Below are 72,089 nucleotides of genomic sequence, written 5' to 3' on the forward strand. Positions count from 1 at the left end.
TCCTTTTTAATTTAATGTCTCGTAACTAAGTTATTATTATGCTTATTTGAGCCGAAGTAATCGTGATGTTAGGATAAAATATTAAGATGGGGTTATTGAACTTTGGACCATAATTAAGGTTTGGCCAAAAGACCGACACTTGTGAAAATTGGACTATTGACTATTAATAGATGGGGGGTATTGTCTAATTGAGTGACAACTCATTGGAGTCTGTCGAACCTTTCTTCAAATTAATTAACCTAATAATTAATAATGATTATGGTTGTCCTATTTAGTGACGTTCATATGGAATCTGTTATAATCATTTAATTAATCAATTGGGTTGGGTAATTGATTATTCATTCTGATCAAGTGGATGAATTAATATTCATAAACTAATTAAAACAGGGGTGGATTACATACAGTGATAACTGGTGTAATTGTTGACAGAAGTGATAACTGCGTCACAGTTTAAATCCTTAATCAGTTGGAATATTTGACTTCGGGTATAAGGGTAATTTGACGAGGATACTCGCACTTTATATTTATGACCGATGGACTATTATGGACAAAAACCAGATAGACGTATCAAATAAACCAGGACAAAGGACAATTAACCCATGGTAATAAATTAAAATCAACACGTCAAACATCATGATTACGGAAGTTTAAATAAGCATAATTTTTTTTATTGTATTTCTCATCGTATCTTTATTTACTGTCATTTTATTTCTCGAAATTTTATTTACTGTCATTTTATTTATTGTCATTATTTTACGCACTTTAATTATCGTCATTTATCTTTGCGCTTAAAATATAGAATCGACAAACCGGTCATTAAACGGTAAAACCCCCATTTTATAATAATATTACTACTTATATAATTATATATATTTTGTATAAATATAGTTGTTAAAAATATAGTAAGTATCACCAGCTCCCCGTGGAACGAACCGGACTTACTAAAAACTACACTACTCTACGATTAGGTACACTGCCTATAGTGTTGTAGCAAGGTTTAGGTATATCCCACTCTATAAATAAATAAATAACTTGTGTAATTTGTAACGTATTTTGTATTAAAAATAATAGTATATTTCGTACCCTCACGCTACATCATCAAGTTTTTGGCGCCGTTGCCGGGGAGCGCTAAAACGCTATATTTTTAATTTATATCTGTAAAAATATAGTTATAAAAAAAAGTAATTTCGGGGACACTTTTTGTGTTTTCACGGGGTATTTAAGTTTTTTTTTTAATTTTTGATTGTTTAAAGATATATTAATTTAAATATAATAATTTAATAAATATAATAATATAATAATATTGAAATAAAATATAATAATATAATAATATTTTAGAATCAAATTTGATACGTAAAAGTTTTAAAAGTTTTAAAAAGTCGTATTTATTAAATATTTCAGGGGTATATTATGTAACTTATAATTAATAATTTCTATAATGTCGCTTTCATGTGAATAGTAAATTAATTAATTTCTTTCCTTTACTATTTTGAATCGTAAAAGTTTTAAAAGTTTTAAAAAGTCGTATTTATTAAATATTTCAGGGGTATATTATGTAACTTGCAATTAATAATTTCTATCATGTCACTTTCATGTGAATAGTAAATTAATTAATTTCTTTTCATTTACTATTCATGAATAGTAAATGAGTTAAAAAAAAAGTTTTGAAAAAAAATAATAATAATAAAAAAATTATTAATTTCTTTAAAAAAAAAAAATTTGTGTAAAAAAATCGTTTTTTTTAAAGAAAAAAATTCGTTTTAAAAAAAATTGTAAAAAAAAATCGTTTTTTTAAAGAAATTTTTTTTTATTTTAAAAAAAAAGTTTTAAAAAAAATATATATAAAAAAAAAAAATATTTTTAAAAAATTTTAAAATCCTTAAAAAACGAAATATAAAAAAAAAATAAAAAAAAAAGTTTTTTTTTATTACCTTTTGATTTTTAGACTCTAGTTACAATTTTTAGTATTAAGTTTAGTTTTGCCATAGTTATTTTTATTTTTAGAATTTTTAGGTTTGCCGTAAAATCCCTTAAGTGCTTATTCCTTAGACTAAGATTTATGTGCTTTAGAATTTTGCGACGCCGTTTTTAGCGCTACTTTCTTATTTTTATTTTTCGACGCCTATTTTTCGACCTTTTATTTTTCGACCTTTTTCGACGCGTTTTTTTTTCTTTCTTATTTCTCGCTATTCTAGTTTTAGGATAAGATGTTTATTCTACTTCTTATCTAAATTTCTTAAAATTACGAAAATTTATTTTAAGTGGTTAAATTGATAGACATCAAAATTTTCTGGTTCGTAGTAATAGTTGGATTTGTACGTGGACCGGGTTATTGGAGCCAAACAGTACTCAATTATATTGAGACCAAACGAATCCTGCCCCTCTGCTGCATCTTTTGGCTATTCGAAACGTGGGCAAAATCAGAAAAGTCTATTAATTGGATAACTTATATAATTTTTCTTTCCTTTTAAAAACTAATAGGATATTCAGTGAATGCACCGAGTAAAACGTTCACCACCTTTCATACGTTCACCACCTATAACTCGATCAAGACATCTAGCCAATATTGTCGCCGTTAATTTTTCTTTAGAATCATCATCTAGTCGACCAAGAACTCCAACTAAAATTTCCGATAATCCATCTTTTGAACCCGACCTCACAATTGAGAATCCGAAGAATATTCAGGGACAATTCCAAGATCCAGAACCACTAATCATTCCTCCTGAACCACAAACCATTAAATCAGAATCTTCTAGTGATTCGTATTCAACAAATTCAATTATGGAAAATCTGGAACCTCTAAGTATGGAAGACCGAATGAGAGCCACACGCACGGGCCAAGGTCACGCCATTATTAAGCCAGACATTAATGCGCCAGATTATGAAATCAAAGGACAAATCCTACACATGGTAACTAATCAGTGCCAATATAGTGGTGCGCCGAAGGAAGATCCAAACGAACATCTTCGTACGTTTAATAGGATCTGTACACTATTCAAAATCCGAGAAGTTGAGGATGAACAGATCTATCTCATGTTGTTTCCCTGGACTTTAAAGGGAGAAGCCAAAGATTGGTTAGAATCGTTACCTGAAGGGGCGATTGACACATGGGATGTTTTAGTTGAGAAATTTCTTAAAAGATTCTTTCCGGCATCTAAAGCCGTGAGACTTCAAGGAGAAATTGTTACGTTCACACAAAAGTCAAATGAAACTCTATATGAGGCGTGGACAAGATTTGGAAAGTTGTTGAGAGGATGTCCTCAACACGGTTTAGACACTTATCAAATAGTACAAATATTCTACCAAGGTGTCAACGTTGCTACACGAAAAGATATCGACATAACAGCTGGTGGTTCCATTATGAAGAAAACCGCAACTGAAGCTTACAAAATTATTGATAACACAGCATCCCACTCTCATGAGTGGCACCAAGAGAAAGATATATATCGTTCATCTAAAGCGGCTAGAGCCGATTCTAGCCATAACTTTGATTCCATTTCCGCAAAAATAGATGCTTTCGAGAGACGAATGGAAAAGATGAATAAAGATATTCACGCAATACGAATCAGTTGTGAGCAATGCGGTGGACCACACTTAATGAAAGACTGTCACATTGAACAAATGATGGAACAACGTGAGAATGTTGTCTACATGAACCAAAGGCTGGAAAATAGTTATCAGAATAATTATCAACCGCCAAGGCCAAACTTCAATCGAAATAAAAACATTCTTTACAATCCAAAAGGACCCGACAATAACTCGTATAACCAACAAGGTCCGAATAACCAACCAACTCAAAACAACACTTTCAATCAATAAAGAACTGGCTTGTATAAACCACCACAACAAACCGACTAGAAAAAGTCAAATCTGGAAGAAGTGGTATTTAAGCTAGTTGAATCTCAAACACAATTTATTGAAACTCAAACTCAAACGAATGAGAGGTTTGATCAGTCATTTAGAACTCAACAAGCTTCCATTTTGAATATAGAAAAACAAGTAGGTACTCTTGTTAGATTGATGAGTGAAAGGGAACAAGGAAAGCTACCGAGTAATAATGAAGTAAATCCTCGGAATGAAAATGTTAACATGATATCAACAAATTCTGAAAAACCAATACCAGAAGATGGGAAAGTTTTAGATGTAAGTAACAATGAAGAAGTTACAACACCACCACCACCCGAGTATGTAAAGCCAATGGTGGCACCATACAAAACACCCATCCCGTTTTCAAGAAAAGGAGTTGAGTATGAGCAAGTGATAGGTAATAAAGTTTGTGATACCTCTGGAAAGAAGAAGAAGAAGAAGAAGAATAAGAAAGTGCAAGAAATAAAAACCGTAGAAGTAAACCCGATGAAGACAGTTCCACCAAAACCTCTACCTAGGATAGGTGATCCAGGTGAATTTATTATTCCTTGTCTACTTAGTGATTGTGTCATGTATGATGCACTAGCAGATTTAGGTGCGAGTGTAAGTATTATGCCTCTTTCATTATATAAGAGATTAGGTGTAGGTGAGTTAAGTCCAACGGATATGAGTGTTCGACTCCTTGATCAAACCATTAAGCACCCAGTTGGAATTGCTGACAACCTACCCGTTCAATTAGGTAATTTAACCTTTCTAGTCGAATTCATTGTCATTGACATAGAAGAGGACTCAAACGTTCCTCTAATTTTAGGTCGACCATTCTTAGCGTCCACCGGGGCGTTATTTGATGTAAGAAAGGGTAGAATGACACTTAGTAATGATGAGAAATCGATCACCTTTATGATTCGAAAGTCTAAATCTCCACCAACTAAAACCGTTGAACCAGCGGAAATGATTGGTAAGAACCATGTTGTTTTACCAACTCCAACGGTAGTGCTTAACAACAATAAAATGCCTAAGTGTGGAGAAAATGAAGTAACACCTAATGATGACCTGATAACAAAGAACCCCGTTGTTGATACGAAATTAAATGATCCCGTTATTAATAGTTCAATGAAGAAACTTATTAAACGGATTCGCGATGCTAGAACCAAGGGGAACTCTAAGTTATGTAACCGGTTAGTATCCAATCTATCGCCTAAAGAAAAGGCGAAACTAGTTGAAATTGTGGATATTACACAGGAATCCGACCAATGGCTTAAAAAAAAAAGTCATAGATATGCAAGTTGATTATGGTCCAAGAGAAATTGACGATGAAGTTATTCACAATTTCGACACCACAGCTACCTAAGTGTGGGGAGATTCAAGTGTTCTAAAAAGAAAATGCTCTCTAGAGTTAGTTGTTCTGTTCTCGTGTAGTTCCGAGAATGGAATTCGATTGGTCTTTTCCGCTAGCAGACACTAAAGAACTAGTTTTCTCCCCCCATTCTGATTTTTTTTTATTTTATTTTGTAGGTTTTATATGAAATTAATATGCTTTTTAAATTTAAGTTTTGTGTGAATTTAAAAACAAAATTTACTTTATTTCATTAAGTAAAAAAATGATTTCTAAAATTCGTCGTGAGTTGAAGATTAGGTAGTTGAACCGAAATTACTTTAACCGAGGGCGGGATGAGAAATTTTGTTATCATTATTTTTAATTTAATTGATTTAAAGTATGCCAAAAAAAATATTAGATTTTATAAATTTTTGAACGTGGGGTAATATACCCAACTTCAAAATTATGTATGTTTGTATTTTATGTTATATACAAAACAGGGTAAAACAACGCACTTTCAAAGACTGTCATTAAGTTCAGAAAAAGGTACTAATTTTGACGACAAGAAACAAAATATCAAATGTGAAATAACAACAATATGTTTGCAAACTCGGTATTTTTAATCATTTTTCTACACTAATCACCCTCATGAATTTAAATTTTTACTGATTTCTTGCAAATGAGGGCATTGCAAGATCTCAAGTGTGGGGAAGGGTTATAAATTCTTTCGGGTTTACACTTGTTTTAATTGCCAAATTTTGTGAAAATTTGAAAAAATTTTAACTAAATGAATTCAAAATCATGTTTATACATATTTATGAACGATAAAACTAGGTGTTAATGCCGAAATTATTGTTACCTCGAGGACATAAATTGAGAAACAACCCAAAACGCTTGAATTCATTTAAAATGGGATAGAAGAGAATAAAAAGGCAAAGAAAAGAATAAATAAAAGCTAAGTGTGGGGAGAATGTACCAAGTTATTCAATTAAAAACTATCTATCACATTTTTGTATAAGAATTATTGCAGGTACTTTTGCTTTAGACGATACTAATCAGTTTTACCCGGTTTACTGTAATATATTTTAAAGAAAGATGGATCTACACGATGAATCAATTCCATCATTAAAAGGAAGTAAAGTCTTCCGAAAAAGACACGCACTTCTTGATTTAGGTCAAGAAGTTGTCGTCCAGACCAGCTGTAGGTTGACGAAAAATCTAGAAAAGTCATCTCTAAAATCAGCAGGAAATCCACGGACCTCAGCATAAAACAGGGTCGCCAAGTGGTCAGATTTATCTTAACCATGAGAAGGATTTATCTCGTACAATGGGGGGGCACCGTGCAAATTAGCTTGATAAGACTAATGAATCAGATCCCCAGAAAGGATAATCTCCTTAAAGATTAAAAATTAGCTTTTAAGACTGATATTACTCAATCCTTGAGATTGACCTTAAAGATTGAGAATTCAAACTCATGGAATTCGATGATATCTAAACTCGAGCTTGAACGAGAAAATATTTTGATCAAAATACAAACCGATTTGTTTTCTGAAAACCTATTTTCAATGCGTTCATTACCATTGAACGTAAAATCCTAGGAATTCACCTGGAATTCATTAGGTCACCTGAACCAAATCGGGTGTCAACCGTAAGAACGGTGGTTGCATAGCATGGTCGGAGACAGGACCTTGTGCCAAACCGACAAATTATAAGGGTGAGCTTTACTATTGCTCCTACAAAGGATAGTAAAAGCATCCGACACATTTTTGGACCATAATTAAAAGCATTTCACGGGACATTGCCTTAACAGTTTCTTGTTCATCGCTTTCCTTTACAACCGGACGGTAGTTTGCCGAAAGGTAATATACGGGACAAGTAAACTGGACGTGTTGCTTTCCAAATACAAGGTTAGCAAGTGGGTAACACAAAACCACAAGTGTTGAGCTAAAATTTTCAAATCTGAAACCCACACAACCCACAAAAATATTTTGCAAACACCGGTGAAGGGTTATTCCGGAAAACTTGTCTAGGGTAAAAGCTAGATTGAATTTTCAAAAGATCAAATGTTTTCATAAAGATCCAATTTCCTAACGGATCTAAATTTTCATAGTCATGTGGAACTGTAAACCGCCTTTCAAATGTGCACTTTGCTTTGGAAACCGAAAGTAAATCGGCTATTTGATTGCAAGTGTCGTTGACCTAAACCCGAGGCAACTGTGGATGACACACCCACCTTTAACCATGGTTCTATCGTTACTATCATTGTTTATACCACCATATCAAAATCACTGATGTACAAAGTGTGATGAATAAAAAAGTGATTCATGTATGTTTTTATTTCAAGTTCTGTATTGCTTGAGGACAAGCAACGCTCAAGTGTGGGGATATTTGATAAGGCTAGAAAGGAACATATATTTCATAGCAATATCCCTCCTAAATAATAGGTTTTCATATGTAATTGTATTATATTTTCATTGTAATTGTTTAAATAAATAAGTGCGAAGACAAAAGGCGAAAATGAAGATTTGAAGACGCAAACGTCCAAAAAGCTCAAATGTACAAGATACAATCCAAGTGGTTCAAATTAATGATGAGAAACGTCTAAAAATGACAAGAGTACAAGTTACAAAACGCAAAGTACAAGATATTAAATTGTACGCAAGGACGTTCAAAAATTCGGAACCGAGACATGAACCAACTTTCAACGCTCGACGCAACGGAGCTAAAATTACAAGTTAACTATGCTCAAGAATATAATATAATATTTAAATAATTCATAATAAGAATAATAATAAATAATAAAAAGTTGTTAATTGAGCATAGTTAAGGGGTCATAAGTGAAAATTTCAAATCACCAATTGTCTATAAAATGAAATTCACGGTGTAATGAAAAGAACACCTTTCTTCATATTTCTTTCTCTCTTCTGTAATATGTAATATATATTTATATTATAATTTTAATATAAGTTAATTTTAATAATAAAGTTATGGTTTAGTTGGGTTATTGTAAGAAATATTTTACGGGTTTTAAGTCAAAATTCTGTCCGTGCAACGCTACGCGATTAATCACCACTGTAAGCTATGTTCTTCCTTTTTAATTTAATGTCTCGTAACTAAGTTATTATTATGCTTATTTGAGCCGATGTAATCGTGATGTTAGGCTAAAATATTAAGATGGGGTTATTGAACTTTGGACCATAATTAAGGTTTGGGCAAAAGACCGACACTTGTGAAAATTGGACTATTGACTATTAATAGATGGGGGGTATTGTCTAATTGAGTGACAACTCATTGGAGTCTGTCGAACCTATCTTCAAATTAATTAACCTAATAATTAATAATGATTATGGTTGTCCTATTTAGTGACGTTCATATGGAATCTGTTATAATCATTTAATTAATCAATTGGGTTGGGTAATTGATTATTCATTCTGATCAAGTGGATGAATTAATATTCATAAACTAACTAAAACAGGGGTGGATTACATACAGTGATAACTGGTGTAATTGTTGACAAAAGTGATAACTGCGTCACAGTTTAAATCCTTAATCAGTTGGAATATTTGACTTCAGGTATAAGGGTAATTTGACGAGGATACTCGCACTTTATATTTATGACCGATGGACTATTATGGACAAAAACCAGATAGACGTATCAAATAAACCAGGACAAAGGACAATTAACCCATGGTAATAAATTAAAATCAACACGTCAAACATCATGATTACGGAAGTTTAAATAAGCATAATTCTTTTATTGTATTTCTCATCGTATCTTTATTTACTGTCATTTTATTACTCGCAATTTTATTTACTGTCACTTTATTTATTGTCATTATTTTACGCACTTTAATTATCGTCATTTATCTTTGCGCTTAAAATATAGAATCGACAAACCGGTCATTAAACGGTAAAACCCCCCTTTTATAATAATATTACTACTTATATAATTATATATATTTTGTATAAATATAGTTGTTAAAAATATAGTAAGTATCACCAGCTCCCTGTGGAACGAACCGGACTTACTAAAAACTACACTACTCTACGATTAGGTACACTGCCTATAGTGTTGTAGCAAGGTTTAGGTATATCCCACTCTATAAATAAATAAATAACTTGTGTAATTTGTGACGTATTTTGTATTAAAAATAATAGTATATTTCGTACCCTCACGCTACATCATCAGCTACATACGTAGGAGAATGTTTGACTAGTTCTAAAGTCAAAGCTGAACATCAGAAACCATCAGGTTTACTTCAATAACCTGAAATCCTGGAATGGAAATGGGAAAACATTACAATAGATTTCATTACTAAATTGCCAAGGACTGCAAGTGGTTATGATACAATTTGGGTAATAGTCGATCGTCTTACCAAATCAGCACACTTCCTACCAATGAGAGAAGATGAAAAAAATGGAGAAGTTAGCATGACTATACTTGAAGGAATTCGTCTCCAGACATGGAATACCAGTCTCTATTATCTCTGATAGGAATGGCAGATTTGTTTCAAGATTTTTGCAGACGTTACAACAAGCATTGGGGACACGTCTAGACATAAGTACTGCCTATCATCCACAAACTGATGTGCAGAGTGAAAGGACGATACAGGCACTTGAATACATGCTACGAGCATGTGTTATTGACTTTAGAAACGGTTGGGATCGACATCTACCATTAGTAGAATTTTTCTACAACAACAGTTATTAATCGAGTATTGAGGCGGCATCGTTCGAGGCACTTCACGGTAGAAAGTGCAGGTCTTCGATTTGTTGGAGCGGGGTGGGGGATAGACAGATTATTAAAATTCAACAACGGTTAAAAAATGCTCAGAATCGGAAAAGAGCTACGCGAACATTAGAAGAAAAGATTTAGAGTTTGAAATTGGTGACATGGTCATGCTTAAGGTATCACCATAGAGAGGCGTTGTTCGTTTTGGAAAACGGGGGAAGTTAAACCCGAGATACATTGGGCCATTCAATATTATTGACCATGTTGGACTAGTAGCGTACCGACTCGAATTACCTCAACAACTCGCTAGCGTACATAATACTTTCCACGTCTCGAATTTGAAGAAATACTTAGCTAAAGAAGATCTCACAATTCCGTTAGACGAAATTAAGATCAACGAAAAACTACAATTCATTGAAGAACCCATCGAAATAATGGATCGTGAGGTTAAAGGACTTAAGCAAAACAAAATACCAATCGTTAAGGTTCGATGGAATGCTCGTAGAGGACCCGAGTTCACCTGGGAGCATGAAGATCAGATGAAGCAGAAATACCCACACTTATTTCCAGAAGATGAGACAACACCTCCAACTGCTTAAAATTTTGGGATGAAATTTATTTAACGGGTAGGTACATGAATATATATCATGTGTGATTAATATTTACATGAATAAATGTTTGAAACATGTTAAGCAATCAAACTTGTCAAGAATTGATTAATTGAAACAGTTTTTATGTAAACGTTTGACCACCCAGTTTGTCCGATGATTCACGAACGTTATAACTTGTATATGACACGATATATATATATATATATATATATATATATATATATATATATATATATATATATATATATATATATATGGACATATAGATATGTTTAACATGTTGAAATGATATTTAATGTAAGACCCTAATAATAATTGTACAGCAGTGTAATTATGGTACATGAAGTGTGGGTGACTTTGTGCAGTTAAACAGAAGACAGAGAGTGATCTGGGCTGGGTGCGCTCAGCGCACACATAGGGGTGCGCGTGGCGCACTCCTCACTGTAGCTGAGTTTTGCTTATTTTAATCAGATATTTTGATGGGCTTTTTGTTAATTTCACTAGTGGACGAGTTTGAGGACTGTAGGTCAGATCTTGGGGTGTCATTCACTCCATTTTCAACAACCTTATCTTCTTCACTTTAATTTTAGAGAGAGAGAGTGTGATTTCTTGAGTGAGAAAGCTTAAATCCAAGAGGAAGAAGTTGTTCTCGGGCCAAAGTGCGGGTATTAAATTCGTTCATATACTCACTAGCTACGTTGTGGTTGTAGTGGTAAGCTCTAATCTTGATTTCCTTGTTTTAAATTTGTGTAAGGGTTAGGGTTTGGGATAGTGATGAACATAAAACCCATATTTGATGATTTTGGGTGTTCTTGGGTAAGATTGAGTCATGAAGACTCAATGGTAACTAACCTAGGGTTTTAAAGTGGTAATTGATGTTTATGAGTCCTAATTGGTTAGTTAATTACTAGCAGACCAAGCTAATTGGTAAATGGGTGTTAGTAGGGTTAGTGGATGACCCGAAATGGGTGTGTTGACTTTAAATGAGTCAAAGGGGTTAATGATTAACCTAGTTGGGGATTATGGGTATGAATTACCCTAATTATGTTATAGTTAGTGTTGTTGGACCTTAATCACTAGCTTTTAAGTGATTAATGGTGGTCTTGACCCTTAAGGGCGGTTTTGGTAAAAATGGGGCATTTAATGCATTAAGTCATTAAATGTACATAAGTGAGTTGTTGGTATTTAGTCCAACTAGATTATGTATTGATTGAAGTACTTATTATATTAGGTACTTTGCTTTGAAGCTTGCGGAGGTATAAAACCATCACCGAATCATTAAGGTGAGTGGAATAATTATATGCGTAGATATATAACGTATTTATTTTTGGTAGCGTGAGATGTGAAGTGTCGAAGTGTTAAGGCACCACGTTTCATGTGACGAGTGAAGCATCGAGGTGTTAAGGTTCCACTCTAAGTAATTGGCGGGTGAAGTATCGAGGTGTTAAGATGCCACCTATGAAGGTATTCCGTATGCCCGAGAGACATATTAAATTAATGTGGCTAATGTGTTATGATCCAAGTCGGGTCATACCCAATAACAAGCTTATCGACACCTCATTCGTATTTGATCTTAACGATTGGATCATTGATCGAATACGCGACACTTGAACTTTAAGAAAAATGGTTTTCTGAAATATTACTTGATGTGTACATATATATGTATAAATTATGGAATGATTTATATAATATGGATTTAATTATTTATAGGTTAAATAATTAATAAATAATGTTACATTCTTTTATAAAATAGGTTTTATAAATAATGTACACATAATAAATAAAATGATAGTTTTATAAAATGTATTTTATAAAATCTCATTTTATAAAAGAAAACCATTTTATTTAAAACTTGCAAGTGGCATTGGTAGTAGGAGTAAGCATGTCATTTGACTTGTCTTTTACTTGGTTTCTTCCATTCAAAAATTGCATTTAACCAAGGCATTATGGGAGACCACCTACACATGCATTTTACACATCAAAGCAAGCAAAAATTCTGCACAAAAGACTCTAAAAAAAAACTGCTGTAAAACCGTGGGGTTTGAGCATTCAAAGGGGGTTCATTTTAATTTTTTGCAAGCCACATTCAAGTGTAATTAAATCCTAACCATAGCTAGGGTGTTGGTGCACAAGTTTGGGGTATAACTACTTGAGGTTTCATCCATTTGAAGCTCTATTCTTCATCATCATCTTCATCACTCTCTACCAAGCTTGGAATAGGTATAAACTTCTTTCTTGCTTGTAGTTTGTAAGTATGTTTCACAACTTGATCCTAATTGGGATTTAACTTTAGATGGTTAAAGTTTAACAAGTCCAAAATTGGTAATTACATGCTTCCGCTTTAATTTGTTTCTTAAAATGGTTTAAGTATTATATGTACTTGTTAAATCCCAACAATGGTATCTAGAGCCGAGGTTGTTGAAATATGCTTCGAGATGGTTATTAAACTCCCTATATATTTTGCATTTTATGTACATGCATGATTGTAAAATGCAAAAATTATATGTTTTGGATGGGGGTATTATTTTGGCCGAATTAAAGGGCTTCCAAAATGGGTTTGGAGCTTTAAGTTTGGCCAAGATTTGTTGTTGTTTTGGTTCACAATCATGCCTTGACCTTGTGGTTGGATTTGTGTGTGATTTGGTTGATTATTCATTCTTATGGTTTGTAATAAGTATTCATTCATTTTGGTTTGTAATAAGTTGTAATTAATTTTGTAATTTCTTGATGTAATTTATTCTATTTGGTTTGTAAAATAGAATAGGTTGTTATTTCCTTTTCTTAGAGAAAATGTATTAGGTTATATATTTTTTTGTAAAAGAAAAGTGAAGATTCATGAAGAAGATTACAAGATGGAACTTTGAAGATTACAAGATTTAGTGGGAGATTTTGTTTAAAATCTCTTACTTGTTTAACCCTTTAGGTAACACTTGTTTTGGCTAAACAAGTGCTTACCACTTTGGCATGATTGTGGACTTTTATTTTGCATGCTTGTATGTTTTTTTGTATGTGTTTGGTTGATACAAAATCTCTTGAAACAACTTGCAAAAATGACATTATAATTGGTTATAATTATAACAACATGACACTAATAAATGTTATTAGGTACTAGATGAAAATGTAAATAAAATGGTAATGAATTGGTAATTGGTTTACTAAAAGGATATGAAATAGGTTTTTTATAAAATACTACACACCAAATGCATGTTGGTGTATAGCATTTTGTTTTCTAAAACTAGAATGTAGAAAACATAAAATCCCTTTAACTAATACAAGGTAAACAAGTTAAACGCCATCCTTTTGTGGAAACACTTAGACATATTAGGAATCTCTTGATGGGATAAAGGTCACCTAACCGTCGTGAGTGAACTAATATGAATAAGGTACACTTCGCATACATGTGGGATAAAGGTCACCTAACCACTTGTATGTTAAGTCTACATGTTTACACAAGTAGGACGACTTGATTTGGGAATCATGAACTTAGGGTCACCAAAGCATGAGGAACAAATAGGCGTTGATGGGATTAATATGCCATGCAAAAGGATTGCATGATCCCATAAAATTAGAAGTTGCAAAAGGATTGCAATTGTCATTATGACTACCTAGCTAAATCAAATGACGGGATAAAGGTCACCTAACCGAAATTTGATTTACCGATGGATTCTAATATTTAATAAAACAAATTATAAGGGTATTGTTTATTAAATCTAAAATCGATACTTAAAATGAACTTTGTTGAATTTTGTAGATGGCCGCTAATAACAACAACAACATGCAAAACGCACCACTTAACATGAACAACCTATCGTTACGGTCTCTCCTCGAGAAAGACAAACTTAACCATACCAACTTTATGGATTGGTTCCGCAATCTTCGGATTGTCCTCAAACAAGAGGATAAAGCGTATGTACTTGAGGACCCCATTCCCGATCAACCGGATGAGAATGATGTGGAAGCAATGGCCTCTTATGATAAGTATTGCCACGACTCCCTTCAAGTCTCATGCTTAATGCTTGGGACTATGATACCCGAACTCCAGAAGGATTTCGAGCATCATAGTGCATACGACATGATAACGCAATTGAAGGAGATGTTCCTCCAACAAGCGCGTGTCGAGCGTTTCGAAACGGTTCGGGCGCTACATGCTTGTCGTATGGACGATACCCAATCGGTTTCATCTTATGTACTTAAGATGAAAAGCCTTATCGATCGTGCTAACCGTCTTAACCTAAACATATCAAATGAGTTAGCCACCGATCTTATCCTTAACTCCCTATCAAAAGGGTTTGATCAATTTGTAATTAATTACAATATGAATGGGATGGATAAGAGCATAGGTGAGCTTCACGGTATGCTTAGAACGGCGGAAACTAGCATGGGTAAAAGGGCTTTACCCGTGTTAGCAATCGATCAAGGTGGGTCAAAAGGTAACACCTCTAAGCCAAAGGTGGACAAGAGAAAAGGACCTGCCCATCAAGGCAAAGGGAAAGGGAAGATGGTTACCCCAACCATCGACAAGGCTAAGAAGCAAAAGGTAGCCGAGAAGGCAAACCCCAAAGAAGACCCATGTTTCGGTTGCGGTGAGATGGGTCATTGGAAACGAAACTGTCCGGTCTATCTTAAGGAGTTGAAGGACAAGAGGGATGCAGGGCAAACCTCAGGTAATATGTATATGGTATATATAGAGCTTAGTATTACTTCTTCTAATACATGGGTATTAGACACGGGATGTGGAACTCATATTTGAAATTCTTTGCAGGGGTTCAAAAGAAGTGATCATAAGGCGGGAACATCAAGTCTCTATATGGGCAATGGTGCAAAGGTGCATGTTAAAGCTCAAGGAGATTTTATTTTGAAGCTTCCAAGCGGATTGGAACTTATTTTAGAAAATGTTTTGTATGCTCCGGATTTGTGTAGAAACATTATTTCTATTTCTCGCTTAAAACAATGTGGTTACGTTGTTAATTTTATTGATGATGATATTCATGTTTCTAAAGATAATGTATTCTATTTCAAGGCTTCGCCTTCAAATGGAATTTATGAATTGGTTCATGATGACACATCATCGAGCTCTATATACCATACTAGCACCAAGAAACTCAAAAGGGATTTGAGTGATTCCTACTTATGGCATTGTCGCCTTGGTCACATAAACAAGAACCGAATGCATAAACTTCAAAAGAATGGACTCTTGAAATCAAATGAGATGGACTCGTTTGATGTGTGTGAATCTTGTTTACAAGGCAAAATGACTAAAGCACCTTTCAAAGGGACCTATGAAAGGGCTAAGGACTTATTGGGATTAATACATTCGGATGTATGTGGACCCTTTAAGCCCATAGCTAGGAATGGTGAAAGATACTTCGTTACTTTCATTGATGACTTCAGTCGTTTTGGATATGTCTACTTGTTAAGACATAAGGACGAAACTTTTGAAGCATTCAAAGAATATCAAAGCGAAGTACAAAATCAACTCAATAAGACAATCAAGGTACTTCGTACCGATAGAGGAGGTGAATACCTAAGCGATGCTTTCCAAGATCATCTTAGGAGTTGTGGGATTATCTCACAACTTACTCCACCTGGAACACCTCAACTTAATGGAGTTTCTGAAAGGAGGAACCGAACCCTAATGGATATGGTTCGATCTATGATGGCTAGAAGCACGTTACCTCTATCATTTTGGGGTTATTGTCTATGCTCCGCGGCTCGTATTTTAAATATGGCCCCAACCAAGAAAGTGGAACGAACTCTTCATGAGATGTGGTTTGGAAAACCTCCATCTCTATCATACTTAAAGGTATGGGGATGTGAAGCTTATCCTAAGCGTTACGTCCCTAATAAGTTGAATGCTCGATCCACGAAGTGTATCTTCATAGGATATCCCAAGGATGATATGGGATATTATTTCTATGATCCATCCGAGCAAAATGTATTTGTTGCTCGAAAGGCTGAATTCCTTGAAACTAAGTTCCTAATGGAAGGAAATAGTGAAAGGAAGATAGATCTTGAAGAGGTTCAAGATCAAGTAGATGATACACAATTGGTTGACACTAGCACTCAACATGGAAATGTTGAGAGTGATCAAATGGATGATCAAAATACACAAGACGTTCGCAGATCTGGTAGGATTAGTAATCCTCCTGAGAGATATGGGTTTCTCATGGATGGTTGCTATGTGGTTGATTTGGATGAACCAATAAACTACCAAGATGCTTTATCAAGGATTGATAAGGATAAATGGCAGGAAGCCATGAACGCTGAGATGCAATCCATGTATGACAACCAAGTTTGGGAACTTGTTGAACAACTTACTGGCTCAAGGCTAGTTGATTGTAAATGGCTTTTCAAGATGAAAACCGACATACATGGAAACTTGGATACATATAAAGCTAGACTTGTAGCAAAAGGTTTCACTCAAACTCAAGGGGTTGACTATGATGAAACTTTTTCGCCTGTGGCAATGCTAAAGTCTATTAGGATATTACTTACCATTGCTGCTCATTATGATTATGAAATATGGCAAATGGATGTCAAGACCGCTTTCCTAAACGGACATCTTGAGGAAGATGTCTACATGGTTCAGCCTGAAGGTTTTGTTGATCCGAAATATCCTAAGAAGGTATGCAAGTTAAAGAAGTCAATCTACGGGTTGAAACAAGCATCTAGAATGTGGAATCATCGTTTTAATGAGGAGGCCAAGAAATTTAGCTTCATTAAAAATGGTGATGAAGCTTGTGTATACAAGAAAGCTAGTGGGAGCACTATCATGTTCCTTGTATTATATGTGGATGATATATTACTATTTGGAAATGATGTTCCGGCAATGCAAGGAGTTAAAACTTGGTTAAGTAAATACTTCTCCATTAAGGATCTTGGAGAAGCACAATACGTTTTGGGGATTGGGATCTATAGGGATAGATCCAAGAAGCTGATAGGTTTGAATCAAAGTGCATACATTGAAAAGATCTTGAAAAGGTTCAAGATGGAGAACTCTAAGAAAGGTTTGGTACCTATTCAAAAGGGAACACTTCTCAGTTCATCTCAGTGCCCCACCACGAAAGATGAACAGGAGAGAATGAAGAAAGTCCCATATGCGTCTGCTATTGGGTCAATCATGTATGCAATGATATGCACTAGACCGGATGTGTCATGCGCTCTTAGCCTGACAAGTAGATACCAGAATAACCCAGGAAACAGTCATTGGATTGCTGTCAAAAGTATATTGAAATACCTTAGGAGGACTAAGGATATGTTTCTTATATACGGGTCTGGTGAGGAGGAACTCGCTGTAAAAGGTTACGTAGATGCAAGTTTCCAAACTGATCGAGATGATTCTCGATCACAATCCGGTTATGTCTTCACGTTAAATGGAGGTACGGTCTCTTGGAATAGTTCAAAATAGGATGTTGTTGCTTTATCCACTACAGAGTCGGAGTACATCGCCGCATCATTGGCAGCTCAGGAAGCTGCATGGATGAAGAAATTCACCGAAGACTTAGGAGTAGTCCCTTCCATTCAGGACCCTCTTGAGATCTTTTGTGATAACGAGGGTGCGATTGCTCAAATCAAAGAACCTCGTGCTCACCAAAAGACCCGTCACATTGAGCGGAGATTCAACTACATAAGGGATGAAGTTGAAAAGGGAAAGATATGTATTCGCAAAGTTCACACAGATCTTAACATAGCGGATCCACTCACGAAGCTCTTACATGGATCAAAACATGCAGGACATGTTTGTGCTTTAGGGCTTCGATATTCTAGTGATTGGTCATGATCTGTTTTAAGTATTGTAACGGAACTAAATTGTTCAAACTCATCAATATAATTATGGTATTAATTTATTTTGAGTCAAGTTCCTATTTTGCATATTTTATCCATGAATAAGTAATTATTCTAAATTTCGTAGTCGATCACATTTGTGGGAACAAGTGTGAGGTTTAGACTATTATGAACTTGGATTGGTATACACTCACATGATGAATGTAGGGCAAGGTTGCAACCAAGGTTCATAGATATTTGTGGGATACAAATATTGAAAGACCCGCCCTCAAGATTTACTAAAATGGAGCCTTTGTGGTTGATCACATGTAATCTTGAGTAAAGGCGAATATCATTGTATCCTCTGACCTGAGATACATATTGGGTTCGGATATTTACCAAGTATTGTACCTTGATTCTTTCCTTCGCTATTCTGAAATATGGTAGTTCACAAGGAAGAGCTCAGTCATAATGCAAGGTACATATTTAGGACGAATGTAGTCAAGATGGAATTTGTCCCTCTTATTCGTTGAGAGTCAGATGTCTAAGGCCTGATAAAGTTAAATCTAAAAGAGAGTGATCGCTCTGTGTCTCTTGGATTTAACATGACATCTAGGACGAAAGGATAAAATATGAAAGATTCACCTATTCATATTCGAGATGGGAACTCGAAAGGGATGATGTTATTGAATGGCACAAAGTCATAACATATTGGGGGTGATGGACGGTCGTTAGGTGGTATCCATCACTTGCATTAATTTCTTATGTTTCTCGTGCAAGTGGGAGATTGAAGGTATTCCGTATGCCCGAGAGATATATTAAATTAATGTGGCTAATGTGTTATGATCCAAGTCGGGTCATACCCAATAACAAGCTTATCGACACCTCATTCGTATTTGATCTTAACGATTGGATCATTGATCGAATACGCGACACTTGAACTTTAAGAAAAATGGTTTTCTGAAATATTACTTGATGTGTACATATATATGTATAAATTATGGAATGATTTATATAATATGGATTTAATTATTTATAGGTTAAATAATTAATAAATAATGTTACATTCTTTTATAAAATAGGTTTTATAAATAATGTATACATAATAAATAAAATGGTAGTTTTATAAAATGTATTTTATAAAATCTCATTTTATAAAAGAAAACCATTTTATTTAAAACTTGCAAGTGGCATTGGTAGTAGGAGTAAGCATGTCATTTGACTTGTCTTTTACTTGGTTTCTTCCATTCAAAAATTGCATTTAACCAAGGCATTATTGGAGACCACCTACACATGCATTTTACACATCAAAGCAAGCAAAAATTCTGCACAAAAGACTCTCAAAAAAAACTGCTGTAAAACCGTGGGGTTTGAGCATTCAAAGGGGGTTCATTTTAATTTTTTGCAAGCCACATTCAAGTGTAATTAAATCCTAACCATAGCTAGGGTGTTGGTGCACAAGTTTGGGGTATAACTACTTGAGGTTTCATCCATTTGAAGCTCTATTCTTCATCATCATCTTCATCACTCTCTACCAAGCTTGGAATAGGTATAAACTTCTTTCTTGCTTGTAGTTTGTAAGTATGTTTCACAACTTGATCCTAATTGGGATTTAACTTTAGATGGTTAAAGTTTAACAAGTCCAAAATTGGTAATTACATGCTTCCGCTTTAATTTGTTTCTTAAAATGGTTTAAGTATTATATGTACTTGTTAAATCCCAACAACCTAGAGGTGAAGCATCGAGGTGTTAAGATGCCACCTAGGAGTGAAGTGTCGAGGTGTTAAGATACCACTCTAAGTAAAATAAAGGGTGAAGTATCGAGGTGTTAAGATGCCACCCGAGGGTTTAGTGATACGAGGTGTTAAGTACACTAACGGATGTTATGAACACCGATGGCCTTTCGCGAGCGCCATTCCCTTGTACGATTGGTTAACCATGGTTATTGTGTTGTAAGCGAAAGCATATTATATTGTTCGAGTTATATATATTTATGCGATTGTTATGCTAGCTTGTGGTATTGGAGGTTAGTAGCCTCGTATTAATGATAAGCTAATTGTGTTTCTAGCATGTGTACGGTATGTGTATGAGTGTTTGCAAGTAGGTATATTATATATGTATGTGTATAATTATTGCATTCACTAAGCTTTATCTTACCCTCTCGTTGTTTATCTTTTTATAGGCTCCGGCGTTGACAAGGGTAAGGGCATTCCTTTGGATTAGAGATCCCGCTTGTTTGTTAGGGAATGCTTTTGGATGTTATAGCTTTTGGAGTTTGACAGATATTTGGGTAGTTTAACCCCAAACACCATGCTCATAGTGTCGTTTGGAATTTAAACTCTTATGGTCGAACTTGTATGTTTTGGACGAAACTCGTAAAACGGTCGATGTGGGCCCCGTTTTGTAAAACTCATTTTATGATTGAATCGTATGAGTTTTTCATATTAGAACATGTTGTGAAAAGCGTTTTATCTAAAAATGTCAGGAAGTGGGAGATCTTTATTTGAAAATTTGCAAAACCGGACAGAACTGATTGGGGGCCTGTGCGCGCCGCGCACCCTGAGGTGGTGCGCGTGGCGCACCCCACTGTTATAAATTTTTTTTTGTTCGCGTGTTCGGTTGGTTATTGGTTTGGGTTGTTACAAGTGGTATCAGAGCATGGTCTAAGGGATTTAGGCGACTTGAGATAGGTGCCTAGACTTAGACTTATTTGTGTATGCGCTTTATGCGGGACTTGTAGGACTTTGGGTCGGAACGGGAATTGCTAGTGCTAGTGTTTATGTGAATTAACCTTGCACTAACTGTTTTGTGTTGTTTTAGCAATCATCAAGCGAGATAGACGTTGTACTAGAGAATTAATGCGACGTGATCGCATAATAATGATTAGCTACCATTGTTACGGGTTCAAATCGTGTCAAACAAGCGATGTACGACGATTGTTGAGCAAGATGGGGTAGTGTGGTGTATATGTATATGCATAGGTGTTAAGTCCTTTCATTTCGTTGCTTAATTTACTTCGTTTTATAGAATGAAGATGAGAAATGTACACGACACCAATGACGGAAGTACGAGTGAGGACGTTGAACTCACGGCCAAGGTTGAGGCCATCTTTAAAACACTAAAAAAGGATTTTCTTGACGATGTTCGAAAGGTTTTCCAAGAGTCGGTTGATGGGCATGTAACCGAAATGATAAATGAGTGAATGAATGCCGCGATCGAGGAGGCATTAGAAGCTAGAAACATTCATCCTCGTGGTGAATGGGGTGATGGTAACGGTGGGAATGGAAGGCGGGACTTCCATTACAAAAATTTCAAGGATGCTCAACCCTCGATGTTTAATGGGGTACGAGATCTGTTGAAAAGCACATGTTGGATTTCCGATATAGAGGGAGCTTTCCGTACCGCGGAATGTCCTCCCGAGAAGAAGGCGAGGTATGGTTCTAGTATGTTGCGGGAAGAAGCTAAGTTGTGTTGGGATGATAAAATCAACTTATATGGTGAGGAGCAATGTATAAGTATGACGTGGGAAGAGTTTAAGAAGTAATTTTTCAAAGAATACCGAACTTCTTCCGATCTTGATAGAATCCGGGACGAGTTGCACAATTTGCAACAAGGTTCAATGGACTTGGTTACTCTCAAGTCTACCTTCTTGGCAAAGACTCGTTTTTGTCCGGAATATGTTGGTGACGATCACAAGTTAATGAAAGATTTCTATCGTACCATGAATGATGAGTTCAAGGGTAAGATTAATCGAGGAGTGGCTAAGTCTTTTGACGAGTTATTTGAGTTGGCTCGGGGTTTTGAGCCGGAGGTTCCAAGGAAAAGTGATTTCACTTTTTCTAAAAGAAAGTTTGAAGGTTCTAGTCATTCTAACTTTTCAAATAAGAAGAACAAGAACAAGAAGGGTTCCGAAAGTGTCAATAGCATAAAGAAGGGCGCTTCCGGTGGTTTTTCTTATACGTGCTACAATTGTGGGCAAGCGGGTCATATGGCTCGTGATTGTCCGAAACCATCTTTCGGAAATAAGCTCACTTGTTTTAATTGCGGTAAAGAAGGGCATAAGAAGCCGGAGTGTCCCGATTTGCGAAACGATAATGTTAAGCGTCTAGAGAAGGCGGCGGGTACGGATAGGGGTCGCAACTATTTGATGACGAATGATGAAGCCAAGCAATCCAACGAAGTTGTCTCAGGTACTTTTATGGTTAACTCTAATCCGGCAAGAATTCTATTTGATAGCGGTGCAAATTTGTCGTTTGTGTCTCCAAAATTTGTGCCTAAACTTAATAGACCGTTAGCTAAGTTAAGTCATCCAGTAGAATTCGAAATAGTGGACGGCAAAACAGTGCTAGTGGTTGATGTGTGTAAAAATTGTGATGTTGTGTTTGGTGCCGAAAACTTTAAAATCGTTCTCATTCCGATGACTTTGGGTGATTTTGATATCGTTGTTGGTATGGATTGGCTCGATCATAATAGATCCGAAATATTTCATGCCATGAAAAATTTATTCATGTGAAGACCCCGAGTGGGGGAGAGTTAATTATTCACGTTGATAAACGGAGAAGACTTGTGCCGATATGCACTTTTTCACGGGCACGTCGTTTCCTTGTTAGTGGTGGCATGGATTTTCTTGCCCATGTTGTTGATACTAGTGATGAGCCACCGCCCATTCGTGAAATTCCGGTGGTAAATGAGTTTGAAGACGTTTTTCCAAATGAGTTACCGGGTGTTCCGGCGGAAAGACAAGTTGAATTTCGCATTGAGTCGGTTCCGGGAGATACTCCCATTTGTAGCGACCCGACCAAATCATGTTTGACGGCGCCGTCTACGTAGGCCCCATTACATGGTCATAAGTCTTTAAGACAAAGTTTGACCGAAAATATGTCGCATTCATTTCATAAGTGTGAGTGTTTCAAAGTTTACAAAAGTAGTTTCCATATTTAGTACATAACGATGTTTAAAGTACAAATGAAACACGTGCGACACAGTTTAAAGTAGTCAAAAGACGCTCCACGATATGCAAGTATACTCGACATCCAAAGCAAGTATCAAAAAGAAAGTGCGGAAGCATGTATCACCTAATGTTCAAGGACCTGAGAAAAACATAGAAATCTGTCAACGAAAACGCTGGTGAAATCATAGGTTTAAGTAAGTAAGTGAGTAAAAGTAAGTCGAACCACAAGATTTACATCAATGATAAATAGTAATACATTCTAAAAGTTAATATTCACGAGCTCCCAATTATCAAGGCTTAAAATTTCGTCCGTTGAACCCCATTAATAGTGCTAGAACAACACTGTTTCTCGAAAATATATTTCATCCGTATACGGTAGCGAACCGTCCGAGATGAGGGTTTGTCAAACCCATATGGCCATACAACATAAGTTCATGCCTACACTTACACCCTGCAAGTATAACTAATGATAATCGAATTGAGGATTTCGTTCTAAACTCGTATGTAGAATGTTTGTTTTCCTGTACTTGTGCTCACTTAGTTAAGAAGAAACGTTTATGTTTTCTCATCCCAAATATAAGTTCAAAAGAGTAAAAGTGGGACTATGATCTCACCTTGAGTGCAAGAGTAAGTAAGTACTTCGACAAGTAACGTGTGCAAAGAACAATGCTAGTGTTGACCTGAACAAATAGGTTGTATCAATAACGATAGTCACGATTGGTCAAAGATGTTCAATTTGTCCTATGACTCGTTACGACTCGATTATGTAGCATGTGAATCAATTTGTCAAGTTTCATGCAAGATACAAGTATAGAAACAAGTTAGGAATGTTGCATAATCATTTGGTTAAGTTTGACAAAAAGTCAAACTTTGGTCGATCAAAGTCAACGAAAAAGTCAACACGTTCGGGTCGGGTCCCGAACTATTTTTCTGAGGTTTTTAATCATATATGAGCATGTTAGAACAAGTTACATGTGAATCGGAGGTGCATAGCATAGCAAACATTATTCGAAAATTAACAAAGTTGGACAGACCACTTTGGCGCGCCGCGCCATTACCTGTGCAGAGAAATCTGGCAGTTTTTAAGTTTTATGCACGAACCTAACTTCAAACAATCACCATTTATGACCCGCAAACAACCAAAACATGTATCTTATATCATCGGAAAGGTATTTTGACAAGGAAAACAACTAAACACATTTCAACAATCACATTTACTTTTACAACAACCAAAATCACATTCAAATCTCCTCATTAAATGCATTCAAGTTCATAAATGAAATTTGATGATTCGGCAACCAATTTACATGAATGATATGCCGTTTCGAAGGTGATCAAGCATACAATACAACCTAACACTTACAAATAACATTTCATGTCATTCAAAGCATTAAATGTTCACATTAAATTCTATCAAACCCTAACCAACAACATCAAAATCACTAATCATGTTTATGAAGTTTTCTAAAACAACCTACACATCAAATTGAAGCTAGTGATACTAGGAACACATTTAATACATGCATTTATAACATTTAACAACATTCAAACAACCAAATCACCAAATCAAACACACCAAAGTTCATATTCAAACTAGTTACTTCAAATAACGAAATCGAACATATAAATCATATATTCATGTTAGACTTGAGCCATAGACACTAATTAACAACTTTATAACTTAAAAACATCAAGAACACAAAATCTAGTGATTTTAGAAAGTTACCCAAATGTAATGAAATTGGTATGGAATCGAAGAGGAAGTTGCAAGGATTCCAAATATGTAATTTGTTTTGATTGATGCTTGCTCGATTTGATTTAGATGATGATTCTTCAAATTGGAGAATTGAAAGAAAATATGGAAGTAGAAGAAGAAAAGGGAAATGAAAAAGAAAAGATGGGGTGGGGGTTGACTAGTCAAAGGCTAGTCACCTCTTTGATCACTTGGCAAAACTAGTCCCTCAAGTTTGGTTTCGGGTGCGTAAAATTTCCTAAACAAGGTAATTTAAAACGCGTATTAACGGGAGATGTTATAAACATATAACGGATTTTAAAATAGTATAACGGAAAAAGGCGGGATGTTACATTACCTACTCCTTAAAAGAAATTACGTCCCGAAATTTAAGTAGGCGTAGTAGTCGTTGTTTCTTCCTCGGGATCTTGCGTTTCCAGAACCGAAAACAAGTTAGGGTATTTCCTTTGCATTTGGTCCTTCCTTTCCCAAGTAAACTCGGGTCCCCTTTTGGAGTTCCAACGGACTTTAACAATCAAAATTCGGCTTTGTTTCAATGTCTTGAAGGAGGTGTCCACAATTTCTACCAGTTCTTCCACAAAATGAAGCTTGTCGTCAATAGTAAGTTCCTCAAGAGGGATGACGATATTGGGTTCGGCAAGACACTTTTTTAAGTTAGATACGTGGAAGGTAGGATGAACAGAGTTCAATTGAGGCGGAAGATCTAAACGATAAGCAACGGTTCCAATACGCTCCAAGATTTCGAAAGGACCAATATACCGCAGATTTAGCTTCCCGCGTTTCCCAAAACGGATTACACCCTTCCAAGGTGCAACTTTTAACATTACTCGGTCACCGACTTGAAATTCAAGTTCGTTGCTTTTTTTATCGGTATAGCACTTTTGACGACTCCGGGCCGTCCGAAGTCTATCTCGGATTTGAACGATCTTCTCGGTGGTTTCGTAAATGAGTTCGGGTCCGGTGATTTGCACGTCACCTACCTCGGCCCAACAAAGAGGTGAACGAAATTTTCGGCCATATAGCGCTTCAAAAGGTGCGACTTTAATACTCGCGTGATAACTATTGTTGTAAGAGAACTCAGCGAGAGGTAAGTGCTTGTCCCAAGCTTTTCCAAAATCAACCACGCAAGCTCGTAACATGTCCTCTAAGGTTTGAATTGTACGTTCGCTTTCTTCATCGGTTTGAGGATGATATGCGGTGCTCATATCTAAACGCATTCCCAACGCTTCTTGCAAGGTACGCCAAAATCTAGAAACAAAACGACCATCTCAGTCGGAGATAATCGATAAAGGTACACCGTGTCGGGCTATGATCTCCTTGATGTAAAGTTGTACAATTTTTTCCATTTTGTCCGTTTCTTTCATGGCAAGGAAGTGTGCGGATTTGGTGAGACAGTCAACAATAACCCAAATAGTATCATAACCGCCCGACGTTTTTGGTAGTTTGGTGATAAAATCCATCGTTATCCTTTCCCACTTCCATTGCGGGATTTTGGGTTGTTGAAGTAATCCGGATGGTCTTTGGTGTTCGGCTTTGACTTTGGAACATGTCAAACACTTGGAAACATAAGTAGCTACGTCCCTTTTGATGTTCGGCCACCAATATTGTTGTTTAAGGTCATGGTACATCTTATTGGCACCGGGGTGGATCGAGTATCGTGACTTATGGGCTTCATCTAAAATAAGACTTCGTAGGTCCCCATATCTAGGCACCCAAATCCTTCCGGCGAAATATCAAAGTCCGGTCTCCCTAACTTCGAATCGAGAGACGAGAATATTCAAGAGCTCGAGTGAAACATTTTCATCCTTGAGAGCCTCATCTTGGGCTACCCGAATTTGGCTATTAAGGTTTGTGTGAATGGTAACGTTTAAAGCTCGTACACGAAGAGGCACCGCTCTTTCCTTTCGACTTAAGGCATCGGCTACTACATTTGCCTTTCCGGGATGGTAGCGAAGCTCGCAATCGTAATCGTTTAAGGTTTCAATCCACCTTCGTTGTCTCATGTTTAGTTGCTTTTGATCGAAGATGTGTTGGAGACTTTTGTGATCGGTAAAGATAGTACTCTTGGTTCTATAAAGATAGTGTCTCCACATTTTTAGTGCAAAGACAACGGCCCCGAGTTCGAGATCATGTGTCGTGTAGTTTCGTTCATGAATTTTGAGTTGTCGAGAAGCATAAGAAATGACTTTCATTCGTTGCATCAACACACACCCAAAACCATGTTTTGAGGCGTCGCAATATACAACAAAATCATCGTTGCCTTCAGGAAGTGACAAGATAGGAGCGGTGGTTAGCTTCGTTTTCACAATTTGAAATGCAGATTCTTGTTCGGTTGCCCAAACGAATTTTCTTCCCTTCTGAGTTAACGCGGTTAGAGGACGAGCGACCAAAGAGAAATCTTTGATGAATTTACGATAGTATCCGGCGAGACCCAAGAATTGACGAATGTGAGTAAGAGTAGTAGGAGTCTCCCATTTACTAATGGCTTCGATTTTTGATGGATCGACTTTAATAGCTTGATCACTTACAACATGACCAAGAAATTGAACTTCCTTCAACCAAAATTCACATTTGGAGAATTTGGCATAGAGTCGTTCTTGTCTTAAAAGTTCAAGCACAAGTCGGAGGTGTTCCTCATGTTCTTCTTCGCTTTTAGAATAAACCAAAATATCATCGATGAACATGATAACGAATTTGTCAAGATACGGTTTGCACACGCGGTTCATAAGATCCATGAACACCGCCGGTGCGTTAGTGAGACCAAATGGCATGACAAGGAATTCATAACTACCATAACGAGTTCGGAAAGTGGTTTTGGAGACATCTTCCCCCTTAATCCTTAATTGATGATAACCCGAGCGGAGATCGATTTTTGAATATACATAAGACCCTTGTAGTTGATCAAAGAGGTCATCGATACAAGGAAGAGGATATCGGTTCTTAACCGTCAATTTGTTTAGTTCACGATAATCAATGCACATTCGTAGGGATCCGTCTTTCTTTTAAACAAACAAAATCGGAGCGCCCCAAGGTGAATGGCTAGGTTGGATAAAATCACGATCAAGTAGTTCTTGGATTTGACTTTGCAATCCTTGCATTTCGGATGGAGCGAGTATATATGGTGCACGTGCTACGGGTGTCCCGGAATAAGATCGATTTGGAATTCAACCGGTCGATGGGGTGGAAGACCCGGCAATTCGTCGGGAAATACATCGGAACAGTCACTAACAATTGGCACATCATCGATATGCTTCTCATCGGACTCGACTTTCTTAACGTGAGCAAGGATCGCAAAACAACCCTTACGGAGTAGTTTTCTAACTTTAATGCACGAAACGAGGTTGATTCCGGTGCAACTCTTATCACCATAAACAATCAAAGGTTCACCATTCCCGATAGGAATTCGGATTGCGTTAAGATCACAAAGGATGTGAGATTTCATTTTGGCTAACCAATTCATACTGATTATTACATCAAAGCTTCCTAGTTCCATGGGTATCAAGTCAATTTCAAACTCATTACCCAAAATGTTTAATGTGCACCCCCGGTAATATGTGTTGGCACTTAATAGTTTCCCGTTGGCCACTTCAATGGTATAAGTGGTATCTAGTAGGAGTGTTGGAGTGCTAAAAGAATGAATCAAAGTCTTGGATACAAAGCATTTATCGGCACCCGAATCGAATAAACAAGTAACATAAGTGTTGTCGAGAAGAAACGTACCCGTGACTAATTCATTGTCATCTCGGGCTTCCTCGGTGTTGATGTTGAAAGCTCGGCCGATCGTATTGGGGTTATCTTTCTTCTTCGGGCATGCGTTTCTATAATGGCCCGTTTGGCCACATTCGTAACAAGTGACTGTTTTTGGAGGATTGGGCCCTTTTCGAGCGATGGGGGCGGCGCTTGTGCAATTGTTGGCCTTATGACCAAATCCTTGGCACCGGTGGCAAATTAGCTTGCCGCATTCACCTGAGTGGTGCTTGTGACATTTGTGGCAAAAAGGTTGAGTTCCGGCATAACCTTTCTTGCCGTCGTTGTTGAAAGTATTTTTTGGTGAAGGTGTTGTTGTTGTAGTTGCTTGATGGAGTGGCTTCCCATTTCCTTTTATTGCCACCCAATTTGTCTTCGGCCTTAGGAGCCGACACTACGATTTCATCAACCGTTTCAATCAATTGGCGGGCCATGTTCAAAGCGGCTTGGTGATTAACGGGTTTGGATGACATCACTCCTTGTTTGATGCTTTTTGGAAGACCGTCCATATAGAGTTCAACCCTTTGAGATTCGGGGTTCACGAGATTAGGACACATCAAGGATAGTTCGGCGAAGCGTTGGTTGTAGGCCTTGAGATCGTTTCCGACCGCCTTCAAAGTTCTTAGCTCTTGTTCGAGCTTTCAGGTTTCTTCGCGAGGGAAATATTCAACAATCATCTTTTCCCTTAAATCGGCCCAAGAGAGGGCATGAGCTTCATCGGTACCCACCGATTGTATATAGGTGTTCCACCATGTGAGGGCAACACCGGCGAAAGTGTGAGAGGAGTATTTGACCTTGTCTTGGTCCCGACAACCGCTTATGCTAAAGACGGCCTCCGTTTGTTCGAACCATCGAGTAAGAGTAACCGGTCCCCCGGTTCCATCATAAGTGTGAGGTTTGCACCGCATAAAAGCCTTGTAGGAGCACCCTTCGCTAGAGTTACCGGCCCCTTGGTTGTTGTTGGTGTTGTTGGTGGTGGAGTGATCGGCCATAACCGCCTCTACGGCGGTGGCTATCATTCGTTGTAGAGCTTGTTCGGGAGTCTCATGGCGTGGCACACGACGAGGAGGCATTGTTCCTTCAAAACAAAAGAATACCGTTGGTTAGTATTCTAAATAATACTAACTGTGATATGGAATAAAGATAGAGAGAAAATTATCCTTGACTCGCCTTAAATTCTCTATGTCATAATGTCGAAATGTTCATATGAGTCACCGTAATATAATCCCGGAAATTATATTACCCTAATTCATATGTGCATTCGACATTACTTCATATAGTCAAGGTGGCGCGTCAATAAAATTTATCAACGTAAGATCAAGATCAAATATGAGTTAGATATGATAGAAGAGTTCGAGTATAAATGCACAAGTAGGCAAGTAATTCCTACTTCGAGTCTATATGCCGGTTGTAGTCTAGATTCACTAATGTACCCTATGACTCGGGGTTGACACCAATGAACTCTAAATCCCTACAACCAAGGCTCTGATACCATCTGTAGTGACCCGACCAAATCATGTTTGACGGCGCCGTCTACGTAGGCCCCATTACATGGTCATAAGTCTTTAAGACAAAGTTTGACCGAAAATATGTCGCATTCATTTCATAAGTGTGAGTGTTTCAAAGTTTACAAAAGTAGTTTCCATATCTAGTACATAACGATGTTTAAAGTACAAATGAAACACGTGCGACACAGTTTAAAGTAGTCAAAAGACGCTCCACGATATGCAAGTATACTCGACATCCAAAGCAAGTATCAAAAAGAAAGTGCGAAAGCATGTATCACCTAATGTTCAAGGACCTGAGAAAAACATAGAAATCTGTCAACGAAAACGCTGGTGAAATCATAGGTTTAAGTAAGTAAGTGAGTAAAAGTAAGTCGAACCACAAGATTTACAACAATGATAAATAGTAATACATTCTAAAAGTTAATATTCACGAGCACCCAATTATCAAGGCTTAACATTCCGTCCGTTGAACCCCATTAATAGTGCTAGAACAACACTGTTTCTCGAAAATATATTTCATCCGTAGACGGTAGCGAACCGTCCGAGATGAGGGTTTGTCAAACCCATATGGCCATACAACATAAGTTCACGCCTACACTTACACCCTGCAAGTATAACTAATGATAATTGAATTGAGGATTTCATTCTAAACTCGTATGTAGAATGTTTGTTTTCCTGTACTTGCGTTCAATTAGTTAAGAAGAAACGTTTATGTTTTCTCATCCCAAATATAAGTTCAAAAGAGTAAAAGTGGGACTATGATCTCACCTTGAGCGCAAGAGTAAATAAGTACTTCGACAAGTAACGTGTGTAAAGAACAATGCTAGTCTTGACCTAAACAAATAGGTCGTATCAATAACGATAGTCACGATTGGTCAAAGATGTTCAATTAGTCCTATGGCTCGTTACAACTCGATTATGTAGCATGTGAATCAATTTGTCAAGTTTCATACAAGATACAAGTATAGAAACAAGTTAGGAATGTTGCATAATCATTTGGTTAAGTTTGACAAAAAGTCAAACTTTGGTCGGTCAAAGTCAACGAAAAAGTCAACACGTTCGGGTCGGGTCCCGAACTATTTTTCTGAGGTTTTTAATCATATATGAGCATGTTAGAACAAGTTACATGTGAATCGGAGGTGCATAGCATAGCAAACATTATTCAAAAATTGACAAAGTTGGACAGACCACTTTAGCGCGCCGCGCGGGTATATGGCGCGCCGCGCCATTACCTGTGCAGAGAAATCTGGCAGTTTTTAAGTTTTATGTATGAACCTAACTTCAAACAATCACCATTTATGACCCGAAAACAACCAAGACATGTATCTTATATCATCGGAAAGGTATTTTGACAAGGAAAACAACTAAACACATTTCAACAATCACATTTACTTTTACAACAACCAAAATCACATTCAAAGCTCCTCATTAAATGCATTCAAGTTCATAAATGAAATTTGATGATTCGGCAACCAATTTACATGAATGATATGCTGTTTCGAAGGTGATCAAGCATACAATACAACCTAACACTTACAAATAACATTTCATGTCATTCAAAGCATTAAATGTTCACATTAAATTCTATCAAACCCTAACCAACAACATCAAAATCACTAATCATGTTTATGAAGTTTTCGAAAACAACCTACACATCAAATTAAAGCTAGTGATACTAGGAACACATTTAATACATGCATTTATAACATTTAACAACATTCAAACAACCAAATCACCAAATCAAACACACCAAAGTTCATATTCAAACTAGTTACTTCAAATAATGAAATCGAATATATAAATCATATATTCATGTTAGACTTGAGCCATAGACACTAATTAACAACTTTATAACTTAAAAACATCAAGAACACAAAATCTAGTGATTTTAGAAAGTTACCCAAATGTAATGAAATCGGTATGGAATCGAAGAGGAAGTTACAAGGATTCCAAATATGTAATTTGTTTTGATTGATGCTTGCTCGATTTGATTTAGATGATGATTCTTCAAATTGGAGAATTGAAAGAAAATATGGAAGTAGAAGAAGAAAAGGGAAATGAAAAAGAAAAGATGGGGTGGGGGTTGACTAGTCAAAGGCTAGTCACCTCTTTGATCACTTGGCAAAACTAGTCCCTCAAGTTTGGTTTCGGGTGCGTAAAATTTCCTAAACAAGGTAATTTAAAACGTGTATTAATGGGAGATGTTATAAACATATAACGGAGTTTAAAATAGTATAACGGAAAAAAGCGGGATGTTACACCATTGCTAAAACTCCTTATCGTTTAGCGCCGACGGAAATGCAAGAGTTGTTAAATCAAACCCAAGAGTTGCTTGAAAAGGGTTTTATTCAACCGAGTGCTTCGCCATGGGGCGCTCCGGTTTTATTTGTGAAGAAGAAGGATGGTAGTATGCGGATGTGCATCAATTATCGGGAGTTGAATAAAGTGACTATCAAGAATCGTTATCCATTGCCTCGGATTGACGATTTGTTTGACCAACTCCAAGGTGCAACGTATTTCTCCAAAATCGACCTACGGTCCGGCTATCACCAAATGCGGGTCCGTGAGGAAGATATTGAAAAAACAACTTTTTGAACTCGTTATGGGCATTTTGAATTTGTGGTAATGCCTTTTGGTCTTACGAATGCACCGGCAGCATTCATGGATCTTATGAACCGAGTGTGCCAACCTATGTTGGACAAGTCGGTAATTGTGTTCATTGACGACATACTTGTCTATTCGAAGAGTATGAAGGAACATGAACACCATTTGCGGAGTGTGTTAAAGACGTTGCGGAAGGAGAAGTTGTATGCTAAATTCTCCAAATGTGAATTTTGGTTAAGGGAAGTTCAATTCTTTGGCCACATTGTGAACAAAGACGGTATTCAAGTAGATCCGGGGAAGATAGAGATGGTGAAGAGTTGGAGACGACTGACTACGCCTACAGAAATCCGAAGTTTTCTCGGATTGGCCGGTTATTATCGTCGGTTTTTTCCAAGACTTTTCTAAGATCACTTCTTCATTGACGAAATTGACGAGGAAGAACGCGAGGTTTAATTGGGAGAACGAGCAAGAAATTGCTTTTCAATTGCTAAAAGAGAAATTGTGTCAAGCTCCGGTGTTAGTGTTGCCGGAAGGTGTGGAAGACATGACGGTGTATTGTGATTCCTCTCTAAATGGGCTCGGGTGTGTTCTAATGCAAAGAGGCAAAGTCATCGCTTACGCCTCTCGACAATTAAAGGAACACGAAACGAGATATCCGACTCATGATCTTGAGTTGGCGACGGTTGTGCATGCGTTGAAAATTTGGCGCCATTACTTGTATGGTGTTAAGAGTACGATTTTTCGGATCATAAGAGTTTGAAACATCTCTTCAATCAACGAGATTTGAATTATCGCCAACGTAGGTAGATGGATGTGGTAAAAGATTATGATTGTGAAATACTTTATCATCCGGGCAAGGTGAATGTGGTCGCGGATGCGTTAAGTCGAAAGAGTCACCACCCAGTGTTACGATTACGATTGTTACGTATGATTATTACTAACGATTTTCTTGAAAAACTTGGTGTGATTCAAATTGAAGCTTACGTTCACAACAAGCATGCGGAACGAATTGTGGGGCAATCGGAATTCATTACTATGGGTTCGCCTGGTTTGTTGTCTTTTCAAGGAAGAGTATGGGTGCCTAAGATGGGGGATTGATCGACGAGTGCTACTTGATGAAGCAAATAAGTCAAAGTATTCCATTCATCCAGGCGCGACGAAAATGTATCTCGATTTGAGAAAGGATTATTGGTGGCCGGGTATGAAACGTGATGTTGTTAAGTATGTTGAGCAATGTGTCACGTGTTTGAAAGTTAAAGCCGAACACCAAAAGCCGTATGGTAAGTTACAACCGTTAGAAATCCCGAAGTGGAAATGGGAGCACATTACCATGGATTTCATCACAAAGTTACCTAAAACGGCGAGAACTCAATTCGATTCGATTTGGGTGATATTTGATCGATTGACGAAGAGTGCTTTGTTTCTTCCCATTCGGGAAGCGATATCATCGGAGACTTTGGCTAAGTTGTTTATCAAGGAGGTGATAGCGAGACACGGGGTTCCTATATCTATTATTTCGGATCGAGATACCCGTTTCACATCTCGGTTTTGGGAAAAGTTTCATGAAGATATGGGCACACAATTGAAATTGAACACGGCGTATCATCCTCAAACGGACGGTCAAACCGAACGTACTAATCAAACTTTGGAGGATATGTTACAGGCGTGTATTATTGATTTGGGTGGTAGTTGGGATGAGCACTTACCTTTGGTGGAATTCTCGTACAATAATAGTTATCATACTAGTATTGGGATGCCACTTTATGAGATGCTTTATGGGCGGAGGTGTCGAACTCCAATTTGTTAGGGTGAAGTGGGTCAAAAAGAAATCGGGAGTACCGATTTGGTCTTACAAATGAATAGCAAGATTGATATGATTCGGGATCATTTGAAAAAGGCTCAAGATAGACAAAAGTCGTATGCCAACAAACGTAGGCGAATGATTGAATTTCAAGAAGGTGACATGGTGATGCTTAAGGTTTCGCCATGGAAAGGCATTATTCGGTTTATAAAACGGGGAAAGTTAGCTCCTCAGTTTATTGGGCAATTTAAGGTTTTATCTCGTGTTGATGAAGTCGCGTATCGCTTGGAATTACCCGAAGAGCTTGCGGGGATCCATAATACATTTCATGTTTCCCATCTTCATAAGTGTCTTGCGGATGATTCTTCTTGGGTGCCATTAGATGAGATCGAGCTAAACAATAAGTTAGAGTATATTGAGGAGCCGATTGCTATACTCGATGAGAAAGTCAAAAGATTGAGAAATAAAGAGGTGAGAACTTTCAAAGTTCAATGGCGACGGAGTAAAGGTTCCGAGTTTACTTGGGAGCCCGAGGAGTTTGTGTTAGTTTATCTTCCCTCTTGTCATGCGGCTTGGATCGCGAGGACGCGCTCCTATTCAAGTGGGGGAGAGTTGTAAGACCCTAATAATAATTGTACAGCAGTGTAATTATGGTACATGAAGTGTGGGTGACTTTGTGCAGTTAAACAGAAGACAGAGAGTGATCTGGGATGGGTGCGCTCAGCGCACACATAGGTGTGCGCATGGCGCACTCCTCACCGCAGCTGGGTTTTGCTTGTTTTAATCAGATATTTTGTGTGCTTTTTGGTAATTTCACTTGTGGAAGAGTTTGAGGACTGTAGGTCAGATCTTGGGGTGTCATTCACTCCATTTTCAACAAGCTTATCTTCTTCACTTTAATTTTAGAGAGAGAGTGTGATTTCTTGAGTGAGAAAGCTTAAATCCAAGAGGAAGAAGTTGTTCTCGGGCTAAAGTGTGGGTATTAAAGTCGTTCATCTACTCACTAGCTACGTTGTGGTTGTAGTTGTAAGCTCTAATCTTGATTTCCTTGTTTTAAATTTGTGTAAGGGTTAGGGTTTGGGATAGTGATGAACATAAAACCCATATTTGATGATATTGGGTGTTCTTGGGTAAGATTGAGACATGAAGACTCAATCGTAACTAACCTAGGGTTTTAAAGTGGTAATTGATGTTTATGAGTCCTAATTAGTTAGTTAATTACTAGCACACCAACCTAATTGGTAAATGGGTGTTAGTTGGGTTAGTGGATGACCCGAAATGGGTGTGTTGACTTTAAATGAGTCAAAGGGGTTAATGATTGACCTAGTTGGGGATTATGGGTATGAATTACCCTAATTATGTTATAGTTAGTATTGTTGGACCTTAATCACTAGCTTTTAAGTGATTAATGGTGGTCTTGACACTTAAGGGCGGTTTTGGTGAAAATGGGGCATTTAATGCATTAAGTCATTAAATGCACATAAGTGAGTTATTGGTATTTAGTCCAACTAGATTATGTGTTGATTGAAGTACTTATTATATTAGGTACATTGCTTTGAAGCTTGCGGGAGTATAAAACCATCACCGAATCGTTAAGGTGAGTGTATGTGACGACCCGGAAATTTCTGACCAAATTTAAACTTTAATCTTTATATTATTCCGACACGATAAGCAAAGTTTGTTAAGTTAAATCTCAAGAATTTTAAACTGTGTTCATACATTCATTATAACCTCGACCAAATTCTGACGATTCACGAACCGTTATATATAAATAGATATGTATATGTATATATATATATATTATATATTATATATATATATATTATAACTTGAGAATATTAATATAGTATTAAACGTATAATACTTTACACGAACGTATTTGTTTCAATATTATTTTCGACGAAATTAAAAAAAATATATTAAATGATTGAATTATTAGAAACATTGAATTATGATTACAAGTCTCTGTTGAGAGGTCCACTATGATTTGAGAAAATCTATTCCTCTTAACGATATTCAGAATAATTTGTAAAGCTATTTATAAATAAAAATAAAAAGTGTCAATTACGAAAGTTAGACAAAAGTTAGTGGAGAATTGGTTTCCATTATATTCAATTAATCTATTTTCAAACGTACAAAGACGTTTTCAGTTTAAAAAGAACTTTATTATTAAAACGTATATAATTTTTATAAATATCTAGAATCACTTTTGACAACTCATTACTTAACCAGTATAATAAATATAATGATATTTATATTTTATTTCATTAAATATATATAACGATTTAAATTAATATTATATATATTTATACGCGTATTATACATATATAGTTTTTTATACTTTTACTATACTTTAACTTTACCTTGACTTTACTTTTACTTTACTTTAACTTTAATAATTCACTTTAATAATTCATACTTTAATAATTCACTTTAATAATTCATACTTTAATAATTCACTTTAATAATTCATACTTTAATAATTCACTTTAATAATTCATACTTTAATAATTCACTTTAATAATTCATACTTTAATAATTCACTTTAATAATTCATACTTTAATAATTCACTTTAATAATTCATACTTTAATAATTCACTTTAATAATTCAAAAATCTATTATAAATAGAATTCAATAGGTTTCATTATTTCATAGAAACTTGAAAATATATTTCTCTAAACTCTCTCAATCAATTTATATATATATATATATATATATATATATATATATATATATATATATATATATATATATATATATATATATATATATATATATATATATATATATATATTTGCTCTGTATTATTTCAAGATATTATTAGTATACATAAAATATTACGACGGAGTGCTGTCCGAGTGATTTCAAAATAGTTTTTTTGAATGAGTCGAAGCTAAGGAAATTATGGGTTATAGCTATGGAGGTGATGGGTATGGTTCATGGGTATGCTCGTGAGGTCAATCTAGTGTTTATCATCTCCGTTGCGTCTACGTACTTTCCTGCAATATTGAATCTCAATATTGATACGTTCGTGAATCCGAGGCCAACCTTGCACTTGTTAAATGACGTTATATGTATTTTTACTACGAAATACAGTATTGTGAGTTTCATTTGCTCCCTTTTATATATATTTTTGGGACTGAGAATACATGCGCTGTTTTTATAAATGTTTTACGAAATAGGCACAAGTACTAAAACTAATTCTACGTGGGTTTAAACCAGAAATATACCCTTAGCTTGGTAACATTAAACTACTTGTCTATGTACGGTAGGCGCGAATCCTAAAGATAGATCTATTGGGCCTGACAAACCCCATCCTGAATATGGGATGCTTTAGTACTTCGAGGTTATTTTAAACACACCTGATTTGGTGTACTTCAGAGGGTAAAACATTAACGTTAAAGCTTGTTACCGGGTGCCTACAACTTATAGAATACTTTTATACACTTGCGAGTGTACATATATTTATAAACGGAAATCTTGTGGTCTATTAATATATTGAAATGATTGTTATGATAAACCTATGAACTCACCAACCTTTTGGTTGACACTTTAAAGCATGTTTATTCTCAGGTATTAAAGAAATCTTCCGCTGTGCATTAGCTCATTTTAAGGATATTACTTGGAGTCATTCATGGCATATTTTGAAAGACGTTGCATTCGAGTCATTGAGTTCATCAAGATTATTATGAAGCCAATTATAGTTGGATGTATTATGAAATGGTGTGCATGCCGTCAACTTTCGTTGTAAAGAAAGTTTGTCTTTTAAAAACGAATGCAATGTTTGTAAAATGTATCATATAGAGGTCAAATACCTTGCGATGTAATCAACTATTGTGAATCGTTTATAATGTATATGAACGGGTCATTTCAGTTGGTATCAGAGCGGTGGTCTTAGCGAACCAGGTCTGCATTAGTGTGTCTAACTGATAGTCGTTAGGATGCATTAGTGAGTCTGGACTTCGACCGTGTCTGCATGTCAAAAGTTTTGCTCATCATTTTTGTCAGAAATTATCTGCTTATCATTCTTAGTCTAGATATATCTTATTGCATTGATTGCATGAATAGTGTATAGACAAAATTCATATCTTAGCGTATTTGCTAATTCATATCTTAGCGTATCTGTTACTGTAAACTTTGCCTGACATATTCCGTAAATTCCTCCGTAATCTACGGAACCTTTTGCTCTATATAATTAGAATACCACCCGATAGCCGGAAAATCATTTCATATCGAAAAATTCTTTATTCAATCGTACGAAATGGAATTCGTCATTAGTTCAAGTCCCTCGGATTCCAAAATGGAATCCCACTCAAGTTTCGAAAGCAGTGTGACCGGAATGGATCAACCAATTAGTCATCATCTATTCTGGATGAATTGGGGATGGGTTCGTAGCCTCCTTAATCATTGGAGACAAGAAGAAGGTGATCCCTTCCATCCACCACATTGCCCTCTTGGCGAAGAACCTGAAGCACTTACCGGCGAACCTATCCGAAACACCATTTTCTCTCTTATTTCTAGAGTATCTCGTAACGATTACATACTACACCAAATTCTAGATTTTATCTATCCGCTCGTCCGAACCGACAATCACCCCGGTGTAATAGAAGAAGTCAACGAGCTTCGCGCTCGGGTAGTGGCTTTGGAGAATATGGTGTAAAGGTTACAAACACCAGCAGCAGCACCAGCAGCATAAACAGTACCACCATCAGCAACACCAACAGTACCATCACCACCACCAACAACAACATCCACATCCCACACCGCAACATTACAATCTGTATCTCAAACATCAACGTCATTCACCCTGTAAATATCCAGGAATATCAACAACAACAAAAGATGAAGTATTAATTCATAAACTTCATTGAAGAGATATCTCTGCGGCAGTTATATAATTTCCAAAATCTTAGAGATTATTTAATTCTGACCGTAAATCGGATGGGTGAACGGAGATGGTAGAGTAGAAACTTTGATCGAAAATGGTGTACGATTTACAAGCTAGAATTGTTTAACCAACAGCATCAACAGGACCGTAGCATCATCAACACAGTCAGTGCCGTCAGTATCGTCAGAATCAACAGCACATGTAACATCACAAACTCTGTCAGTTCAAGAATCATTGTGGACATCATTACGAATCAACAACAAATATATTGTATCAACGAGTTATGAAGTATTAACTCATTTCCAATCGAAAGATTTATATGTATATTTTATATGTATAAAATTTTAAACCATAATAAATCTTCCCGTACTAAGCTATTATGTGTGAATCTTAACTACTCAGTTAATTCATATTACAAATATGCAATGATGTACGTCCTTCGTCCGCAACTTAACCATCGTTAATTACAATCTCTGTCTCAATTCAATAAAAATCCAATTCATAATAAATCAAGTGTATTATTCGAATATATGTTTGATTTTACACTTTCATCATCGATGTACTCGAAACTTTTCAAATAACATCATTCGTACCTTGCGAAGTTCACAAGAATTTCACGAAAAACCAACAAATAACAAAGTAATGATTCATAATTTCAATATTATTGAAGAAATACTTATGCAATTTATAAAGTTTTAGGGATTACTCAATTCTAGTTCCAACCATAAAACAAATGAGTTTAATTTAATATTAACTCATTAAATCCATATTACATCTAAAGAAAATATACACATATATTTTCATAAAGACTGTAATAAACTTCTTTTGTACAAAATATTAATTGTGAATTTTTTTTAACGGGTAGGTAATACCCGAGAGATATATAAATTCACAATTAATATATTACATTTTTTGAAACTGATTCAGGAATCATCAACTATACTCCCTACTTTCACAAAATATCCATTCTTTCATATAAATCAAAACAATCATACTCATTTAAATTCAATTACATATTCTGATTTTGAAATCGCATAATTCAATTCGAAATATAACCAGTATCATCACTCTTAGATTCCTATATCTTTCAAAGCTATACTTTGACTTCAAAACTGTGTTAGAACATCATATGTATTAACGATTACAATATGTGCTCAAACCCTTCGAAATTCCTGAAGACACTTCAACTAAGGAACAATTGAGATGATGATCCAACCACATGTTACCCACAGTTATACACCTGAAAAACTCTCAAAACTCAAGTCATAGTTCGACACGTATCCGTGTTAGACCCTTTGGCATTTACTAGCTAAAATAACTTTTCAATTCCGTTTCAAAATAGACAGTTTTGTCACAGCTCCAGCAAGTCAACTTCGACTTCTCAATCAAAACAATCTTATTATAACCTCGATAGATACGTTGCCCTTTCGCCAACGTTACTGGGGAATCGTTTATATTCACCACATTAGAAATAAACTTACCAACAACTTCACTGATCTTTGACTTTCCAAAAAAAAAAATCATTATAATTATCGAAACCCTATCATATACTCATTCGTACCTTATAACAAGAATTTCCATACCAATTATTGAGAATCAGCAATCAGTATTTTGAAACCTCGCAACATGTCTACATCAACAATTACATATACACACAACGTCTACTTCCAAGACTTACATTCTTTGAATGAGAAATTTCTGAAAAACACCCTAAACTGCGAACCAGTTCTTGAAATTTTGAAAAATGCTGATGAAGCAGCAAAAACTGTAAACGACCTTAACAGTAAAAAGTTGGATGATAAAGGATAGTATATTGGCAAAGCTCAGAAAAAGAGAAGCTTTGGAACTGGAAAACGGATTGAGCAAAGTATGAAGGAGGCTGTGGACAAATCACAAAGGCTGAACCTGCCTTCAAAGAATCCAAATGATTCAGTACTTGCTGAAGTCATTAACGAATACCTTGCTCCTGACTCTAAACCCCCGCGGACAATATCCTTCATCATCCTCTGATATTAGACATTCTAAGATATCATCGTATCTTTCATTATAAATATCATTCATACTTCTGAAGATATTTTTATAATTATTCTTATCTGAAATCATTTACCTCTTCGCGCTATCTGTATTATATCATAAAAGAAACTATTTTAGTTTCTAAATTCTGAAACATTCGAGTTTAAAATAGGAATATTCTTGAAGAAGTGTTGGGAGCTGAAGCATGAGTTAGTATAATATAATGACACTTGATCAACGTGATTATATTACAGTAATTCATGCTGAGTTTCTAAATGGAACATGATGATTCACAGATCATAACGTCATCATGTGCTATGTTACACGACTCTTGTATTCTCTTTGATCTCTAAATATCAAGAAAATATTTCTTGATGATTCGGCCTTTTCCGAGGTATTCTGGTAATTTGACAAGTCAAGATCATGCCATTACAATTTCCTTCCTAGAACATTAACAATGTTCATTCCGAAATTTATATCTGCGAATTCTGGACCATTACAAGCGGTGCTTAATCGCAAGAAGAAGAAACGAAAGGACAAAGCTCCGAACTAGAAATGGGAGAATAAATCATAGCAAATAGAAGAGAGCATTAACTGTGGATGACAATGATTATAGAAGAAGCAAGGACTTTGAAATATAAGGGAAGATATAAAACCCAACAACAACCCAGAAATCACAAACCGTATATATCAATGCATATAGCAATATAAAGACACGGGAGAACTAAAAATACTATAAAACCAAGAGTATAGTAGAAGTAAATAGATTCTTCCGGAGGCAGATGAAAAAGAAGAGCGACAGATATGAAAGTGAGGAGTATATCAAGAATCAGCACTGGATGAAGCATATTGATAAATACTTTAAAATATGAGTTGAGAAGGTGTGAGTTGTAAGAAAACAAATGAGGTGGATTTATAGTGAACTATCCGACAGAGAAATCAAAATGGATTATCGCATTAATTCGAAGAGGATCATAATTTCCTTAATCGCCGAATAATCAAATCCAATATAGATTACAAAGATTTTCTTTTCGGAGATCAATCGTGATGACGTCAAAAGATACGACGAATCACTATTATCTTATTTCATTCATTTACGATAACTTCACTCAGACGCTTCGAGTATCGAATTATTTTATCCATTCTTCTTGAACATGATAAAACTCTATAATCGTTATAATAACGTTCTCATTGTTAGTCATGATGACCTCTATCAAATTTCGGGGACGAAATTTCTTTAACGGGTAGGTACTGTGACGACCCGGAAATTTCTGACCAAATTTAAACTTTAATCTTTATATTATTCCGACACGATAAGCAAAGTTTGTTAAGTTAAATCTCAAGAATTTTAAACTGTGTTCATACATTCATTATAACCTCGACCAAATTCTGACGATTCACGAACCGTTATATATAAATAGATATGTATATGTATAAATATATATATTATATATTATATATATATATATTATAACTTGAGAATATTAATATAGTATTAAACGTATAATACTTTACACGAACGTATTTGTTTCAATATTATTTTCGACGAAATTAAAAAAAATATATTAAATGATTGAATTATTAGAAACATTGAATTATGATTACAAGTCTCTGTTGAGAGGTCCACTATGATTTGAGAAAATCTATTCCTCTTAACGATATTCAGAATAATTTGTAAAGCTATTTATAAATAAAAATAAAAAGTGTCAATTACGAAAGTTAGACAAAAGTTAGTGGAGAATTGGTTTCCATTATATTCAATTAATCTATTTTCAAACGTACAATAAATATAATAATATTTATATTTTATTTCATTAAATATATATAACGATTTAAATTAATATTATATATATTTATACGCGTATTATACATATATAGTTTTTATACTTTTACTATACTTTAACTTTACCTTGACTTTACTTTTACTTTACTTTAACTTTAATAATTCACTTTAATAATTCATACTTTAATAATTCACTTTAATAATTCATACTTTAATAATTCACTTTAATAATTCATACTTTAATAATTCACTTTAATAATTCATACTTTAATAATTCACTTTAATAATTCATACTTTAATAATTCACTTTAATAATTCATACTTTAATAATTCACTTTAATAATTCATACTTTAATAATTCACTTTAATAATTCAAAAATCTATTATAAATAGAATTCAATAGGTTTCATTATTTCATAGAAACTTGAAAATATATTTCTCTAAACTCTCTCAATCAATTTATATATATATATATATATATATATATATATATATATATATATATATATATATATATATATATATATATATATATATATATATATATATATATATATATATATATATATATATATATATATATATATTTGCTCTGTATTATTTCAAGATATTATTAGTATACATAAAATATTACGACGGAGTGCTGTCCGAGTGATTTCAAAATAGTTTTTTTGAATGAGTCGAAGCTAAGGAAATTATGGGTTATAGCTATGGAGGTGATGGGTATGGTTCATGGGTATGCTCGTGAGGTCAATCTAGTGTTTATCATCTCCGTTGCGTCTACGTACTTTCCTGCAATATTGAATCTCAATATTGATACGTTCGTGAATCCGAGGCCAACCTTGCACTTGTTAAATGACGTTATATGTATTTTTACTACGAAATACAGTATTGTGAGTTTCATTTGCTCCCTTTTATATATATTTTTGGGACTGAGAATACATGCGCTGTTTTTATAAATGTTTTACGAAATAGGCACAAGTACTAAAACTAATTCTACGTGGGTTTAAACCAGAAATATACCCTTAGCTTGGTAACATTAAACTACTTGTCTATGTACGGTAGGCGCGAATCCTAAAGATAGATCTATTGGGCCTGACAAACCCCATCCTGACTATGGGATGCTTTAGTACTTCGAGGTTATTTTAAACACACCTGATTTGGTGTACTTCAGAGGGTAAAACATTAACGTTAAAGCTTGTTACCGGGTGCCTACAACTTATAGAATACTTTTATACACTTGCGAGTGTACATATATTTATAAACGGAAATCTTGTGGTCTATTAATATATTGAAATGATTGTTATGATAAACCTATGAACTCACCAACCTTTTGGTTGACACTTTAAAGCATGTTTATTCTCATGTATTAAAGAAATCTTCCGCTGTGCATTAGCTCATTTTAAGGATATTACTTGGAGTCATTCATGGCATATTTTGAAAGACGTTGCATTCGAGTCATTGAGTTCATCAAGATTATTATGAAGCCAATTATAGTTGGATGTATTATGAAATGGTGTGCATGCCGTCAACTTTCGTTGTAAAGAAAGTTTGTCTTTTAAAAACGAATGCAATGTTTGTAAAATGTATCATATAGAGGTCAAATACCTTGCGATGTAATCAACTATTGTGAATCGTTTATAATGTATATGAACGGGTCATTTTAGTGTAATAATTATATGCGTAGATATATAACGTATTTATTTGTGGTAGCGTGAGATGTGAAGTGTCGAAGTGTTAAGGCACCACGTTTCACGTGACGAGTGAAGCATCGAGGTGTTAAGGTGCCACTCTAAGTAATTGGTGGGTGAAGTATCGAGGTGTTAAGATGCCACCTAGAGGTGAAGCATCGAGGTGTTCAGATGCCACCTAGGAGTGAAGTGTCGAGATGTTAAGACACCACTCTAAGTAAAATAAAGGGTGAAGTATCGAGGTGTTAAGATGCCACCCGAGGGTTTAGTGATACGAGGTATTAAGTACACTAACGGATGTTATGAACACCGATGGCCTTTCGCGAGCGCCATTCCCTTGTATGATTGGTTAACCATGGTTATTGTGTTGTAAGCGAAAGCATATTATATTGTTCGAGTTATATATATATATATATATATCTATACGATTGTTATGCTAGCTTATGTTATTGGAGGTTAGTAGCCTCGTATTGATGATAAGCTAATTGTGTTGCTAGCATGTATGCTTTATGTGTTAGAGTGTTTGCAAGTAGGTATATTATATATGTATGTGTATAATTATTGCATTCACTAAGCTTTAGCTTACCCTGTCGTTGTTTATCTTTTTATAGGCTCCGGCGTTGACAAGGGTAAGGGCATTCGTTTGGATTAGAGATCCCGCTTGTTTGTTAGGGGATGCTTTTGGATGTTATAGCTTTTGGAGTTTGACCGAGATTTGGGTAGTTTAACCCCAAACACCATGCTCATAGTGTCATTTGGAATTTAAACTCTTATGGTCGAACTTGTATGTTTTGGACGAAACTCGTAAAACGGCCGATATGGGCCCCATTTTGTAAAACTCATTTTATGATTGAATCGTATGAGTTTTTCATATTAGAACATGTTGTGAAAAGCGTTTCTTCTAAAAATGTCGGGAAGTGAGAGATCTTTATTTGAAAATTTGCAAAACCGGACAGAACTGATTGGGGGGCTGTGCGCGCCGCGCACCCTGAGGTGGTGCGCGCGGCGCACCCCACTTTATTAAAAAAAAAAAAAAATTGTTCGCGTGTTCGGTTGGTTATTGGTTTGGGTTGTTATATTTAAGTATATCATTATGTATATTAACAACAAACTATATACATAAAACAAGACTACTAACTTAAGGAATTCAAAACGATATCTATATGTAACGATTATCGTTGTAATAATGTCTTACTATTTATATATCATATTAAGATATATTAACACACTATGTTATCATGATAACATAACAATTTAACGTCTCATTAAGTATTACTCCCTCCGTCTCATTCCAATAGTCCACGGACAAAAAACACGCAGTTTTAGGAAATCCCACTAACTTCATTTCTCCACCAATGAAATATATTCTCTCTCCAGATCCACCAATGAAATATCTTCTTTCCTTTCTATTTATGGAAGTGGACTATTAATTTGGGACAGCCCAAAATGGAATACTGGACTATTGGAATGAGACGGAGGTAGTATAACAATGGATTAATTATATTTAACAAGATCGTTAACTTAAAGGTTTCGAAACAACACTTATATGTAACGACTAACGATGACTTAACGACTCAGTTAAAATGTATATACATGTAGTGTATTAAGATGTATTAATACACTTTTGGAAGACTTCAAGACACATATCAAAACACTCATACTTTTCAAAGATGGTTACAAATACATTCCCATTCGTTTACATCAACAATTCTACTCGTACTTATTCAATATTCGTACTCGTATTATACCCAACTTTTAGATGTACATACTATTGGTATATACACTTCAATGATCAGCCCTTAGCAGCCTTAATGAGTCATCAAGACATGTGGGAACCATCATTTGACAGCTAGCATGAAATATCTAACAAAACAACAAACTAATGGAGCCTATATTGACTCCATGATTCACGAAATTCATCACACACACAAACACTTTCATTTTGCAACTTCCATGCATCAAACACTCCTCTCTCAAGTTCTCTCTTCATGTTCTAAGTATTCTTCATCATCTTTATCAAAATCTACATCAATCTAGTTCAAAAATCCAAACATAAAACAACTTACAAAACAACTACTCAAAAAAACTTCAAGAACACCTTCAAGTTTGCAAGTATACTTCCAAGCTTTCTAATCCATTCCAAGCAATCATCTAAGATCAAGAAACCTTTTTTATTTATAGTAGGTTATCTTTCTTATTCAAGGCAATATTCATATTCAAACTTTGATTCGATTTCTATAACTATAACTATCTTAATTCGAGTAGTAATCTTACTTGAAATTGTTTTCGTGTCATGATTCTACTTCAAGAACTTCCAAGCCATCAAAATCCATTCAAGCTCAAGTTATTTTCTCATCATTTCCAGTAGGTTTATCTACTATACTTGAGGTAGTAATTATGTTCATAACATCATTCGATTCATATATATATAACTATCTTATTCGAAGATTATAACTTGTAATCACTAGAATATAGTTTAGTTAATTCTAAACTTGTTCTCAAACAAAGTTAATGCTTCTAACTTGACTTTTAAAATCAAATAAACACATTTTTTATATCTATATGATATGCTAACTTAATGATTTAAAACTTGGAAACGCGAAGAACACCGAAAAACCGAACATACGCCGTCGTAGTTAAATCGGGGGCTGTTTTGGGTTGGATAATTAAAAACTATGATAATCATTGATTTAAAATTTGTTATTCTGGGAAAATGAAATTTCATATTAACATGAAACTATATCCAAAAATCATGGTTAAACTCAAAGTAGAAGCATGTTTTCACAATAGTCATCAAGATGTCATTCTTTCGACGGAAATGACTATCTCTTTCAAAAATGACTTGTAACCTGTATTTCTGACTATAAACCTATACTTTTTCTGTTTAGATTAATAAATTATGGTTCGATACAAAACCATAGCCTTTTGAATCACTCAAAACGGATTTGAAATGAAGAAATTATGGGTAAAACAAAATTGGATAGAATTACTAGTTTAGCTACGAAAATTTTATAACAAATCTATACTAACCATATCCTAACTAACTTATTCTATATTCTATATATATAATATACCTTGATAGACCATAGACACGTATACAATGTTTTAACATATCACATTGACATTATATGTGGTAATGCTCGAGTTATCATATAATGGGTCGAGGTTGATTATAAAATAATATATATACCTTGAGTTATGATCGAGTCTGAGACATGTATACACTGGGTCGTGGATTGATTCGAGATAATATGCATATATTGATTTATTTATGTACCACTAACTGTGGACTACTAATTGTGGACTACTAACGTTGGACTGCTAACTTAACAACTTAAATCGTTAACACGTAATAAAATATGATATGAATATATTTCTATCATACTTTGATATATGTATATTTGTTATAGGTTCGTGAATCGACCAGTGGCCATGTCTTATTTCTGACGAATTGAAAATCTGTGAAAGCGAGTTATAGTCCCATTTTCACTATCTAATACTTTTGGGATGAGAATACATGCAGTTTTTAAATTTTTTACAAAATAGATACAAGTACTTGAAACTACATTCTATGGTTGGATTATTAAATCAAATATCGCCCCTTCAAGCTTGGTAGCCTAAGAATTAGGGAAATGGCCCCTAATTGACGCGAATCCTAAAGATAGATCTATTGGGCCTAACAACCCTCATTCAGGTTATGGATGGCTTTAGTACTTCGATTTAAATGGTGATTGCGATTGCCAGTATATGGCAAACTTGCGAGTATGCGGGGAATATTCTATATGCATTATGTTAATGTCGGTTACCAGGTGTTCATCATACAAATGATTTTTATACATTTGCGAGTTTATGATTATTTATTAAATGAAATCTTGTGGTCTATTATTATTACAATTTGATATATAGGTTAAACCTATAACTCACCAACATTTTTGTTGACATTTAAGCATATTTATTCTCAGGTGATTATTAAGAGCATCCGCTGTTGAATGCTAATTTAAGGACAGGATTTGGAGTCAGCATGCTTGTAAAATATTGTTTCAAAACTGCATTCGGGAACTTAAATTGTTGTATAATATTATTGTAAACCATTATGTAATGGTCGTGTGTAATTATATTTAAGATTATCATTACTTGATAATCTACGTTATGTTTTAAACCTTTATCGATAAAATAAAGGTTATGGTTTGTTTTAAAAATCGAATGCAGTCTTTGAAAAACGTCTCATATAGAGGTCAAAACCTCGCAACGAAACCAATTAATATGAAACGTTTATAATTGATATGAACAGGACATTTCAATGTAGGGGAGTGAATCCAAGGAAATAGAAAGTAAAATCATGATTTCTATTTATGTAATGACAAGTTGTTTCTCTAAACATTTAAACGTTAGTTTATTTGAATGGATATTTGTTCCTTGAATGAATGATTTGAACAAAGAAAATGACAGATTCTGTGCGATCAAAACCACGGTCGACTGCAACCTAAACCGTGGACAGTCTGTCAACATCTGTCTTTTCCTTTGAAAATGAATTGAATGCATTATAAATTCTCCAATAAGAATTCAAGTGCTTTCTGAGGACTGAGATACAATTAACTCAAATGAGTATAAACTATCATCTTTAACTATGATTCATTTCTCAAAAGATTCAATTACTTCAAAACGGAAGGAAAGATGTCTTGAAGACTCTTCTCAATCTATTTATAAGGAATGCACAATCATGCAAGATTCTCACAACTTCGTCCTTCACAATGAGTCACTCAAAAAAATATCCTAGCCATACTTTCTAATTGACCTAACACCGTTGGTTTCTGACTCATTTGATGATATTCCTTTGTCCTCTCCCTGCAAAATCAGTGAAATGGTCAACCACAATAGGCTACTACTCAGTTCATGTCCACTAGCTGAAGGTTGTCAAATCATAGTGGAGCAATTTCCCGAATTCCTTGTTGAGAATTTTTCCACAATTCAATGGGATGCCTTTTTGAAACTAAAAGGTCCCCTTCATTCCACCATTATCTGATAATTCTATGCCAATTATGAGCTCACTCTAACAAATGAAATAAGTTTCGATTGTTTTAAAGGGAATACTCCATGACTCTTAAAGAGTTTGGGAAAATCATGCATGTTCCATGTGAAGGAGTAGAATTCTTTAATCCCAGCCCAAATCTCAATCGTCTTCCCATGTTCGTCTCAAAAGGTGACATCATAAGAACCTTTTGTCAGCCACCTATCAACCACATCTGTATTCAAAATGATGGTCTTCAAACTCATCATCTTGCTCTCAAATATAACTTTTAACTCAAAGTTATAAGTAAGAATATTTAATGCAAAGCTGATGATCTATCCTCTCAAGTTCATGCAAGTGAAGCTGCCCTTCTATAGTGTCTCAAGCACCACCTTCTAGTCAATATGGCTTACTTCATGGCAAAGAGGATGAATGTACTTGTTCATGATGACTCTCTTCCTCTTCGTTACGGAGCTCATCTCACCAACCTGTTCAAGCATTTGGGTGTTCAAGCTCTACATCTTGATTATCTAACCACTTCTCCAATCAACTATGATTCGGTTAGAGCCTTTAATGAAATGACTAAAGATGAGAACACACCTGCTTGGAGCACCACCGGGTCTGATGATAGTGTGGAGGATGATCAGTTCATCTCACTATTGTCACCCATCCAACGTGCTGTGCGTCATCGTCAAAATCGTCGAACCCATAAACTGCTAAGAAAATTCTTAATCAAGTTCACTTGTGGAGGAAGTACATCTCATCCCTATGAAAAACTCTAAAACAACATCCATGTAACCATCATGCAAATCTCTACTGAGATACTATGAATGCATGATTCTATCGTGTACTTCTTTATCTTAGGAATGAATAAATTTGTGTGTTTTGTTTTTGTGGTTGTTAATGTCCACCATATACGATTCAAGGAGGAGCATTGCTCTAAGGATGCGCTTAGTTCCAAGAGGAGCTAACCTTTTTGCTTCGACAAAAGGGGGAGAATGTTATGGGTATAAGTGATGTTAACACTTACGTATTTATAATAAATGTCCACCATCACTTATGTGTTTGTCATCATCATAAAGTGGGAGAATGTTAGTTTATGCTTAACGATAATATTAATCTTAACCAATGATAACAAGTGTTTTGATGATGACACACACACACACATAACCAAAAGTGATGAAAGACATCTTGACATAAATATACAAGTTCACTAATCTATACTTACTCTAGCAAATGACCAAACCAAATGAATCTTAGAGTGAAATTACACTTACTCTAGCAAATGACGAAACCAAATGAAGCTTATAGTGAAAATATTAGGGAAACAAAAAGAATACAAAAACTCAGTAAGTGCATGGTTTGGATCCACAGTCGACCGCAGGTCTGACCGTGGGTTTCAAGTACTATGGTTTCTGAGAAACCCGGTACACGGTAGATCGTAGTTCGATCGCAGTTGTTATGTCCAAATTTCTTGACCAAATAATGTTTGACCACTTCGGGCCATCTATAATTCACGAAGCCTTTTTCAAGGTACTTAGAATAGTTGCCCTTTTCATATTAAAAAGGGTTTTGGTCACTAGAATGCTAATCTTGGTTAATCACACCTAGTGACATCTTAATGATGTTTTAGCCTTGATTAAGGATAACACATAAATGTTACAAAATTGTTCTCCTAAAATGTATCTAGACATACTTAGGATGGTCATCAAGTCCTAACCAATAGTTTCTCTTCCCTTGTACATGTGTTGGGCATTAATGTACACTTATACACTCATCTTGCAATGTGTTATATTGCAAGTAAACTTACACAGCCTTAGTGTATTGCTATGGCATCACTATGTGTTTGATCATAAATTGATAACGTACTAGTGAATTTTTGCTATCATTACATGAGTAGTAATTGACGATGTGCTACTTGCCTACTTGCTTATACTCATTTAAATACATATGAATGATAATATGATCTTTGTCTTGCTATATGTTATAAGTTGGAAAATCACCAAAATATGTATACCCTACTCCAATGTATTAAGTGTAACTTGGTTGATAACAACTGAAGGTTCATAATCAAATGGTCTTATGCTTAAAAGAATATTAACACACACATTAAAATATCACAAGAACATGTTTAAGTATAGCAACATGTGTAAGTATGGTTTTGTCTTGTTTAATATGATGTATTGCTTATAATGAGCTTAATTGAACTTACATGTTTCACTTAGTAAGATATCATAAACCCACCTAATTAATCTATGCGCAACCTTAAAGATAAATTATAATATGCTTAGTGATTAATTAGGATAATGTTGTTTATGACATGTTGACTAGCCAATAGCACTTAAGCATGTGTGTTGAATACAAACAAATGACTAATTAATAACCATGTGTGTTAAATACAAACAAATGATTATGAAAAATCTAAGATCACCTCAAATGATTATCAAGAAATGTATCTAAGAAATGTAGACTTGCCTCTTTGGGTATGACAAGTCACTATCAAGGTAATACATCTAAGGGGAATCAAGCACTTAATGCATATAGTACTTGTATAGGATATTGGGTATATTTTGCAAGTATTAAATGAAGTAAAGAAGTCAAAATAATCAGGTTTGAATGGATTCAAACGGCTATACAACAGATAGGTGAAAATAACCTGACGGTGTGCTGTTGACCCACGGTGGACCGTGGCCTGAGCCACGGCAAGGACTAGTTTTTTTGTCTCTCACTATAAATAGCAAGACTTGGAGAGATTTCAATGGGGGACTCTCTTGCATACTCCAACTCCAAATATATCAGAGAATCACAATACCTTCATTCATATATGATTATGATTAGCAAGAGAGAGATTCTATAATCTCATAGATTGTAGAATTAATGTAAACTTACTTTCAAATTACTATCTTTGCGAGTTTACTTAGTGTGATATTATCCGTTGAATTGTCTTAGGAATATCATCACTAAAAGAGTGAACGTACTTTGTAATAGAAATAAAAGCTAGCTTAGGGATCATCTTCCTTAAAGGGAACTAGGAGGTTGATCAATTCCATTGGGAATTAATACTTGTCCAAGGTGAAGACAAGTTGATCTAAGTTAGAAGTAATCTTTCGAAGGGATAGAAATATTAGATGTGTTGTCTAAAAGGGGTAGAGGATTTGTAAATCGGATCTCCACCAGGTTTTGAGATAGTGAAGCAAACTTTCAATAAGGAGTATCGAGAAGTGGATTAAGATGAATTAGTTAACATCCACCTGAATCACTATAAATCCTTTTGTTTATATTCTTTACTTTACTTTCAACATTACTTCAAAAATAAACACTACACACATTAAGTTTGAGTTGATTAAGTTGATAAAATTTGATTAAATCTTGTTAATCATCGAAAAAGTTTTAAAAATGTATCAAGTAACAATTCCCCCCACCCTAGTTACTTACACACGTAATATATTAAATACATGTAATTATATTTAATAATACTAATTATTATTTACAAATGCCGGGAAATTAATCAAATAACACGTTAACATTTGATTGCAAATAAACGAAAATAGTAACGGTCATTAAATATCTAACGAAAAAAGTGGGTTGTTACGTTTATGGATCCATATATATAATTCGCGCCCATCAATTCAAATAATAGTAGATAATAGTTACTAAGCTAAAGAATTTTTGGTTCAAATTCAGCGTAGAATATTCTTAAAATGATATATTCTTGTACTTTTGTCCATAACGTAAAATAGTAAACAATCATGTATTCTCCAAGTATAAAGATGTTGTAAAACGAGTAAAAGTGGGGTTATGAAACTCACGTCGAGTGAAAACAAGTAAAACACACAAATGTGATCGTTAACAAATTTACAATTGACCGAAGTACTCAACCTAGAGATACAAGTTGGTCAATAAACATCTAACAAGACTAGGTCAGGTCACATTTGCTGAGTCTGACTCAGATGTCTTTAACAAAATTCAACATTAGATGTGTTTCAGAAAACAATCAAGTAATAAACGTCACACGTAATGTTTAATAAAACCTTCGGCTCACAAGTTTTGACCAAATTAAAAGTCAATTGATTTTTAATGATCATAAGTTTATAATTAACTTATTAGGTACACATCAGTAAACAGTGGTGCTCAGTAGTGTCACTACAAGGTTTAAACCAACTAGCACTTCTTAACACAACTAACCACTACACAAGATTTATACATTTGATCAAAAGCTAAGTAATATAATTTATTATTACTTCATAAAACTACTTGACTCAAAACTTCTGACCTTTGACTAAATATAAGTCAAATTATATTGTCTTCTCAAAATACTCCTTTTATAAACAGTGTAGTTTTACAAGAAAATGCCATTTAATAAACAAATCACCAAATGGTCACCGCCACTTGAAACCATTTTTTTTAAGTGTTCAACATGTACAAAAAGGCTCAGGTTTCAAAGCCGAACCATCAATTCACAAACTCAATTCGCTTACAAAATTTACCGGTTTAAATTCATCATTTCTAGTGTAGATTTAACATTTTACAAAAAAATAATCGCGACTCCGTTTCAGTTACCGCCATTTGGAGAAGTTTCGATTTTAAATAAACAACCAACTCTATAATTCTCAAGTTCTAATTCAATACAATTAATCGCAACAACAAAATACGTTAACAGTGGTCAAATTAGTTTTCGAAAAACCGTATTTTGATCATATTTTTTGAACCGTTCAACGAAATAATACATTTTCTATATGAAAAAATTTGTAATTTTCATGAAAAAAATTATTTATGAACTAATAATAATCAGTTACCAAGGTGTACTCATCCAAATCAACAATATTATATTCGAATTTTTCATGAAACCGTTAAACGTTAAACAAAAAATACAAACGCATATTTATAATTAAAGACTCGAGCCATAGACTATACTACACTATAAATCATGATAAAAATCAAATATCTAAAAAGTTAGGGTTTTGAATTTATACCCAAAAAGTAAAATTGAAAGCGTAGATGCGTAGAGGAGATCGCGTAGAGCAAGATTCTATAATCAATTTGGGTTTTTGATGTGTATATGATGGTGATGAAGATTGTCTATGGTGATGATGACAGGGGGAGGGAGTTCACGGCCAGAGAAAGAAGAAAAGGAAATGATGACGATTAATTGTTTAATTATTTTGGGAAGGGATCAAAACCTAGATAACCTTATTTATTAAAAGGTTACACAAAACACCCCTTGGGGGAAGTGGGGAAATTAGTTTCAAGAGGGAGGGGTCACGGGACTTTTTAATTTTTCACTTTGACACGAAACTTTAAGAGCCTAAATATTAACGGGTTCGAAAACGTTAAACCACTAACAATTTCTAATAGTCCTCATGTTTAAATATAAAGTTAAGAATAAAAAAAATCATCATCATCTTAGTCATCAAATAAATATTAAGAATAATATCTATAGCAATTTATACATAAAAATGTTACCTTTTAAACGTATGACACAAAAAGTCAACTAACGATCGTCAAATATAATCATTCAAATTTAAGGATAGAAATTCTTAACTTCATAATAATTCCAAATAATTATTAAAAAAATATTCATTAATAAATAATAACATATAAATATTATCTCATTAAGGTAGAACATAAAAATCATCTAGCGGTCGTTAAGAATTAACAGAAAATATTAACGGAAAAAGTAGGGTTGTTACATAATTCAAATGGTGCAAAAGGGTGGTTTAATTTGCTACCCTCATTAGAAAGAGCTAAAACTCCAATATTCTTCCTCACAACATGATGCGTGTAAAGCTAGGTAATGGCATATCTATACACAAAAGTTCTCACGCCTATATCATCTTGCGGTCAATAAGGAGTTCGCACGCCTATATCATCTTGTGGTCAATAAGGAGTATATTATTGCTGGCTGTTTTGGTGATGATAGTTTGAAATGGGATTGGCTTCGAAATGACTTGGGTCCAAGAAATGAAGTTTTGTTAAAGTCTGTGAAGGATATGCTCAGCAATATGTAAAAGGTAAAAGGTAGAAAGGTTTTTCTTGTTCGGGCTACCCGAGAGGGTAAGTAATCTGACCACATACACTGATGTACGTAGCCCAGCAGGATTACTCTCTCCCTATTTCCAACCCTTCCCAGACCACCACTAAATATTCATCCCGGACGGAATTCGAACCCGAGACCTCTTTCAAGGAACTCATGACCCTAACCATTGAGCTATCTAGTTGTAATACCCCGTCAGAATCCACTAACAGTGTATTAACTCTGGTCCCACAGTTAACGATCACGCCCTCTATATGAGACGTTTTCCAAAAAGCATTCGCATTAATTACCAAATGGCAAAGTCATTAGACGTAAAATAATTCCGAAAATAGTTTGACATCCATAACCAACTTAAATAGTCTCAAGACAGTAATTAAAGTAAATCATTTTCAATGCGAATGTAAGTGCTTGGAAATAGAAACGATAAAACATATTGGACGGCACTCTAGTACTAGCAACAAGGAATCATGACAACTACAGCAAGCGGAAGCATTACCTATATGGACCTGAGATAAAAACACGCAAAAGGTCAACGAAAACGTTAAGTGAATCTACAGGTTTAGTAAAGCATTTATCGTAAGTTAGGCCACGAGATTTCTGAAAAACATCGTAAAAATTATACATTATCATGAGCACTTGATTATAAGACTTTGACTCCGCGGATAGCTAAAGCGCTACGCGTCTTCCTTTTACCCTCTCTAAGCATACACCGATCAAGTGTACAAGTTACAACAGAATAAGCACCCCATACGTTGAGGCGAGGTTTGTCAAACCTAACCGTACCTTCCCTATAAGTCGAGCTTACTAAAAGTAATTAATATAATCAAGCTAAGGGATCTTAGATCTGAACTCATATGTATATTCGTTTAAGTTACTCGTGCCTAATATGTAAAACATTTGAAATAGCATGTTATCTCTTCCCATGTAAAAAGTAGTAGGGACTGTAGACTCACCTTTGTAAAAGCACATTAAAACTCCTTAGTAAAATGGTACGGTAGTCGGATAGTCACGACCGTAAAATGCAACCTAAGCAAACAAGTTACCTTAAGAAAATACATAAGTCACACTATGTCAACCCATAGTGTACGCATAGTCCTAATGCTCAGACTGACTCAACATACAAGAAAAAGTCAACTAGTACAAGCAAGTCAACAAAAGTCAACCAAAGTCAGACCAAAAGTCAAACTTGGTCAAAGAAGTCAACTAAAGTCAACCAACATTTTTTTGCTCACAGTTTCTCGAGTACGCGTTTACAGTTTATCGTTAAGCATCAAATTCATACACAAGTTGCAAACAACGCATGTAATTCTTAGCACATAGATCATGGTAACATGGCAAAATCCAGATTACAACTAGACTCATTTGAAATGTCCAGTTCTTATTGATTAAAAACGTTCCATATTAATTGATTTCGTTGCGAGGTTTTGACCTATATATGAGACGTTTTTCAAAGACTGCATTCATTTTTAAAACAAACCATAACCTTTATTTCATAAATAAAGGTTTAAAAAGCTTTACGTAGATTATCAAATAATGATAATCTAAAATATCCTGTTTACACACGACCATTACATAATGGTTTACAATACAAATATGTTACATCGAAATCAGTTTCTTAAATGTAGTTTTTACACAATATCATACAAACATGGACTCCAAATCTTGTCCTTATTTTAGTATGCAACAGCGGAAGCTCTTAGTATTCACCTGAGAATAAATATGCTTTAAACGTCAACAAAAATGTTGGTGAGTTATAGGTTTAACCTATATATATCAAATCGTAACAATAGACCACAAGATTTTATATTTCAATACACATCCCATACATAGAGATAAAAATCATTCATATGGTGAACGCCTGGTAATCGACATTAACAAGATGCATATATAAGAATATCCCCATCATTCCGGGACACCCTTCGGATATGATATAAAATTCGAAGTACTAAAGCATCCGGTACTTTGGATGGGGTTTGTTAGGCCCAATAGATCTATCTTTAGGATTCACGTCAATTAGGGTGTCTGTTCCCTAATTCTTAGATTACCAGACTTAATAAAAAGAGGCATATTTGATTTCGATAATTCAACCATAGAATTTAGTTTCACGTACTTGTGTCTATTTTGTAAATCATTTATAAAACCTGCATGTATTCTCATCCCAAAAATATTAGATTTTAAAAGTGGGACTATAACTCACTTTCACAGATTTTTACTTCGTCGGGAAGTAAGACTTGGCCACTGTTTGATTCACGAACCTATAACAATATATACATATATATCAAAGTATGTTCAAAATATATTTACAACACTTTTAATATATTTTGTTATTTTAAGTTTATTAAGTCAGCTGTCCTCGTTAGTAACCTACAACTAGTTGTCTACAGTTAGATGTACAGAAATAAATCGATAAATATTATCTTGAATCAATCCACGACCCAGTGTATACGTATCTCAGTATTGATCACAACTCAAACTATATCTATTTTGGAATCAACCTCAACCCTGTATAGCTAACTCCAACATTCACATATAGAGTGTCTATGGTTGTTCCGAAATATATATAAATGTGTCGACATGATAGGTCGAAAAATTGTATACGTGTCTATGGTATCTCAAGATTACATAATATACAATACAAGTTGATTAAGTTATGGTTGGAATAGATTTGTTACCAATTTTCACGTAGCTAAAATGAGAAAAATTATCCAATCTTGTTTTACCCATAACTTCTTCATTTTAAATCCGTTTTGAGTGAATCAAATTGCTATGATTTCATATTGAACTCTATTTTATGAATCTAAACAGAAAAAGTATAGGTTTATAGTCGGAAAAATAAGTTACAAGTCATTTTTGTAAAGGTAGTCATTTCAGTCGAAAGAACGATGTCTAGATGACCATTTTAGAAAACATACTTCCACTTTTAGTTTAACCATCATTTTTGGATATAGTTTCATGTTCATAATAAAAATCATTTTCCCAGAATAACAACTTTTAAATCAAAGTTTATCATAGTTTTTAATTAACTAACCCAAAACAGCCCACGGTGTTACTACGACGGCGTAAATCCGATTTTACGGTGTTTTTCGTGTTTCCAGGTTTAAAATCATTAAGTTAGCATATCATATAGATATAGAACATGTGTTTAGTTGATTTTAAAATTCAAGTTAGAAGGATTAACTTTTATTTGCGAACAAGTTTAGAATTAACTAAACTATGTTCTAGTGATTACATGTTTAAACTTTCGAATAAGATAGCTTTATATGTATGAACTGAATGATGTTATGAACATAATTACTACCTCAAGTTCCTTGGATAAACCTACTGGAAATGAGAAAAATTGATCTAGCTTCAAAGGATCCTTGTATGGCTTGAAAGTTCTTGAAGCAGAATCATGACACGAAAACAATTTCAAGTAAGATTTCCACTCTAAATAAGATTGTTATAGTTATAGAAATTGAATTAAAGTTTGAATATGATTATTACCTTGTATTAGAAATATAACCTACTATAAGCAACAAAGGTTTCTTGATCTTGGATGATTACTTGGAATGGATTTAGAAAACTTGGAAGTAAACTTGCAATCTTGGAAGTATTCTTGATTTTATGAAACTAGAACTTTTGGAATTTATGAAGAACACTTAGAACTTGAAGATAGAACTTGAGAGAGATCAATTAGATGAAGAAAATTGAAGAATGAAAGTGTTTGTAGGTGTTTTTGGTCGTTGGTGTATGGATTAGATATAAAGGATATATAATTTTGTTTTCATGTAAATAAGTCATGAATGATTACTCATATTTTTGTAATTTTATGAGATATTTCATGCTAGTTGCCAAATGATGGTTCCCACATGTGTTAGGTGACTCACATGGGCTACTAATAGCTGATAATTGGAGTGTATATACCAATATTACATACATCTAAAAGCTGTGTATTGTACGAGTACGAATACGGGTGCATACGAGTGGAATTGTTGATGAAACTGAACGAGGATGTAATTGTAAGCATTTTTGTTAAGTATAAGTATTTTGATAAGTGTCTTGAAGTCTTTCAAAAGTTTATGAATACATATTAAAACACTACATGTATATACATTTTAACTGAGTCGTTAAGTCATCGTTAGTCGTTACATGTAAATGTTGTTTTGAAACCTTTAGGTTAACGATCTTGTTGAATGTTGTTAACCCATTGTTTATTATAACAAATGAGATGTGAAATTGTTATATTATCATGATATTATGATATATAATATATCTTAGTATGATATATATACAGTTAAATGTCGTTACAACGATAATCGTTACATATATGTCTCGTTTCGAAATCATTAAGTTAGTAGTCTTATTTTTACATATGTATTTCATTGTTAATACACTTAATAATATATTTACTTATCATTTAGCATAATTAACCAAGTGTATCAATATCTTAATATGATTCATATGTACCTAGTAAGACGTTGTTATAACGATAATCGTTATATATATCGTTTTCGAGTTTCTTAAATTAATAGTCTCATTTTTATGTATGTAACTCATTGTTAAAATACCTAATGAGATACATACTTATAATAAAATCATGTTAACTATATATATAACCATATATATTTCATCGTATAGTTTTTACAAGTTTTAACGTTCGTGAATCACCGGTCAACTTGGGTGGTCAATTGTCTATATGAAACCTATTTCAATTAATCAAGTCTTAACAAGTTTGATTGCTTAACATGTTGGAAACACTTAATCATGTAAATAACAATTTCATTTAATATATATATAAACATGGAAAAGTTCGGGTCACTACAGTACCTACCCGTTAAATAAATTTCGTCCCGAAATTTTAAGCAGTTGGAGGTGTTGACGTATCTTCTGGAAATAAATGCGGGTATTTCTTCTTCATTTGATCTTCACGCTCCCAGGTGAACTCGGGTCCTCTACGAGCATTCCACCGAACCTTAACAATTGGTATCTTGTTTTGTTTAAGTCTCTTAACCTCACGATCCATTATTTCGACGGGTTCTTCAATGAATTGAAGTTTTTCATTGATTTGGATTTCGTCCAACGGAATAGTGAGATCTTCTTTAGCAAAACATTTCTTCAAATTTGAGACGTGGAAAGTGTTATGTACAGCCGCGAGTTGTTGAGGTAGCTCCAGTTGGTAAGCTACTGGTCCGACATGATCTATAAACTTGAATGGTCCAATGTACCTTGGATTTAGTTTCCCCCGTTTACCAAATCGAACAATGCCTTTCCAAGGTGAAACCTTAAGCATGACCATTTCTCCAATTTCAAACTCTATATCTTTTCTTTTACTGTCCGCGTAGTTCTTTTGTCGACTCTGGGCGGTTTTCAATCTTTGTTGAATTTGGATGATTTTCTCGGTAGTTTCTTGTATTATCTCCGGACCCGTAATCTGTCTATCCCCCACTTCACTCCAACAAATTGGAGACCTGCACTTTCTACCATAAAGTGTTTCAAACGGCGCCATCTCAATGCTTGAATGGTAGCTGTTGTTGTAGGAAAATTCTGCTAACGGTAGATGTCGATCCCAACTGTTTCCGAAATCAATAACACAAGCTCGTAGCATGTCTTCAAGCGTTTGTATCGTCCTTTTACTCTGCCCATCAGTTTGTGGATGATAGGCAGTACTCATATCTAGACGAGTTCCCAATGTTTGCTGTAATGTCTGCCAGAATCTTGAAATAAATCTGCCATCCCTATCAGAGATAATAGAGATTGGTATTCCATGTCTGGAGATGACTTCCTTCAAATACAGTCGTGCTAACTTCTCCATCTTGTCATCTTCTCTTATTGGCAGGAAGTGTGCTGACTTGGTGAGACGATAAACTATTACCCAAATAGTATCATAACCACTTGCAGTCCTTGGAAATTTAGTAATGAAATCCATGGTAATGTTTTCCCATTTCCATTCCGGGATTTCAGGTTGTTGTAGTAGACCTGATGGTTTCTGATGTTCAGCTTTGATCTTAGAACACGTCAAACATTCTCCTACATATTTAGCAATATCGGCTTTCATACCTGGCCACCAAAAATATTTCTTAAGATCCTTGTACATCTTCCCCGTTCCAGGATGTATTGAGTATCTGGTTTTATGAGCTTCTCTAAGTACCATTTCTCTCATATCTCTAAATTTTGGTACCCAAATTCTTTCACCCCTATACAGGGTTCCGTCTTCCCAAATATTAAGATTCTTCTCCGATCCTTTGGGTATTTCATCCTTTAAATTTCCCTCTTTTAAAACTCCTTGTTGCGCCTCCTTTATTTGAGTAGTAAGGTTAGTGTGAATCATTATATTCATAGATTTTACTCGAATGGGTTCTCTGTCCTTTCTGCTCAAGGCGTCGGCTACCACATTTGCCTTCCCCGGGTGGTAACGAATCTCAAAGTCGTAATCATTCAATAATTCAATCCACCTACGCTGCCTCATATTCAGTTGTTTCTGATTAAATATGTGTTGAAGACTTTTGTGGTCGGTATATATAATACTTTTGACCCCATATAAGTAATGCCTCCAAGTCTTTAATGCAAAAACAACCGCGCCTAATTCCAAATCATGCGTCATATAATTTTGCTCGTGAATCTTCAATTGTCTAGACGCATAAGCAATCACCTTCGTACTTTGCATTAATACACAACCAAGACCTTGCTTTGATGCGTCACAATAAATCACAAAATTATCATTCCCTTCAGGCAATGACAATATAGGTTCCGTAGTTAGCTTTTTCTTTAATAATTGAAACGCCTCCTCTTGTTCATCCTTCCAATCAAATTTCTTCCCTTTATGCGTTAATGCAGTCAAGGTTTTTGCTATTTTGGAGAAATCTTGGATGAATCTTCTGTAGTAACCAGCCAATCCTAAAAATTGACGTATATGCTTCGGAGTTTTTGGGGTTTCCCATTTTTCAACGTTTTTGATCTTTGCCGGGTCCACCTGGATACCTTCTTTGTTCACTATGTGACCGAGGAATTGAACTTCTTCTAACCAAAATGCACACTTTGAAAACTTAGCGTACAATTCTTCCTTCCTCAATACTTCTAACACCTTTCTCAAATGTTCACCGTGTTCTTGGTCATTCTTTGAGTAAATAAGTATGTCATCAATGAAAACAATGACAAACTTGTCAAGGTATGGTCCACACACTCGGTTCATAAGGTCCATGAACACAGCTGGTGCATTAGTTAAACCAAACGGCAGGACCATAAACTCGTAATGACCGTAACATGTTCTAAAAGCAGTCTTTGGAATAACATCTTCTTTCACCCGCATTTGATGATACCCTGAACGTAAGTCAATCTTTGAATAAACAGATGAGCCTTGTAGTTGATCAAATAAGTCGTCGATTCTCGGTAGTGGGTAGCGGTTCTTGATGGTAAGTTTGTTCAACTCTCGGTAGTCGATACACAACCTGAATGTACCATCTTTCTTCTTGACAAACAAAACAGGAGCTCCCCACGGTGATGTGCTTGGTTGAATGAAACCACGCTCTAAAAGTTCTTGTAATTGGCTTTGCAGTTCTTTCATCTCGCTGGGTGCAAGTCTGTAAGGAGCACGAGCTATTGGTGCAGCTCCTGGTACAAGATCTATTTGAAATTCAACAGATCGATGTGGAGGTAGTCCCGGTAATTCTTTCAGAAATACATCGGGAAATTCTTTTGCGACGGGAACATCATTGATGCTCTTTTCTTCAGTTTGTACTTTCTCGACGTGTGCTAGAACAGCATAGCAACCTTTTCTTATTAGTTTTTATGCCTTTAAATTACTAATAAGATGTAGCTTCGTGTTGCCCTTTTCTCCGTACACCATTAAGGGTTTTCATTTTTCTCGTATAATGCGAATTGCATTTTTGTAACAAACGATCTCTGCTTTCACTTCTTTCAACCAGTCCATACCAATTATCACATCAAAACTCCCTAACTCTACTGGTATCAAGTCAATCTTAAATGTTTTGCTAACCAGCTTAATTTCTCGATTCCGACATATATTATCTGCTGAAATTAATTTACCGTTTGCTAATTCGAGTAAAATTTTACTATCCAAAGGCGTCAATGGACAACTTAATTTAGCACAAAAATCTCTACTCATATAGCTTCTATCCTCACCCGAATCAAATAAAACGTAACCAGATTTATTGTCAATAAGAAACGTACCCGTAACAAGCTCCGGGTCTTCCTGTGCCTCTGCCGCATTAATATTGAAAACTCTTCCGCGGCCTTATCCATTTGTGTTCTCCTTGTTCGGGAAATTTCTAATAATGTGGGCCGGTTTTCCACATTTATAACAAACTACATTGGCATAACTTGCTCCGACACTACTTGCTTCGCCATTACTCATTCTGACACCATTTGTTCCTTTCGTTCTGTTAACCCCTGGTCCGTAGACCTCACACTTCGCCGCGCTATGACCATTTCTTTTACACTTGTTGCAAAATTTGGTGCAGAACCCCGAGTGATACTTTTCACACCTTTGGCATAGCTGCTTCTGATTGTTGTTGTTGTTGCGGTTATTATTGTTGTTGGGATGATTGTTGTAGTTGCTGTTGTTGTTGTTGTTGTTGTTGTTGTTGTTGGGTTGTTTGTTGTAGTTGCGATTGATGTTGCGATTGTTGGGATAGTTGTTGCGATTATTGTTGTAATTGCTGTTGTTGTTGTATTGGTGATTCTTATCTCCGTTTTCCTCCCACTTTCTTTTGACTTGCTTCACATTGGCCTCTTCAGCAGTCTGTTCTTTAATTCTTTCTTCAATCTGGTTCACTAGTTTGTGAGCCATTCTACATGCCTGTTGTATGGAGGCAGGCTCGTGTGAACTTATATATTCTTGGATTCTTTCCGGTAATCCTTTCACAAACGCGTCGATCTTCTCTTCCTCATCTTCGAACGCTCCCGGACACAATAGGCACAATTCTGTGAATCGTCTTTCGTACGTGGTAATATCAAATCCTTGGGTTCGTAACCCTCTAAGTTCTGTCTTGAGCTTATTGACCTCGGTTCTGGGACGGTACTTCTCGTTCATCAAGTGCTTGAATGCTGACCACGGTAGTGCGTATGCATCATCTTGTCCCACTTGCTCTAGATAGGTATTCCACCATGTTAACGCAGAACCTGTGAAGGTATTCGTAGCGTACTTCACTTTGTCCTCTTCAGTACACTTACTTATGGCAAACACCGATTCGACCTTCTCGGTCCACCATTTCAATCCGATCGGTCCTTCGGTTCCATCAAATTCCAAAGGTTTGCAGGCAGTGAATTCTTTGTAGGTGCATCCTACACGATTTCCTGTACTGCTAGATCCAAGGTTATTGTTGGTATGTAGCGCAGCCTGTACTGCGGCTATATTTGAAGCTAGAAAAGTACGGAATTCCTCTTCATTCATATTCACGGTGTGTCGAGTAGTCGGTGCCATTTCCTTCAAAATAGTCAAATGGAACAAGTTAATCATACAGAATATTAAGAGTAGTTAATAGTATTTCGTAGCATAATATGAACTCATTTATAAAAGCTTTTTCTTCATATTAGCGTTTTATAAGTTTAAGTTCGGGTAGTTCCTACCCGTTAAGTTCATACTTAGTAGCTAATATACAATTCAACTACTACAATTCTATATGAAAAACTGATTATAATAATATTTCGCGTTCAAACTTTTATACAATATTTTACAAACTTACAATACCGCTTATTTTACATAAAGCATGAAATATAGCACACAATAACTTTGATACAAGATAGTTGTCAAGATAATTCTAGCTAGTACACAAGTCGTTCAGCAAAGGCAATAAAGACACGTAATTCATACGTCCAGAAACAAGCCATGCATTCTGGTTTTACTAGGACTACTTCCCATCCTTGGTCTTGTGGAACATAACCGTTATGGCCGTTGATAAGACAGCGTGTTATAACGTCGTCAAAGGGACGAGGGTTACGTAATGACCAACAGTCTCGTAATAACCTAAAAACCTCATTTCTTACCCCAATTACCGACTCCGTCACTTGTGGGAACGTTTTGTTTAATAGTTGTAGCCCGATGTTCTTTTTCTCACTTTGGTGAGAAGCTAACATTACTAACCCGTAAGCATAGCATGCTTCTTTATGTTGCATGTTAGCCGCTTTTTCTAAATCATGAAGTCCAATATTCGGATACATTGAGTCAAAATAATTTCTTAATCCGTTGCGTAAAATAGCATTTGGGTTCCCCGCAATATATGCGTCAAAGTAAACACATCGTAACTTATGGGTTTCCCAATGTGATATCCCCCATCTTTCAAACGAAAGTCTCTTATAAACCAAGACATTCTTGGAACGTTCTTCGAATGTCTTACAAACTGATTTCGCCGTAAATAGTTGTGCCGAAGAATTCTGACCGACTCTAGACAAGATTTCATCAATCATGTCTCCGGGTAGGTCTCTTAAAATATTGGGTTGTCTATCCATTTTGTGTTTTTATACTGTAAAATAGACAAGATTTAGATTCATAAAAAAAATACTTATTAATACAAGCAATTTTTACATATATCATAAAGCATAAGCACACTATATTACATATATTACACCACACGAATACAACTATCTTATTCTGACTCGCTCGTTTCTTCTTCTTTGGTTTTGGTTCGTTTTGCCAAGTTTCTAGGGATATATGATGTTCCCCTAATACGAGCTGTCATTTTCCACAACGGTTTAGAAAAACCTGGTGGTTTAGAGGTTCCCGGGTCATTGTTACAACTTAAGGGCTTCGGGGGTTGACGATACATATAAAGTTCATTGGGGTTGGAATTAGATTTCTCTATTTTTATGCCCTTTCCCTTATTATTTTCTTTTACCTTTTTAAATTCAGTTGGGGTAATTTCTATAACATCATCGGAATTCTCGTCGGAATCCGATTCATCGGAGAATTGGTAATCCTCCCAATATTTTGCTTCCTTGGCGGAACACCATTGACCATAATTAACCTTGGTCGGTTGGTTGAGGATTTTCTTTTACTTACCCGTTTTATTATTTCCCCCACCGGTTCTATTTCCTCCTCCGGTTCCTCCTCTTCCGGTTCTGATTCTTCTTCCGGTTCTTCTTCGGGAACTTGTGAATCAGTCCAATATATATTCGACTCTTTGTTATTATTAGGTGAGTCAATGTGATTTGTGCTAGAGGTAGACATATATCACACAATATCAAACATGTTAAGAGATTAATATATCACATAATATATACATGTTAATAATATATAGTTTCCAACAAAAATGTTAAGCAATCATTTTTAAAGAAAACACGGTCGAAGTCCAGAATCACTAATGCATCCTAACAAACTCGATAAGACACACTAATGCAAATTTTCTGGTTCTCTAAGACCAACGCTCGGATACCAACTGAAATGTCCCGTTCTTATTGATTAAAAACGTTCCATATTAATTGATTTCGTTGCGAGGTTTTGACCTCTATATGAGACATTTTTCAAAGACTGCATTCATTTTTAAAACAAACCATAACCTTTATTTCATAAATAAAGGTTTAAAAAGCTTTACGTAGATTATCAAATAATGATAATCTAAAATATCCTGTTTACACACGACCATTACATAATGGTTTAAAATACAAATATGTTACATCGAAATCAGTTTCTTGAATGCAGTTTTTACACAATATCATACAAACATGGGCTCCAAATCTTGTCCTTATTTTAGTATGCAACAGTGGAAGCTCTTAGTATTCACCTGAGAATAAACATGCTTTAAATGTCAACAAAAATGTTGGTGAGTTATAGGTTTAACCTATATATATCAAATCGTAATAATAGACCACAAGATTTTATATTTCAATACACATCCCATACATAGAGATAAAAATCATTCATATGGTGAACACCTGGTAATCGACATTAACAAGATGCATATATAAGAATATCCCCATCATTCCGGGACACCCTTTGGATATGATATAAATTTCGAAGTACTAAAGCATCCGGTACTTTGGATGGGGTTTGTTTGGCCCAATAGATCTATCTTTAGGATTCGCGTCAATTAGGGTGTCTGTTCCCTAATTCTTAGATTTTCAGACTTAATAAAAAGGGGCATATTCGATTTCGATAATTCAACCATAGAATGTAGTTTCACGTACTTGTGTCTATTTTGTAAATCATTTATAAAACCTGCATGTATTCTCATCCCAAAAATATTAGATTTTAAAAGTAGGACTATAACTCACTTTCACAGATTTTTACTTCATCGGGAAGTAAGACTTGGCCACTGTTTGATTCACGAACCTATAACAATATATACATATATATCAAAGTATGTTCAAAATATATTTACAACACTTTTAATATATTTTGATGTTTTAAGTTTATTAAGTCAGCTGTCCTCGTTAGTAACCTACAACTAGTTGTCCACAGTTAGATGTACAGAAATAAATCGATAAATATTATCTTGAATCAATCCACGACCCAGTGTATACGTATCTCAGTATTGATCACAACTCAAACTATATATATTTTGGAATCAACCTCAACCCTGTATAGCTAACTCCAACATTCACATATAGAGTGTCTATGGTTGTTCCGAAATATATATAGATGTATCGACATGATAGGTCGAAACATTGTATACGTGTCTATGGTATCTCAAGATTACATAACATACAATACAAGTTGATTAAGTTATGGTTGGAATAGATTTATTACCAATTTTCACGTAGCTAAAATGAGAAAAATTATCCAATCTTGTTTTACCCATAACTTCTTCATTTTAAATCCGTTTTGAGTGAATCAAATTGCTATGGTTTCATATTGAACTCTATTTTATGAATCTAAATAGAAAAAGTATAGGTTTATAGTCGAAAAAATAAGTTACAAGTCGTTTTTGTAAAGGTAGTCATTTCAGTCGAAAGAACGACGTATAGATGACCATTTTAGAAAACATACTTCCACTTTGATTTTAACCATCATTTTTGGATATAGTTTCATGTTCATAATAAAAATCATTTTTCCAGAATAACAACTTTTAAATCAAAGTTTATCATAGTTTTTAATTAACTAACCCAAAACAGCCCGCGGTGTTACTACGACGGCGTAAATCCGATTTTACGGTGTTTTTCGTGTTTCCAGGTTTTAAATCATTAAGTTAGCATATCATATAGATATAGAACATGTGTTTAGTTGATTTTAAAAGTCAAGTTAGAAGGATTAACTTTTATTTGCGAACAAGTTTAGAATTAACTAAACTATGTTCTAGTGATTACAAGTTTAAACCTTCGAATAAGATAGCTTTATATGTATGAATCGAATGATGTTATGAACATCATTACTACCTCAAGTTCCTTGGATAAACCTACTGGAAATGATAAAAATAGATCTAGCTTCAAAGGATCTTTGGATGGCTTGAAAGTTCTTGAAGCAGAATCATGACACGAAAACAATTTCAAGTAAGATTTCCACTCGAAATAAGATTGTTATAGTTTTAGAAATTGAATTAATGTTTGAATATGATTATTACCTTGCATTAGAAAGATAACCTACTGTAAGTAACAAAGGTTTCTTGATCTTGGATGATTACTTGGAATGAATTTAGAAAACTTGGAAGTAAACTTGCAATCTTGGAAGTATTCTTGATTTTATGAAACTAGAACTTTTGGAATTTATGAAGAACACTTAGAACTTGAAGATAGAACTTGAGAGAGATCAATTAGATGAAGAAAATTGAAGAATGAAAGTGTTTGTAGGTATTTTTGGTCGTTGGTGTATGGATTAGATATAAAGGATATGTAATTTTATTTTCATGTAAATAAGTCATGAATGATTACTCATATTTTTGTAATTTTATGAGATATTTCATGCTAGTTGCCAAATGATGGTTCCCACATGTGTTAGGTGACTCACATGGGCTGCTAATAGCTGATAATTGGAGTGTATATACCAATAGTACATACATCTAAAAGCTGTGTATTGTACGAGTACGAATACGGGTGCATACGAGTAGAATTGTTGATGAAACTGAACGAGGATGAAATTGTAAGCATTTTTGTTAAGTAGAAGTATTTTGATAAGTGTCTTGAAGTCTTTCAAAAAGTGTATGAATACATATTAAAACACTACATGTATATACATTTTAACTGAGTCGTTAAGTCATCGTTAGTCGTTACATGTAAATGTTGTTTTGAAACCTTTACGTTAACGATCTTGTTGAATGTTGTTAACCCATTGTTTATTATAACAAATGAGATGTTAAATTGTTATATTATCATGATATTATAATATATAATATATCTTAGTATGATATATATACAGTTAAATGTCGTTACAACGATAATCGTTACATATATGTCTCGTTTCGAAATCATTAAGTTAGTAGTCTTATTTTTACATATGTATTTCATTGTTAATACACTTAATAATATATTTACTTATCATTTAACATAATTAACCAAGTGTATCAATATCTTAATATGATTCATATGTACCTAGTAAGACGTTGTTATAACGATAATCGTTATATATATCGTTTTCGAGTTTCTTAAATTAATAGTCTCATTTTTATGTATGTAACTCATTGTTAAAATACCTAATGAGATACATACTTATAATAAAATCATGTTAACTATATATATATAACCATATATATGTCATCGTATAGTTTTTACAAGTTTTAACGTTCGTGAATCACCGATCAACTTGGGTGGTCAATTGTCTATATGAAACCTATTTCAATTAATCAAGTCTTAACAAGTTTGATTGCTTAACATGTTGGAAACACTTAATCATATAAATAACAATTTCATTTAATATATATATAAACATGGAAAAGTTCGGGTCACTACATCATTAACATTTCTAAAAAGCTTGGCCAGGACCTCATACGATGTCTACTAGTCGGGTTTCAGAAAGGGTCTAGTTAAGGTTTACCAAATCAGTTTTTGCTCACGCAACAGTTTTAGAAAAAATTTCATTTAATTTTGAAAATAGCAATTAAGGAACGGCCAATTGGAGATGACTCTAGATACTCCAAAATTTCAGTGATAACATAACCAAAGAAATCCATGTACCAATTTGTAAAGTTAATTCATTAAAGTCGGACCTTCAGTGTTTAAACAACAATCAGACATGTCATTTGGTGATGCATATAACACATAGCAAACAATGTTTTCAGAAGCTAGCATGCAATATATATATAACAACATACCAGAAGATAAAAGTCTCAAAAAATTTCTATTTCATGTGAGATGATTTAGCGTGAATACGTAAACAGATTCAACTCAATACAAGTTATCAATCTTCGTTTAATCATATCTAGAGCTATACGTAACCTTTTAACATGATTCAAATGTCCATTTTGAGTTATTACAAGGAATTCAGTAGATAGCATTTAAATGACTCTTTCATAAAGCAAAAAAAATCAGAAAATTGGTATTACATGCAAAACACAAACGAAAACTTCGATTGATCATAACTTACGCATACGGTAACGAAAATACGAAAATCCAAAGTCTAAATTTATTAATTTTTTGAGATCTATCCATCTAGATACATTATAAGATCAGTACATAAACTCACGTAATCAGATAGCAATTAAATTCATCATTCATACAAACGACATCAATCGCTCAAAATAACAACTAACGACGACTCTAATCGCAATCAATTGAGCACTAGACATTAATATACTATGTAATTGAACAAAAATCTGATCTAGGAAAATTAGGGTTAGTGATTATACCTTAAAAATAAAATTAACTTATACTAGCGCGTAGAGAACGATGCGTAGAACAACTTTGATCTTCAAGTTTTCTTCTAATTTTGAGTTTTGATGGCTATGGTGGTGTGGTTGGTGATCGAAGACAAGTAGAGGGAGAGGGGAGAGCAACCATTCGACTAATTTTAGGTTTAAGGATATGTGTGGGAGAGGGGAGAGCAACCATTCGACTAATTTAATCACTAATGACCCAATAAGCCTAACTAAAGTCCAAACAGGGGTTCGGGGGGGGGGGGGGGGGGGGGGGGGGGGGGGTCGGCCGATGGCCCAT

Source organism: Rutidosis leptorrhynchoides, chromosome 4, assembly GCF_046630445.1.
Source record: "Rutidosis leptorrhynchoides isolate AG116_Rl617_1_P2 chromosome 4, CSIRO_AGI_Rlap_v1, whole genome shotgun sequence".
Lineage (NCBI taxonomy): Eukaryota > Viridiplantae > Streptophyta > Magnoliopsida > Asterales > Asteraceae > Rutidosis > Rutidosis leptorrhynchoides.